Source organism: Bidens hawaiensis, unplaced genomic scaffold, assembly GCF_021521415.1.
Source record: "Bidens hawaiensis isolate Kalapana, Puna unplaced genomic scaffold, B.hawaiensis_p1.1 tig00009092_1, whole genome shotgun sequence".
Taxonomy (NCBI): Eukaryota; Viridiplantae; Streptophyta; class Magnoliopsida; order Asterales; family Asteraceae; genus Bidens; species Bidens hawaiensis.
In genome coordinates, this window is record NW_027491669.1 from 195,746 (window position 1) to 267,834 (window position 72,089).

General features: G+C 37.4%; 6 protein-coding genes and 1 pseudogene across 8 annotated transcripts in view; 3 read left to right on the forward strand and 4 right to left on the reverse strand.

Moving 5' to 3' along the window:
* Window positions 1-2,887, forward strand: part of LOC143531223 (uncharacterized) — a 4,624-nt gene extending 1,737 nt beyond the window's left edge. Inside the window, exons 3-5 of the mRNA XM_077026567.1 lie at window positions 1,253-1,342; window positions 1,578-2,219; window positions 2,584-2,887. Of these exons, the coding sequence (XP_076882682.1) occupies window positions 1,253-1,342; window positions 1,578-2,219; window positions 2,584-2,709 (858 nt within the window). The 3' untranslated portion in view covers window positions 2,710-2,887. The remainder of the gene's footprint in view (window positions 1-1,252; window positions 1,343-1,577; window positions 2,220-2,583) is intronic.
* Window positions 2,888-4,042: 1,155 nt separating this feature from the next.
* Window positions 4,043-8,880, reverse strand: LOC143531225 (tubby-like F-box protein 8). Of its 2 annotated transcripts, none has more exons than XM_077026569.1 (5): window positions 8,743-8,880; window positions 8,015-8,378; window positions 7,705-7,792; window positions 5,994-6,126; window positions 4,043-5,168 (listed from the first exon to the last, which is right to left on the reverse strand). In XM_077026569.1, the coding sequence occupies exons 2-5, from the start codon at window positions 8,357-8,359 to the stop codon at window positions 4,427-4,429; spliced, it is 1,308 nt and encodes a 435-aa protein (XP_076882684.1). In that variant the 5' UTR covers window positions 8,360-8,378; window positions 8,743-8,880; the 3' UTR covers window positions 4,043-4,426. The 2 variants fall into 2 exon arrangements, with proteins under 2 accessions (XP_076882684.1, XP_076882683.1); XM_077026568.1 differs by having other exon boundaries at window positions 4,049-5,168; window positions 5,994-6,129.
* A 13,366-nt stretch (window positions 8,881-22,246) lies between these two features.
* Window positions 22,247-23,883, forward strand: LOC143531218 (cytochrome b-c1 complex subunit 6-1, mitochondrial-like). The gene is made up of 4 exons (XM_077026562.1): window positions 22,247-22,291; window positions 22,400-22,484; window positions 22,890-22,979; window positions 23,680-23,883. Coding segments are annotated over exons 1-4 (210 nt in total). The 5' UTR covers window positions 22,247-22,289; the 3' UTR covers window positions 23,713-23,883.
* A 5,412-nt stretch (window positions 23,884-29,295) lies between these two features.
* On the reverse strand, window positions 29,296-29,724 carry LOC143531219 (uncharacterized). The gene has a single exon (XM_077026563.1). It carries the CDS (start codon window positions 29,722-29,724, stop codon window positions 29,296-29,298), a length of 429 nt encoding a protein of 142 aa, XP_076882678.1.
* Window positions 29,725-31,586: 1,862 nt separating this feature from the next.
* On the reverse strand, window positions 31,587-33,172 carry LOC143531220 (uncharacterized). The gene is made up of 5 exons (XM_077026564.1): window positions 32,929-33,172; window positions 32,728-32,834; window positions 32,149-32,655; window positions 32,008-32,083; window positions 31,587-31,918 (listed from the first exon to the last, which is right to left on the reverse strand). The coding sequence occupies exons 1-5, from the start codon at window positions 33,170-33,172 to the stop codon at window positions 31,587-31,589; spliced, it is 1,266 nt and encodes a 421-aa protein (XP_076882679.1).
* Window positions 33,173-35,976: 2,804 nt separating this feature from the next.
* LOC143531226 (pentatricopeptide repeat-containing protein At5g48910-like) lies at window positions 35,977-37,679 on the forward strand. Its single transcript, XM_077026570.1, has one exon. The coding sequence runs from the start codon at window positions 35,978-35,980 to the stop codon at window positions 37,364-37,366; it is 1,389 nt and encodes a 462-aa protein (XP_076882685.1). The 5' UTR covers window position 35,977; the 3' UTR covers window positions 37,367-37,679.
* A 1,272-nt stretch (window positions 37,680-38,951) lies between these two features.
* LOC143531227 (uncharacterized) lies at window positions 38,952-48,730 on the reverse strand (annotated as a pseudogene). Its single transcript, XR_013134989.1, has 6 exons — window positions 48,503-48,730; window positions 46,262-46,461; window positions 41,834-42,151; window positions 41,115-41,189; window positions 40,942-41,016; window positions 38,952-39,687 (listed from the first exon to the last, which is right to left on the reverse strand). The product of XR_013134989.1 is annotated as an uncharacterized LOC143531227 (transcript).
* Between the last annotated feature and the right edge of the window lie 23,359 nt (window positions 48,731-72,089).

A 72,089-nucleotide genomic window follows, 5' to 3' on the forward strand; every position in this document is an offset into this window, starting at 1 on the left:
GCAATAGAATTGATTATCTAAGGGGTTAGAATCACCAGTTTTTTTTCATTCTTATTAAGGTGTTAAACTGTTAGTTTTGAATAATGTTTTTGCGTCATCAGTAATAGAGTTAATTATCTAAGGATAAGTTACAACAACAACCAAAGTAAATCCCAGAAATAGCAAAGCTAATGGTAGGGTCTAAGGAGGGTGGGATGTAGGCAAGCCTTACCTTCATCCCTAAGGATAGATAGGCTGCTTCCGGAGAGACCCTCGGCTCCAAAAAATACATAACATATAGATATACAAAAACATGAGGGGTCTGTGTGTGTGTGTATAAGCAGCTACCAATAAAACTATATGTGGTGAAGGACTGCAAGCTAAAAAAGACAGATATAACATCAGAAATAACATGTAACATAGATACAAGGAGATAATAACATGCAAAATACACATAACGTTTAGGCAAAAAGTAAGCCCCTACGGCCCACCTAATTTTTTATAGCTTTATTATATGATTCTGATTATTAAAACTGTTTATTCTTTTGACGGGATAATCAGTTTTTAATGTTTGTTTAAAGTGATTCTACTTAATTTATAATTATTTACTGGTCACATAGTTCTGAATATTGTGTACATTGCATATGCAATAGAATTTATTAGCTCAGGGTAAATTAAAGTTACAAATTTAGTCTGTTTTTGTAATAATTTCTTTTTTTAGCGAAAATGTTTTTTTTATCAATTTAGCTATTATTTTCTTAAATAATCAGATCTTGTTAAACAGTTAAAGCATCTGAATGTTAAGAGTTTAGACATCATTTCCTGCAGTTTGTGTTATCTTATTCATAGCCTGATTATATGATTCTGATAATTAACTTATAGTGTCCGTATAAACTGATTCTAGTTTATACTTATTCAGGGGTCAAATAGTTAGCTGCTCATCTCATATGCAATAGAATTGATTATTTATGGCATTAAGTAGTACAAATTGACGATTTGACCACTAAATGCCATAAATAATCAATTTTTTTTTAATTTGCTAACTTTTGTTATCATTTCTACATAGTACAAATAACCAGATCTTTAAACCTCTGATTGTTATAACTTCAGACATTATCTCCTACTGTTTCTTATCATATATATAGCTGATTATAGACTCTGGTTGATTTATATCCACAATCTTTTCCGATGTGCACATTTAATGTTCATATGCATTTGCGATGCACATTTGCGACATAGTATATGCTTTATATTTAATTTTAAATCATTGCAGTTGTCTGTTGGAAGTCAAAGACTTGAAGAGCTTGCTGTGAAGCAATCCAGGCAGTTGATTCCCATGACTCAATCCATGTCTAAAGCCTCGGTAAAACTTACTTCTTGAATATTTTATAAATTTATATATGGTAGATTAATTGGAGCTTTTGTCTCCATTACTTATCCTTTTCAAAGAAAAAAAAAGACATTTTTTTTTGTTTCTATAATATTATAATATTATTTCTTTATATATTTAACATTCGTTTCAGAACCAATAATATGTTTGCTAAGAACCAAATGGATGTTATATAAATAATTTGTTCAATTCTTAAAAACATTTGCAGGCTATGAACTCTGATAAGCCAAAGCTAAAGATGGGGCCGTCGCAGCTTCAAAGTTCCCACATTATGAACCACTCACCCTCCACCCGACCTGTGTTCGTGAACGCTGATGTCACCAAATCGTCGTCTCCATCATCAACTGTTGGAAAACTTCACGTCCTTAAACCATCACGTGAAAGGAACGGTACCACTATCACAAAGGAGAGTGTGAGTCCTACAACGGGTACTAAATTACCCGAAAGCCCTTCTGTTGACCGCAAACCCTTGATAGAAAAGAGACCTTCCCCTCAAGCCAAGAGCCGAAATGACTTTTTTAACCTTATGAGGAAAAAAGCTATGGCAAACAACACCCTATCATCATCTGCTGTTTCTGTTGACCCGCCTGAGTTGACAGATGATAAGACCAGCAAAGGTGGGGTCCACTTGAATGAGGATAAGGTTGATTTGGGAAGTGATGGTGATGTTTGTGTTGTGAATGTTAATAGTAATAATAATAATAATGTGAAGGATGATCTGAGGTCTGATGTTTTGGACCCAGAGGAAGAAGAGGCTCGGTTTTTGAGGTCGATGGGTTGGGAGGAAACTACTGAAGAAGAATGCCTTACGGAAGAAGAGATTAATTCGTTCTACAGGGATTTGAGCAAGGTAAAATGTCTGAAATACCCTTTGAAAATTATTTTAGAAAGACAAGTTGACAGTATGGGTGTTTATAAATTAATTGAAGCGCCCAAACCGAACGGTTCAGTTTTGACGGTTTGTGGGTTTAGCTTGGCTTGTAAACGAGCAGTGCCAAGCTAGTTGGGGCTCTGGCTCAAGATAGAATTGAACTTGAAAACGGCTCGGTTCATTTATTTTAACTAACTAAAAAGTTGTTTTCAAGCTCGGCTCGTACAAAGCTTGAGCTAAAACTTATGGTTTGGAACTTGGAACCGAGTGTTTAATTACTTTTGTATGGTATCATAATCATGAACCGTCTAATCATATTTAATGAGTTATTTAATGCATGCAGTATGTGAATTTAAAAAGGGCTTCGAGTTATTTCAAAGGAACACAACTGAAGTCCTTGATGCCTCTCAACTTACTGATGGGAAAGAATGGTGAATTTTCAGCAGACACTACTAAGGTGGATTCTTGAGATTAAAAAAAAAAAAAAACAAGTGTAGGAATCAATCAGGTTTTTGTTATGGAAGGAAGGTGCAAAGAAATCTGGGTTTTTTGTTTCTTTTTACAATTTACTTTTCAGTTGTCAACAAAATAGCTTTTATGGTTTATTAGTAGTCATTTTTAAGAAAAGAAGAAAGAAATTTACTTAACCATGTTTTTTTTATTGGTTTTTAGTTTGTGTTTTGGTTAATATATCACCCACCCCAACTAAAGTTTAGGTAGTGATGTACATCCGGTTCAAGGTTTTTAAGGATACATTAAATTTTATCTCCCATGCACATTTTAATTAATTTACACTGGTTTATTAACCCCGCAAGAGAATTTCATTGTTTGTGCAATACTATACCAATTACCAACCAACCGAAAGGGAGAAATGGGGAAACGAACATTTAAACGTAACTGCCGCGTGTGTGAAAGCTGGTCGGTTTAAAAATGATGTTACAAAAGTTAATGTCAAAACTTAATAAAGAAAACCGTAATAAACAAAGTTGAGGCGGTTAAACCTTTTTAAAGTATGTAGACTTGTGGAGAGACTGGACATGTATATTAGCCAAGTTAAAGAAAAAACATAGAAATTTGATAACTTTATTAAATATATATGTGCTAATTAAACACGTTATAAGCAAAGTTGAGGAGCAAGGTTTAAAAGAGAGCAAAGAAATTTCAAAGCTATATTAAAATAGAGAGGCAAAACATGTTGTTATTAGCAAATTTAAGAGCTTAAAGTGACAAAAAGAACTTTGTAAAATAAATAATTATTAAACGAACAAAATAAAAATGAAATACAATTAACTGAAAATTAAACGTGGATGGGAGATGAGATGAAATGAAATTTAATAATGTATCTTTTAAAGCCTTTGAACTGGATGTACTAGGTAGCTACTGAAAAGGCATCAATGGAATTTGCATTTTATTTTTCAATAGAAAAATAAATGGAATTTGCATTTGATATATGATATGTTTAGTTTAGTTCACAATATTTGTTGGAATTAGAATTTCAATACCAGTCTTAATGCGTTTGGTTGTCAAATTAATTTCCATCAAATTTCTTCGATTTAAAGAAATTTAACAATCCGTCTAAAAAGAACCATGATCGATACCACGACTCGACCATCCAACCATTGGACGGTATTTTTAAGATTCAATCAAGACGACTAATTCAAGTCAACTTCAACAAATACGAAGATATACACTGCCCTTGGCGAACCTAAAAGAGATAATAATCACTCTTGAAACGTCACATAAAATGACATTTTTATAACCGAACTTTTATAAATGTAAATGAGCTAACCCGAAGCTTTAGCAAATTCAAGCTACGCTCGACTCGTTTACACCCAACTAAACATCCTCACTAGCATTTCTACGTCGGGTAGCCGATTCCTCTAAACACCAACTCATCACACATTGCTAGTCCAAACATTTGAAAGTCGCAAGCCATTGAATCAGACGAAGAAAAAAAAAGGATAACTTAAAACAGATTCCAATATTGTCATGATGAATGTGTTCATGGCTCCAACCAACCAACCAACAAATGCAACCCAAACTTACAACAGGGCAACATAGTTTCAACATTTGAACAACAAACAATAACATCTAAACTTCTGAGTTTTCACATAACCATGTACGCGCAACGGTTATCATCATTCAACATCAACAAGAAAAATGTTACCTTTTTTTTTATCTTCCTTTTATTCACAAGCGAGTTTGGTGTCGAAACTGCTTAAACAGATGGCAAACGCTTGAAACGCAGATAACGGGTACCTGTAATCCATAGTAAACATATCTTTACCAACTTTACCAAACTGCAAGATAACTTTGTCATGCTCCGGTTGAGCTGACTGAGATGCTCCGGCTGCTGGCGGCTGTTGTGCCGCCACAGGCTGCGGCTGGGCGGCAATCAGTTGAAAGTTCTTAACAGAAGCGATCGTCACGCGACCCTTGAAATTCAAACACCAGCACTGCAACTGTTCATGCCACCTAGGCGCCTTGTTTTTCAACACCAGAGGCAGTTTTGACTTTTCATCCTCGGGGACCTCGCTCGAAACAGCGGCAGCCATGATTTCAGAAAATCTAGAGCTGCTGAACTCGGTTGACCGGTCCATTGACTTTGAAAATGAAATGTTTCTAAACGAGTCTTCTAATGTGCGGGACGGGTGAAGGAGCTCGGGTTGACCAGGAACCGAGCCACCCGGGTCTAGTGATGATGCGGGGATTGAGTGCATGATACAATGCATCCTCCGTGGGCCCCGAGTTCCGAGCACGTTAAGCTCGTAGGTAATGTGGGCTATGTTGTAGCTGCCACTTGGCACTTTTGGGGAAACTTTTTTGGAGGTGAATCTTCGGCTTGATCGCCCAGGTGGCAGCATAAGACTGTCAGAATGTGGAGGTTGGGTGTCATATATTATGAACTTAGTCCCAAGAAAATTAGATCTGAAACACATGCGATGATATAATATTATATTTGTGTGTAATGAGTCGTATCATGCAGATAAGCACACCGTAGTACTTTCATAGGGCGTGCATGATTACTGAATTACCAAACCATAACCAAAATAACCAAACCGTAACCAAAATATACGTCACAACCAGATCGAAATAACCAAACCCAACCCAAAACCAATGGTTTGGTTTTATGTTTTTCAAAAACCAAAATCAAACAAACAAACTGAACCCCATAATAACAGAAAAAACCAACTTTTGTGATGAAATTTATAGATTAAAACTTCTATTTCTGAATGTTAAGTAATTTAAAAAACAATAAGAAATGGTAAGGGGAAGGACAGAGAGGATACCATCTAAGAAGGACAGGGAGGAGACCGCCTCTAAGACTAAACCACGTGGGTGGCGGTTGTCCATGGATGTCCCTTGGGCCTATTCTTCTAGCCCAAAAACTGTAGGCCAAAATGTGTAATAACTAATTACTTATTAACTAACAAAAACAACTTTAGTCCAAAAGTTTCAAGTCAAATATCATTATTTTGGGCCTTTCTCAGCCAAAAATCATCGTACCAAATGGAAAAAGCAAAAGAACGCATACCTAACTGAACCCATTGAGAAAAACGAAACTAAACGGTTTTAAAAAATCCAAAATCTGAAATTTCAGTTTTTTACGGTTTGGTTTGAGAACGCCTACATTCATAGATGTTACCTTAGCTTTCAAACACGCGCATGTGTATATATATATATATGTGTGTGTGTGCGTGTGTGTCATGTATGTGCGTGTGCATTATGAACAGTACTTCACATAGATGATACCTTAGCTTTCCGATGTAAGTGCTGCTTGATCTTGAAATGTTATCAGGATCCATAGATATGACATACTCCGTCCAAGTCGTTCTGCGTGTTCTTTTTGCAGAGAGCAAGAACTTTCCATTTTCAACAAGCAAAGCTGCTGCATAACCGAATTTCAACATAAGGCTCGATGATGTGTAAGAAGGTACGACCTATGCACAACCAGATGCATCTCTCTCATCTCTTTTACGAAGAAATGTTTTTATCAAGTACATCACACATTATTTCTTCACCGCTTTGGTTGTTTTTACACATCAGACCCTAACTTGGACCAATTTTGATCTAGATGTTCGTGAGGTGCCGCCTCAAGGCATGTTACTTGAAGTAAACAAGTATTTCGAAATATTTATGTCATTAACCAGATGATAATATGTACATGACTGTTTAACAAATAAACATATAAATAAATGTAAGTGGTAATTTATATTAATTGTTGTTTGTTTCTGATATATGTGGCATATATAAACATGATTTCATAGATATATTAACTTAAATATAAATATGTATGATGCATAACAATATATACTAAGTTCTCGTTATAAAATCACATATATGAAAATAAAAAAAACATGTTTACATGAGTTTGATTTGTAAGTATTGATGAAAACTTTCTAATGATGTAAACTATTAGAAATGATACATTACATTTTAGACATTTCCTATATATATCATAAATTACAGTGATAAAGATCAAAAAATAAAATATAGAAAAGGGTGCGACTGTGCAAGTACTAGGTTGTCTATTAATTAGTTTATAGTCAAAAGGTGCAAAATGAATAGTGAAATTGATGAGTCACATCATTTAAAATTAAAATTAATTATCAATATTTGACAACTCATCAAAAGTGATTTAAAAAATCTACTCTTACATTATTAATTTATTATTATTATAAGTGCATTTGCAATCGAGCCGGGGGTCTCACCGGAAGCAGCCTCTCTATCCCTATGGGATAGAGGTAAGGCTGTCTACATCTTACCCTCCTCAGACCCTACCATAGCATTGCTATTGGTGGGATATACTGAGTACGATGATGATGATGATGATGATGATAAGTGCATTTGCAAATTTATTAGATTAAACTTATGTCTTAACTCATTTAATATGTAATATTGTAATGACTAATTCAAATACTCCAACTCCTATAATGTGATAAAAATATCATCATCATCATCATCATCATCATCATCATCATCATCATCGTACTCAGTATATCCCACCAATAGCAAAGCTATGGTAGGGTCTGAGGAGGGTAAGGTGATAAAAATATGTCATATCTAAAAAAGATGACTCGCGAATGTCACATCAAAGAGTTCAAGTAGCTAAATCAATCAAAAGTCAAGCATAAAATGATGGATTTTAATGTTTAAATTTGCATAATAGAAATAAAATAAAATAAAAAAAGCACACGTCTAAATTATAACCTATTAACCTTTGAGCCTTCAATCTTGACAAAACTTTTTGGAAACGGTTACAAATCGGGCTATGAAACATTCGTGCATCTCTAAAGTTAATTATTATCCTCCATTATTCCCTTTTAAAGCTGATTTTTTTCTATTTTTAACACCTGTTATCCTTTTTAATGCCAACCAACTTATGATCATAAATATAAGATTTCGCGAATAATTCCAAATTCCAAAAATTAAGCGACAACATAAACGTTATATAATTGCTCACCTGGACTAAGACAAAGGAACAGATGGTATGTCAACTTGGATTTATCCCTCTTTATGAAGCACTGAATGGTCCCGTCACGGGATCCCGGCTAGAACATTATAAAATACAAACCATTTATTATTAACGATCAAACAATAAAGACAAATAAGTGCAATTCCAATAATAAAAAGGGCTGTGCTAAACATCCTCCCCCCCCCAAACGCCCACTAAACTAGTCGCATTGTCTCTCTACACTCACTAGGGGGAGCATTTAGCATATAGGTACATTTGTCCATTTCCAGTAAAAATTAGATACGATATGATTATATACCTGTTTTAGAGAAACAGGAAATGTAAGCTTCCCACATGATTCAGGGGTTCTAACAATCTCCTTACACATACTCCTCCAATATTTACAAACCGCAGCACACGCAACAACATGTTTTCTCGCAGGCCACGTGCTTTCACTTTCTTCCAACCGTTTAATCACATCAAAAAGAAGCTCAGGTGGAAGATTAGCCCACCGGCTATTTTGAACCACAAGAACTGCACTATTATTATTGTCAGTCAAATCATTAACCGAACCCTGTGATTTTCCTCTGCTAACATCAAACCCGCGCCTCGATAGACTCCCAAATCCATCCCTCACATCACGAACTATGCGACGAAACGACATAAAGATTTCTTTTTTCTCACTGAATAAAACCAGAAAAGAAATATGAATGAAATTGTGAGAAAGATAGAAAAAATAATTAAATGATTAAAAAAGGCAGACTCACATGGGCCACAAAAGAGGCTAAATTGTATTAAGAACCAACCTTTTTTTAAAGGGACTTTCAGCTTTTAGCCTAAAGCTGGCTCAATTATGGAATCAAAACTCTCAAGATGGTCCCAAATAATAATATTAATAGAATTATTAATTAATAATGCATAAAAGTCTCTTCTAACAATATACTAATTACATGTCTATATGAACATAGTCAATGGAACTTGTGCACAATGAAAAAGTGAAAATCATAAATTGTATAATAATAATATCAGTTAAAAAAACCAACCAACCTGATGATGAAATTTGAAAACCTAAGATTCCATCAAATGAAGAACTGCAAACAAAAAACCCATCAAATTTGCATTATCCGTAACTAATTCATAACCCTAGATCCAAAAGCAAGAAAGTTGACCTAAAAAAAGTCAAAATTAGGGCACGGAAATTAGGGTGCATAGAACAATAAGATGATGTGAGATTGGAGATCTGTGATTGCATACCTTTAATCATGAAGATTATTGGTGAGTTTTGTCAGAGGACTTTTTACAAACACTTGGTGGGCATGAAGAAGAAGAAGAAGAAGAAGAAGAAGAAGAAAGAAAATGGTGAAATTAAATCTGGGTCAGAAGGACTCGAAGCGAGTGTTAAATCTAGCTCTCAACACGGGATGCCGGATTGAAATTAAAAACTCATATTATAATGAATATATATTATTTTTTTGGTTGCATTTTTGTCGTTGAATTGTCAGCCCCAACTAACGAAATGGTTATTGATGGTCCTAACCTTTATGTATTTATATCTAACGGTCTGCGGCTAACAGAATCCTAACGCCATTAGTTTCAGATCGCCGGAAAAACGTTTTTGGTCGGAAAAGTCAATTTTTTTGCTAGAAAACACCACCTGAACACCGTCACCACCACCAATTTACTCACCGCCAACCAACCGCCATCACTTAAGCACCATCAACTAATTCCGACGATGGTTTTAGGGTTCCGGCGACCTCAATAATTGGGGCTTTTACTAGAAAAAGGTTTCTAAATGTACGATACAAAGTTACCATGATGTTTGGGGCAAAATTGTTGAGTTTTCGGGAAAAAAAATGTGTGTTTTCCGACGACCTGAAACTAACGACGTTAGAATTCTGTTAGTCGCGGACCATTAGGAACATATACGTTAAAAGTTGGGACCGTTAGCAACCAATTCGTTAGTTGGGACCGGCAATGACAAAAGACGATAGTTGGGACTAATAAAAACCAAGCGTTTTTCAGACGACCTGAAACTAACGACATTAAATTTCTGTTAGTCGCGGACCGTTATGAACATATACGTTAAAAGTTGGGACCGTTAGCAGCGAATTCGTTACTTGAGACCGGCAGTGACTCGTAAGAGACTTTCTTTTCTTTCCTAGTTGTCAACTTTTCCTACTTGAAATTATCTTCTTTATTCAACATATGGGGGTACACCACGGGTTTAATAACTAACGTTTATAACATAATTAATTAAAAATTTAATACATGATCATGTACTTCAAGGAAATTCATATTTCATTAAACAAAGGCTTTAAAAAATGCCTTCTGAGAAAATGAAGTCTTACATATAATTTAGACGATCTAATCGCCTTACACATGGTTCTAGACGCTCAACCCCTAAAGGTACATATACATAAGGACTACGGCTACCAACACCACTACTAAGGTCAACACGACAAAGGCGACTTTCCTCACAAAAGCTTGAATCACACTCCACGTCATACGTACAAACTTGTAGTACCATTCGAATAAGCTGGCGGATGTATTCCCGATGGAATCGTTCTTGGTTCCGGAGCCAACGAATTTGAGCTTCTTGAGGTGTCTCTCCTTGGTGTCCGGCCTCTCCCCAAGTAGGTTATCCATGGTAGATGGGGTTGTCGCCTTCTTCAGCCAGTTGTGGTTGGAGGACAGATGTCGGTGATGGTGCTTGTTCCAAGTAGCTTTCCTTCAATAAGTGTCCAAACAAGTATTCTTCTTCCACCAAATCCTCATTTTCGCTTCCCACATCATCTCCCATTAACGCCATGCTCTCATACTCATACAATTCTTGCGGAAACACCATCTTTGCTACATACTAGCACGTATAAGTTAGTCTAGGCACATAAATTCCTATCCCTAACATGAGCTCATGGTATAGTAAGGACACTTCTAATGTATCCTACTTCTCTATAACCAAGGCTCTGATACCAACTTCTGTAACACCCCGCCAAGGCGGTATCCTAGGGCGTTCAGTTTTCGGATCCATGAACACATGATTCACACACAAAACACTTAATGCACTCCGAGTTTTCATTTTTTTAAATAACGAATGCCACAAATACCGATTGAATTCGCTCCAACTTGCCACCACAACACCTGATTTTTATCGATCAAGTTCTTTGCACAGCGCATGTGGGATTATTATTGTCATGACCTTTCTAATATGTTAGGTATTTTATTACAACTTATAAGGGTGTCTCTACTGTTTCCGCGTTGACAGGTTATTATTATTTTTTTATGTTTAGTGTTGGCATCTTGACAAAATTTAACTCTATCATCAAACCCACATTAGTGCACCATCATAACGCGACTGGTGCATAGGCATATCCAACCTGGCCTAGCGCAACGCTCCTAGTAAAAAATCTAGTTTTAAAATAAAAATGCTATAGTAACGTAAATATTATTTTAAATCTCGTATGTGAATATTTAAGTTTGTGTATTATTATTTCTTTTGTTTAATATTTTTCTTGTATTCAATATTTTATCACCAACGTTCGAGTTTTGATGGGTCAATCCAAGTGTTCGAGTAATTGAAAAAAAAAATACTTAGATCCGTATGATGCATGTTAGGGTTTACGCTAGACTTGCAATGATAAAGTTACATAACTTAATCAAGTGTGAATTAACATAAAGAAATTATGTTTAGTAACAGTTAGCTTAGCGACTGAGGACATGGTCCAGGATAGAGATTCGTGACAGAGTTGCACCTCTCTAAGGACATGGTCCAGGATAGAGATTTGTGGAGACGTAGGATTAAGGTTAGTGACTTATAGGGGAAGGTACCTAGTTAGCTTAGCTTTGTATTTAGGGTCTAGTTGGCTAGCCTGGCTCCTTGTTGTTTATGTATATTGAAGAAGCGTGAATCGACTTACTTGTATTCGATCTACGTTCCTCGGGTATGAGTGTGCTATATCACCGATGGTTTTCCGAGATACGAGTTCTTCCACCTACAAAACGAACAGCACCGTGAACTTACCCCTCAGAAATGGACAGAGGGGTCCTCTTTGGGGTAACCCTCCGATGTGAGAATAAGATATTGCAGGAGAAGATGATAAGAATGTGAAAATGAATAAGGACTTAGAATGTATTTTCTTGCTTGACCTCAACTGTGGAGGTGGTGTAGTATTTATAGTATTAGGGTTTCCAATGATTGGTCTTAGACCCAATTAGGGCCTTTTTGGCCTCCTCCTATTGCTTCGCGCCACATGTACTTAGGACACCTGGTGCTTTTTTATTGATTAATCTCTGACCAAGGTATTTTACCTGACCCATGTGCCATCACGTGGTGGCACAAGGGTTTTGCTGAGTTGTCCACCCTTCATTGGCAGCTGTCAACATCAGCACATTCTTTATTCCTTAAAAGATACTTTCTGGAAGGTTGTCTGATGAGTACAATCATGGTTGTCCTTATCCTGATTTGGATTAGACTATTGTCTCATTTGTTGTGTTGTCCTTTATGCGCCTATCCCGGGGATGCGCAAGGTCTTCTCTTTATTCTCACGCGCAGATGTTTCATGCGCAGATGTGATATGCATGAGCATGTGGTATGCGTAAGCATATGTAATATGCGTGAGCATATGTGATATGCGCCATGCGCAGATGTGATATGCGTGAGCATATGTGATGCGGGAGCATATGTGATGCGCGAGCATATGTGATGCGCGAGCATATGTGATATGCGTGAGCATGTGTGATGCGTGAGCATATGTGATATGCGTCACGCGCATAGGTTTTGGCTTTGTGTCTTCATGACATCCTGATTTCAAGCCTCTTGTCTATATCTTGTGGGTTGACCCGCCCCACTCGATGTTAAGGCGGGTGCATACCCCTTCAAGCCCCCCCAGTCTAATGTGTGTCTTGTCTCGCGCTAGCGAGGTAAGATAGATATTAGACTTAATAGTTTGCTTTTTTAATAGGGTTTGTCTTTTCTTTTTCATTTCTCATATGTGCGTCGCGCGAAATTCTATCCCTTAGGTTAGAACGAATCGTCAATGCACGTGGTTGGTTGGTGCTGACATGCATCATTGATGGAGACGTTACGTGTCAGACCTTTCGCGTGCTCGAGGTGCATCAGAGATGGAGACGTTATGTGTCAGACCTTTCGTGCGCTCGAGGTGCTACAGTTGCCTTTCACGTCTCCTCATACAGTGTCAGGAACACGTGTCGCGCTTATGTTGGCCTACGCCTGCGCGTGGGGGCGCGTGAGCGTAGATCTGATTATTACTTGCTTCTCTCTCTCCCCTGGGCCTATAAAACCAAACCCTTTGAACGGTTTTTCCTTCATCTCCATTGTCATTTTCAGAGCTTTTGCTTCTTCAATTTACATTCCGATTAAGAGCCTTTATCTTTGCTTCCAGATTTCCGTCCTCACAGTGACCATATTGTTCGATTTGCAATTGTATGTCTGATAACCCAGACACCACAATTTCCCCTAGTAAACGCCGTGTAAAATCTGTGGTTATGTCTACTTTAAAGAAGACCGGCAAGGGTACTAGGGTTGCCGAGGCCTCGTCGAAGGAAGGAGGGAAGAACAAAACGGTGAAGAGATGGGATGAGATTCCCTGCAAGTTGAAACAACCTGATCTTGATAGTCTCATTGCTTCTCAGGGTTTTCTCCCTGAGTATGGTTGTCTGCTCCCGGCATGTAGAAACATGAAATGAATCTGACCTGATCCATGACGATATTCCCCGGTCTTCGAGATGAACGAACCACGACTCGATCTTCTTCTCCGGTAGCTTAAGATCTGCAATGGTTTTTGGGGGTGTGGAGGTGACTGCTAAGAAATCTCAAGGATCTCTTGTTTACAGACACAAAAATGGTTATGGTGGTGGCTCTTATTGAGAACAACCTTTAATAAGGAGGTGGAGACCTCCTTATATAGGGAGCCTCATGGCCACCATCATGGTACCCTAATGGGCCTAGCCCAGTTAGGGTTACCTCCACAAAACCCCCTCAGCCCAATAATATTGTATTAGTCCATATAATAAAATAAGCCAAACATAATAAATTAAGGTTGTAAGCCGGGTTTAGTACCATACCCCTACAAGCCCCCCAAGTCCAGTGTTGCTCCTAGGCGTGCAAGCGTTTAGGTGGAGCGCTGGACTTCATAAGGTGTGTTAGGATATGAGGCGGTTTTTTCCTCTTTCTTCGGCCTTGTCTTTATTGTCTTTGAGTTTTGAGAGGTTTCCTCCATGATGGTGACATGTTGTGATCCTTATGATAATAATGGTGCACTGGCATGAATAAGATATAGCACGCATCATAACAGTAGTGGCGCGGGGCCTGATAAAAGATAGAGTGCGCATCTCGATAATAATGTAATGCAACTTGCGCGCGAGGCAGCTTACGAGCTATAAAAATAATAAAGCTTACGCGCGAGGCGACTTACGAGCTATAAAATAACGAAGCATGCGCGAGTTGCGGCTTATGAGCTATAATATGATGATAATGACTGGCCCACAAGGGCCTCTTCTACGCAGGATGACTATCCCGGCTTGTCTTCAAAATAATAATGGAGGCACAAACGGCCAGATAATAATAATAATGTCATAGGTGCTTGTGCGACTCGTAGCCGAACCTGCAAAAACATATCAACTAAAAGTGGATGTATTACAAGGTTCCCATCCTCAGGCAAATTATGAGGTGTGCCCAACCTACGTTGGCGCGTGGCCGTTTGGGATATTATTAGGCTCCCGACCTTTATGTTTGGCGCGTGGCCATTTGGGATATTATTAGGCTCCCGACCTTTATATTTGGCGCGTGGCCATGTGGGATATTATTAGGCTCCCGACCTTTATGTTTGGCGCGTGGCCATGTGGGATATTATTGGGCTCCCGACCTTTATGTTTGGCGCGTGGCCGTTTGGGATATTATTAGGCTCCCGATCTTTATGTTTGGCGCGTGGCCGTTTGGGATATTATTAGGCTCCCGACCTTTATGTTTGGCGCGTGGCCGTTTGGGATATTATTAGGCTCCCGACCTTTATGTTTGGCGCGTGGCCGTTTGGGATATTATTAGGCTCCCGACCTTTATGTTTGGCGCGTGGCCATGTGGGATATTATTAGGCTCCCGACCTTTATGTTTGGCGCGTGGCCGTTTGGGATATTATTAGGCTCCCGTCATCGGGCAAATTATGAGGTGTGCCCAACCTAATATTTGGACGTCTTCCATCCAAAGATGTAGTGGTGATATACCATGATAGTCCCCCAGTTCATTGCTGCTAAGTAATGTTAGTAGCATTGAAGTAATAGAGTTGTTAATAATGTTTCAATCCTGTGCGCGGACGAGTGTAAACAACATTTTATATCATGTATAAAAATGATAGTTGTTGTTTTAAGATGCGATATGAGATTAAATAATCGTTCATAGTCATATTTACTAATAATCGTCCCAAAGATTTGGTAATATACACGTTTATTAGTAAAGTCTATGACATCGTCCATTTCATTTCATAAACAAATATGACTTTTTTTTTTAGTTTATTAATAAAAATGAAAATCGTGTCAAGACATGACATGAATATCCGGATGCTTTATGATAGTATGCCTATACATCCGGATATATATATAAAAAGAAAATTATTACCTTATTAAGGTTCTGACTTTGGATACCATAGCTTTGGCGTGTGGATAACGCAACACTAATTTATGGACACCACGGTTGCACGTGTTCACAAAGCCAAAAATAAATAAGCACACCAAGTTGAAGGGACTGTTGTGAAACTTCGTTATCAAATTCTTCTCTAAAAATTTCATCCTTTCACGTGATGTTATAAAATCACTTGCTTCCCATCTTTTTTTTTGTTGTTGTTGAAATGTGAGTTTTTCACAAAAGTGAGAGTGAATATTAAAGGACAGAGCTGTGGAGGAAAGCACATTAAAGAGCATCTATGTAACAGGGGTGGCTTGCTAAGAGCGTTGTTGGCTCGCGGTTGTTCGAGTTCATTCCTCTCGAACATGTAAGTGATCCGCGGTTTGCCTGCAAGGGCTTTCGATTGACCCGCAAATGTTCCGGTTAAGTTTTATACTTGACCCGCGTGGCGGAAGTGACCCGCCGGAATTTGCACGAAACATTTTAGCTAATCCGCGGAAGCTAGAAGATATGACCGCGGAAGCCATAAATTACCCGCCATTGTTTTGATTGGAGCTTTTCACGGGTCTGCGGAAGCTATGGCACGGAAGCTGAAAAAGACCTGCCATTGTCTTCCTCGGAGTTTTTTAGGTGATCCGCGGAAGCTAGAAGATATGACCGCGGAAGCCATTATGGGTTTTCATTACGGGGACGTCACCCAAGTTCACGACTTTAACTCGCAGATGATCCGCACGGGTTTTCTTTAGATGAGGTGATAATTTTGATAAAACATTCCTTTGAGTGATTGTTCTTGAAATAAATAAGGATGGAAGTTTGAGGGGTTTAATGAAAATTCTTTCTATTTTCAAAACCATATCTCTGCCATCCCACATGCAACTACTGTGCATTTTGTTATCCCAAGAAAGCTTTGTCGTGGTGAGAGTAGCAAGCACAAAATGTTTCATTGGTGAATATTTTTCATAAACTGGAGCGTTATGCGAGACATTCTTTGGCTAACATACGTTATGCGAGAGCTTTCGGTGCATGTATGGTGTTAAAGGTTGGTGTTGACCGGATGCTGTGTTTAGCCAACGTCTACCGGATTGACACGGGGAAGAGAATTTTCATGCGAGACCTTCGCTTGCAAGCGGCAGAAGTTTGAAATGACCTGCAGGAGCTATACTCGTGGTCGCGGAAGCCTAAATTGACCTTCCAATGTCATGCTCGGAACTTTTTAGGTGCTCCGCGGAAGCCGGGATTGGTCCGTCTGAAGCACACTTGTGACCCGCGGTCGAATTTGATCCGCCTGGAGCAATTTCGATCCGCCGGTGAGTACTTTTGGTCCGCGAGAGTGCGTAAGTGATCCGCGGCATTCATAGGTGACCTTCACTGGAAGGAATTGGCCCGCGGGTGAGACCCGCTGTTATTTTGAGTTGGTCCGCGGAACACGCATGTGACCCGCGAAAGCTTGCTTGAGGCTTTAAGTGATCCGCGGAAGTCGTATGTGATCCGCCAAAGCTTGCTTGAAGCTTTTTAAGTGATACGGGAAGCCGTATGTGATCCGCCAAAGCTTTTTTGCTACCCGCAGAAGCCAAAAATTGGTCCAAGTGTATGCTTGCGTTCACAAACGAAAATGACTTGTGAGAGCTTTGCTGGGTGCGGAAGATGTTAAAAGATTACATGGAAGCCAAAAATCGACCCGCATGAGATTATAGTTGATCCGCGGGAGCGATTTCGATCCGCGGTTGATTGAAGTTGACCTGCGGGTGCGTGCATGCATGGAGGCGGAGTGGTGATCCAAGGTCGCGTATGCATGGCGGCGGAGTATTGATCCGCGGGCGCGCATGCATGGCGGCTGAAAGTTGAGCGCGCATGCATGGCGGCGAGTTGCGCACAAGCATGGTAGAGTTGAGCGCGCATGCATGGCGAAGGGTTGAGCGCGCATGCATGGCGGGGAGTTGAGCGCGCATGCATGGCAGGAGTTGAGCGCGCGTGCATGGCGGAGAGTTGAGCGAAGAGTTGAGCGCGCGTGCATGGCGGAGAGTTGAGCGAAGAGTTGAGCGCGCGTGCATGGCGGAGAGTTGAGCGAAGAGTTGAGCGCGCATGCATGGCGGCGAGTTGAGCGAAGAGTTGAGCGCGCAAGCATGGTAGAGTTGAGCGCGCAAGCATGGTAGAGTTGAGCGCGCATGCATGGCGGGGAGTTGAGCGCGCATGCATGGCGGGAGTTGAGCGCGCGTGCATGGCGGAGAGTTGAGCGCGCATGCATGGCGGGGGGTTGAGCGCGCATGCATGGCGGGGGGTTGAGCGCGCGTGCATGGCGGGGAGTTGAGCGCCCGTGCATGGCGGGAGTTGAGCGCGCGTGCATGGCGGGAAGTTGAGCGCGCGTGCATGGCGGGGAGTTGAGCGCGCGTGCATGGCGGGAGTTGAGCGCGCGTGCATGGCGGGAGTTGAGCGCGCGTGCATGGCGGGAAGTTGAGCGCGCGTGCATGGCGGGAAGTTGAGCGCGCGTGCATGGCGGGAGTTGAGCGCGCGTGCATGGCGGGAGTTTGAGCGCGCGTGCATGGCGGGAAGTTGAGCGCGCGTGCATGGCGGGAGTTGAGCGCGCGTGCATGGCGTGGAGTTGAGCGCGCGTGCATGGCGTGGAGTTGAGCGCGCGTGCATGGCGGGAGTTGAGCGCGCGTGCATGGCGGGAGTTGAGCGCGCGTGCATGGCGGGGAGTTGAGCGCGCGTGCATGGCGGGGAGTTGAGCGCGCGTGCATGGCGGGAGTTGAGCGCGCGTGCATGGCGGGAGTTGAGCGCGCGTGCATGGCGGAGAGTTGAGCGCGCGTGCATGGCGGAGAGTTGAGCGCGCGTGCATGGCGGAGAGTTGAGCGCGCGTGCATGGCGGAGAGTTGAGCGCGCGTGCATGGCGGAGAGTTGAGCGCGCGTGCATGGCGGGGGTTGAGCGCGCGTGCATGGCGGGGGTTGAGCGCGCGTGCATGGCAGGGGTTGAGCGCGCGTGCATGGCGGGGAGTTGAGCGCGCTTGCATGGCGGGGAGTTGAGCGCGCATGCATGGCGGGGAGTTGAGCGCGCTTGCATGGCGGGGAGTTGAGCGCGCTTGCATGGCGGGGAGTTGAGCGCGCATGCATGGCGGGGAGTTGAGCGCGCGTGGAACAGATCTGAATATCCACATCAGGTAGGTTTTATGTAAAAACCAACAGATCTGAAAGGATTTATAGATCTGTGAATATGAAAGGTGACTATTGCTCAAACGAACCCAGATCTGAAAAAATCATAACTAGATCTGGTATATTTCACTTATAAAACACACAGATCTAAGGGTTTTCCCCAAAGTTTGGTGGTATTTCTTCTTGTATATTTCCAGATCTAGAAATATTTTCAGATCTACGGATTTTTGGACTTCCATAGAACAGATCTGAAAGAAGAAATCGTAGAACCTAGAGTATTTGATGAACAGATCGGAGGACCGAGACGAAAAACAAGACGTGGTTCGTTGCCGGTCCCACGGATGGCGCCAATGTAGAAACATGAAATGAATCTGACCTGATCCATGACGATGTTCCCCGGTCTTTGAGATGAACGAACCACGACTCGATCTTCTTCTCCGGTAGCTTAAGATCTGCAATGGTTTTTGGGGGTGTGGAGGTGACTGCTAAGAAATCTCAAGGATCTCTTGTTTACAGACACAAAAATGGTTATGGTGGTGGATCTTATTGAGAACAACCTTTAATAATGAGGTGGAGACCTCCTTATATAGGGAGCCTCATGGCCACCATCATGGTACCCTAATGGGCCTAGCCCAGTTAGGGTTACCTCCACAAAACCCCCTCAGCCCAATAATATTGTATTAGTCCATATAATAAAATAAGCCAAACATAATAAATTAAGGTTGTAAGCCGGGTTTAGTACCATACCCCTACATATATATTTTGATTGATGCTGTTTTTTTATTCTTATGCCATATTCTTAGTAGGTTACAGATTCCTTGCTATTTTGGTAGTTTGCTATCTATATATTGCTAAGTGTCTTTGCTTGTAGGATGTATGTTTACTCTGTCTACATGTATGTAGTTTTATGAGTCGGGGATCTCTCTGGAAGCAGCCTCTCTATTCTCACGGATAGAGGAAAGACTTGCCCACATCACACCCTCCCCTGACCCTACCGATAGCATGCTATGCGGTAGAATATAAAGGGCTTGATTGATTGATTGAAATTATGTTTAGTAACAGTACAGAAAACAACTTGATTTATGTAGTGTCACAATTTCATTTAGCTAGTTCGAAAACCTAATATAAGAACTTTTAGTGCGTATTTTGACGAAAGTCTCAATTATTACTTTTATAGTAGTAATTTATCTTTATCATCGTTGTAATCGGTATATTTGGTTTGGAACTCGCTTTTGTGTAAATGGTATGGGAGATTGGAGTGTTCATGGGCTAGGTTTCTAGTGATTTGGCCCGTAGGCCCACTAGAAACCACATGGAGTCTCTCTAGTATAACTAAAATGATGAGTTTCTAGAAACAAATAATTATAGGGTTTTGTGGTTTCTAACTTTATAAAAACCACTCATGTAATCTTGTTCTGTTGTGAATCTAAAGGAAGTTTAGTTGATATTGTTTGTCAAAGTATGTTATACTATTTCCTATTGTTTGTTACTATTTGATTTTGACTCATTAATTGTTTGGGTTGATTTCCGCTCACCTGAGCTTCTAGGACCCGAAAACAATATTTAGATCCAAATTTGTGCGGACCTACACAAACCAATATGAATTAGAGAGTGCTAGTTTTAATCAAGGCAATGGCAATAATATAGAAGCTGCTAAATGTTACTTATGGTTATCGATAAATTTAAAAGCTATCTAACTCAGAGTGAACAATGCTAGAACTATATTATGCGGTGATGAAGCTCAATTATTATTTAATAAGATGGGTCGATACTCGTCAATAATGGTGCTCCAGTAAGAACTTAGAGCGGCAATATTTACTATAACCAATACAGGCATCTTTTTTCCCGTTATAATCGTAAAGGGTTAAGAGGGTGTGGGAGATTATGTGTCATTGGGGGCCAAAATGGCATATTTAATTTAGTGTTATATATATATATATATATATATATATATATATATATTAAGAACCGGTAATTGATCTGTGTGCTTGTAGCACATCGAAAATGTTAATATTAATGTACATACATAACTTTTTTTTGCATGAACTAAAATACAAAGTTCAAAATCCAATATATATTCAATGAGTATTTTATTTAATAAAGGGATATTGGTTTTTAATACTCCTAACTTTCCCTCAATGGTAGATAACACTTGCAACTTTCGATTTATCGCCTACCACTCCCAACTTTCACCATATTTTCTTATAACACTCCCCGTCTAAAGAAACACTAACCTCGTTAATATTTTGGACTAAAATGTCATTCAAATTATTTGAGGGGGTAAAACAGAAATTTTATTTTTAATATTCAAATTATTCCGGCAGCAATCCTCACCGGATTAATGTTTATCTTTATGATTAATTCCTATTTCATTTCCCCATAATATTATTATTAATATCACGGACTCCAAATTCCTCATAAACGCCAATTAAACAACCCTTTCACGTCCGCTACCACCTTTCTCGCCGGAGAACCTCTAACCACCGTTGTCTCATCCGTTTCCAGCAACGGAGGCGATGGCGGCGACTCCTCCGCACATTCTTCAGCTAATGCGACGTCGTACGGTGGAGAAACCGAAACCTCTGGCGGCGGAGTTAAGGCCTTTCCGTCGAGCTTCCGATGACTCATCTTCTTAGGTTTCCGGCCGCTGCGGCAGTTAACCTGTTCATGTTCACTACTGATAAGGTTTTCTTCAAACGCTTCGATAAGTTGATGAATTAGCTCACGGTTAGCTAACGTGTCCCACTGGAACTAGCAGTTAGTGTAACAGTCGAAGCAATCGCAGTCGAATACCGGAGATTTGTGTACGGCCAGTGACTTATTATTATTATTATTGGATGACCTAGGGTTTGTGGATTTGATAGAACGAGTAATCATGTAGGCTAAGACCTCACGGTCTTCGAGTGAGAGAGTAACGGCTAAGGTGAGGATTGCTGCCAGAATAATTTGAATATTAAAAATAAAATTTATGTTTTACCCCCTCAAATAATTTGAATGACATTTATAGTCCAAAACATTAATGAGGTTAGTGTTTCTTTAGACGGGGAGTGGTATAAGAAAATACGGTGAAAGTTGGGAGTGGTAGGTGATAAATCGAAAGCTGTGAGTGTTATCTACCAATGAGGGAAAGTTGGAAGTATTAAAAACCAATATCCCTTTAATAAACTAATAGGTATATCTGAAACTCTCGAAAATGGCTGATATCCGACCGATATTTATATAATTATACGTTGGAAACCTGATGAATTTTGGGCTAAGTTTGTGACAATATTTTATAATTGAGTATGAGGTTGGGATTACATGTCCCAAACACAACCTAGTGCCCTCTCTAGTAAATAACATACATTCAAATAGAGGTGCGTAATAACCGAATTGTTAACCAAACCTAACCATTCATATCTTTGTAGCTTTTATACATCGAAACCGATCAAAACTCATCAAAATAGACATGGCTAATTTTAATTATTAACCGAAATTAACCAGAGCAGACCAAAAACAAAATAAGTGAAGCAAATAAACCGAACCGAGTAAACCGAAAACGGATTGGTGAAGGAATAAAAGGAAGGCTGGGTTCCTCCATTTTATTTTGTCGCCCCGATCTTTCGTTTCGTTGACGGCTGCAGTCTACTCCTTCAACCTCGGTAACATTTCGTCTTCATCTTTTCAATAATATTCAGCGAATCGAATTAGATCTGTAGTTGATCTGTTAGTCGGTTAGGGTTTTCATACATATTGATTGATTGATTACAGGTGACGAGCTTGCTTGCTTGCTTTCTTTCAGGCGTTCGTTCGTGTGTTATACTTGTGTATCATTATGTAAGTAGTCCGTGTATACAGTTGTTTTTTTTGTTTAAATTATTATTAGTTAATTGATGATGTGTAATTTGGATTATGTATTTGATGGTTAAGAGATTTCATTTGTAGGTCGGACGAGGAACCCGTTGACCAGAAGAAGTACTTTGAAGATTTATGCAAGCCCAAGTGTGTTAGAGCTTGGCTTGACTATCAGGTTCCTTCTTTTCATATACCTTCAATTACAAATTTTCTATTTCACTTACCCAAATCTGCAACATATGTTTATAATTACAACTATTTCTATTTATTTATAATGATAGATGGTGGGTGGGTTGGTTAGCGGGTCAAACGCGTATCCTTAGGTAGTTGTTGATGCGGGCTGGCTTTGATTTGTGACAAAGTACGTTATATTGCTTCATTAACTATCTATTTTTTGTATCACACTTTTTAGGATTAAAATGCTGTTCTTATTGATTTTACTCATCTATCTGACTCTAAATATAAACATATCCTGAATGGCTGAATCGGCTCATCTGTAATTGCATTTTGTCTTGTTGCTGTGGAGCTAAAATGACCTAACTTCCTATATTATTCTAATATAGTTCGTTATAATTTTCAGGGATGTGTAAAAAGGGTTCAGGCTGATGAAACGGGCCACAAACATTGCACCGGACAGTACTTTGATTATTGGCACTGTGTCGACAAATGTGTAAGTTTATTCTCGAATCAATCTTGGGGGTGGTGGGTGGGGGACGCTGGGTTGGTTGGATACTTGGATTACAGTTCAAAAACCAGTATATGCAAATAATTTTTTTTGCACATGCTAATTTTTCAACATACAGTTTGTTTAACTGAACAAACTTTTGTGGTTGAAAACATTCTGGTTAACACTTGTATGACTTTGAACCCAATTGACGGGCTCAAACTTGGTTGATCCATTTCATGTTTAGCAAAGTTTTTATAACCAGACCGTTGATTGAACTAACTGCTTTATTGATCCACCGATTGCGCCGGTTTTTAAAAACCTATATATATGACCTGCTGATATTATCTATACACACATATGTATGTAAATAACAAAATAAAAAAATGGAACATGTTATCTTTTGTTGTGGATTTACAATGTTAATAAAACTGAGTCTTTTAACAAACAAAATATGGAGTGCCAATGTGGTAAATTAATCAATCAGTAAATGAGATTTTTGAAGAGAAAAGAAAAACAAAAAAAGTTTGAAATTCGGTTTGATTACCCGGTCCAGGTTGTATCTCAGCCAGTCTGACCCATAACTGCCAGCTCAGTTATGTAGCCGGTTCTCGGTCCGACTGGCTGGTTTGGCTATAACAAGAGTAATAATTAGCTATTCTTATAAAGTTATCTCGCTAAGTAATACGGGTCATCTAATATGCAGGTTGCACCTAGGCTATTTGCAAAACTCAAGTAAGGAGGATGATATGTAGATGACTTTGATTTTGTTTGTAATTTTTGGTGAACTTGTTATACCTTGAGTTGGATATGAATAAGGAAAAAGTGTATTTTCCCTTGAACTTGATCAGTTATGGTTGCCATTTTCCCTTGCATTCTATTAAAAAGAATATATTTTTCTTTTCTTTTTTATGATTGTTGTTTACATAATTTAACTTTTAGTATTTAGAAAAACAGTTGTTTGTGTGTAGTGGTATGAAGTTTGGGTTTCTCAATGGAGACCTTGGTTCAATCCCTACGAACAATACTTTGGAGTTTGGAGGGTTATGAATGGTTCAATGAAGGAAGGCTGAGATCTTTTTAATCACCAGTTCGATTTCAAGGGCGTCTGGGATTTACCACAAGTGGGCCTTCGGGCGGGTGGGTTTATCCCCGAACCGGAGATAACTTGGAGGCGCTTAAGGCTACGTACAGATGAGTTGGGCCATTTGCGTTGTCTTTTTGCCATTGGGCTATCTCATAGGAAGTATAGGCAATTCTCTATTTTATGACCGTTCAACTAAAATTAGATTAGCTGTTACAAAATAAATAGTTGATAAGTATAGACATGCTCATACCTTTTTAGTATTTTGAAAAAAGAAAGTTACAACATGTCAACATACCATAAGTGGAGGTGTACGCAAAAAACCGTGGGGAAAATTTCAGTCATTGAAGTTTCATAACTCTTGGCACCTTTGGGCTCGAAACTCATTAACCTGTTTACCCGTCATGATTTACAATCCTTGCAAAAATGAATATATGAAAATATTTACATAGTGTGTTGTGTGACTTGTGTCAGAAGTTATATGGTATGTATGATGTGACAGTTTCGCTATAGGCAACTTGTATGACGTCACATGTTTGCAATCTATAAAAATCACGTATATGAAGGTGATGTAACTATACATTCACACATTCACTGTTTAGGGGGATCAATGTAGGTTATGTATGGCCAAAGATAGGATGAAAAATCATTTGGTATGAAAAGAGACACCTTGTATATGTCAGCACCGAAATCTCTTATATATTACTAGTTTTTTTCCCGGCGCGTTGCACCGGGGCAGGTCAAACCAGAACAGTGGTAAAAGTCAAGTGTTGTTAGTCTTAAACGTTGAATCTGTACATCGACACGAATTTGGTCGATTTCGGTTACTTGAGTTATAAAACAAAAAAATTATAAAACTTGAGATGGACTAATGGGGTGGTGTCGGTCGGTAAAACTTGAGTGCTGGTAAAACTGATCATTGTTGAGTTCGGGCGTTGAGTCGGTGAGTCTACACAAATTCTATTGGTTTCTGTCACGTTCGTGAGGATACCTTTAACTTAACTAAAATTGGCATCCAGTCAGTTTTCGTTACGATATCGAAACAAAATTAAAACGCAGCGAATCTATTTGTTTTCGGTCAATTTCGATTACATCTGAGACGGTATGGAAACTAAAACGAAAACTCGGTAAAACCTGGTCGTTGGTAATACCCGAACGTTATCGGCTCCGAACATTCCAACGGCGAGTCAACATGAATAACCGTTTAGTTATCAAATTAAAGAAAAAACAAAAAATATATAGTTTCGCCAACCAAATGATGCCACATGAACCAATCATGGCCATGCGGCGCCAAACTTTCCATTTATTATATATAATAATTAGGCCATTTTTACCATTTATCACACACTTGTATGGGTAAGGCTTAAAGACTGTGTATTGTCGTTGAATTCATCATTTGAATTCATCCAATAATATTGTGTCATGCAGTGCTGACTGACCACTTGTTGAAACTAGCTAACCCTTTTGTGGTTGTGGTTAAGACGAACGGTGGCTTCAATGAATTTTCTATTCTTTTTATTTTTTAATATAACACAATAATATAACTGAAAAACTAATTTATATAATAAAAAAACATTAAAAAACATTAATCTCCTAAACACATAAAAAATACAAATTAAAAAATAAATAAATTTAAACAACCTAAAAACATAAAAAAAATTACAAATTAAATAAAAATATATATATATATATATTTATTCCCTATCTCTGCCGCCTCTTACTCTTCGCTTTCGTTCTTGATCTGCTTTGATTTCCTCTAGAACAAGTACATGTTCTTGTTAGAATACCTCTCGGTGCATGGGATCGAGGTTGCTAAAGTCCTTGGTAAGAAAGTTTAACTTACTAAACCTTTCTTTTGAAACTTTCACCTCAGCCGCCACCTCGATACTACTTGATATTTTGTGGACGTCTTCGGATCAACTCAGTACTTGTGGTTGATCTTTTTCCCCGGTCCCATCCCATTGGATGACGTAGGACTTGTGGTTGATCCCTACATGAATATCGAAGCTACTAGATGAGTCATATGCAACGAACAAAGTAGTTTTCGTACGCTTTGGCATTGAGCCACCATCATCGTCCGGTGCAACTAACTCGACCCATTTCGAGGCCGACTTTAGTATTTTCCACAAATAGTCCTCGTCCCACGGTTTTACCGTTCCGTACTTGTTGAACACTTCGTCTTTCCATTCGTCACATGTGAATTTGTAGACTTGAAGATCATCACTTCCGCTTGCTCGCATTCGACGACTGTTTCTGTTATGTAGATTTGTAAAAGTCCAACAAATTTGCGAGTTTCAGACCATCTTCACAGTATCATATAACAAACGGTGTTTGTTATTTTAGTTTTTATGTTTAATAATGCTTGTAGTTTCTCATTTTATAATAAAATGTTTGTCATTTAGCTATAACGGCTAATGGAATGAAGTGGTATATATATATATATATATATATAAAGCTTCTTTCAATGACTTGCAAAAGTTCTATTCGATGTGCCTTTTTTAAGTTGAGTTCGAATCATGCTTTAAGAAAGTGCCACAAAATTTGCAACGATTCTTAAGGTCTCCATAGATCAACTCAACAAAATCTCAATTTCGCCATACGTCTTCGTTGCGGTTATGCGGATGACCCGTACAACTTCGTGGTCATCTTCAACACGAACTAGGTTAATAAAAACTGATGTAGAAGCCGCCTTCTTGTTGCCCTTGTTTTTGCTTGCCATTATAACAAGTGGTGGTGGTGGGAGTGAAAAAAAATGGAGGCGTAGGTAAGTCAGGAGTGTAAAACGAGTGCAAATCGAGAACTTTTTTTGTTGGTGTTTTTAACTTGGGTGGTAAAACAATTGATCCAAAACCATGTTATATAGTTTTAGGACCTCAAAAACCGATTCCAACGGTCCTAAAACGGCTATATTATCGTTGGAACTGGTTCCAATGGCTAATTTTTTTAACTGAATCTCATTTATTGCTAAAACCCGGTGAAACTGGTTATTCCTGGTACGAACTGGTACCGGGTAGGAACCAATTTATGAAAGAAATGGGAGAATCAGGTAGGCTTTTCCGGGTATAAAATAACTCAAACCAGATATTGGGTACACCAGGTATGAACCAGAACCGGTTACGGGTTGATTCCACCGGGTCGGATACGAAACCGGTTTTTTTGTGCGCGTCTACCTCACGCTAGCCAGCCAAGACGGCTTGTTGTGGTGTACGCAGCCTATATGGATTGCGCCAGCCGCTCACATGCAACAACGGATAGTGTAACATGGCCATTATCTATATAGAATAAAAGAGACTTTTGGTACCACAACATGGGTTTTAGAAGTTATATATATATATATTAGATATTTGTGAAACTATTACAATAAGTGGTTCCGGTTGGTTGGCTTTGGATATATTGTTAAAGGGTATCTACATTACTTTGTCCCAGGTTTGATTACCATCAAAAGCATACAAAATTTTTTCTTCAGTTTTTTTTGCTTGTGTCATTTATCAAACAGTTCTAAATCATGTTTTTTTTTTAATTTGTGTCAGTGTCAAGCAGTTTTGAAACATGTTTCCGACCAACCGAATTAACGGACCGAACGACAATTTTATTATTTTGTTTTAGTTTCGGTATCGTAACTAATGTGACGAAACCGACCGAATTTGCGTACACTCACCGCCTTAAGGCTCGGGTTTGACCAACGTCTGGGTTTACCGACCGACGGCACCGCATTGGTTTATCTCAATTTATATATTTTTTAATTTTTTTGTTTTATTTCTGGTACTGTAATGAACGTAACCGAACAAATATCTTTGTTTTAGTTCTGTTACCGTAATGAACATTATGGAAATTCACCAAATTCACGTTGACTGGCCCGCCTCAAAGCCCGGGACCGACAATGATCGGGATTTACCAACACCCGATTTTACCGACTGGCACCGCCTTATTGTCCCACCTCATTATTTATATTGTTTGTGTTTGTTTTTGTTCCGGCACCGTAACGAATGTAACCAAAAGCGTAATGAACATGACGGAAGCCAACCAAATTTACATAGACTAATCGCCTCAAGGCACGGGACCGACAATGTATAGGTTTACCAAAGCGGGCAAAATGTTTTCGCCTCAACTGACTGAATTCCCGCCAAGTTATCGAGTTACCGCCTCAATGCCCAGAAGCTACGCAACGCGCGGGTAAATTACTAGTATATAGTAAAAGAGAAACTTGATGCCACAATATGAAATGGGATCCAAGACTTTTATATATATTAGATATTTGTGCAACTAAATCAATAAGGTTGCTTTTATTTGGCTTTGTTGTTGTTGTTAGTTTATGATTACTTGGTTGGTCCTAGGTTCAATTCTTGATATAATCAAATATTTTTTCTTCCCTTTTATTTAAATGACTTTTTTTTCTTTTAATATTCTTTCTGATTTTCTTTTTTATTTTCTAGGTTTGTTTGAATTATCATTTGTTTTAAAGTGTCATCTAATTTCTTTAAAACGAAAAAATTCAATTTGTCCCCACTGGAACTTTCAGATTTTTACCATCGACCCGGTTTTACCGACTCACCACCACAACGCCCGAATACGAGTCAACTCGCAGCTGCAACGATCGGGTTTACCGACCAAATAAACATTGTCTTAAATATGTTAACAAAAAATTTATAATATGTTATACGGGTGTCATAGAGTTCATGTCTCAGCGTTTGGGACCGATCGACGTCATCCAATTGGCCCACCTCAATTTTTATTTTTATTTTTTGTTTTCCTTTTGTTTTAGTTCAAGTACCGTAACGAATGTAGCTAATACTGATTGAATTCACGTTGACTTGACGCTGTCGTCCGGGACCAACCGACGCCACCCCATTGGCCCAATTCGATTTTGATATTGATTTTTTTTTGTTTTCATTACGTTTTAGTTCCAGTACCGTAACGACGTAGCTACTACCGACTAAATTCGCATTGACTCGCTGCTGCGACACCGGAGTTTTACCGACCGATTTTACCGCACAACGCGCGGGTAAATCACTAGTTTATTAGTAATAGTAGTTATTATTATTATTTTTTTTGAACTGTGAATTTTATAAAACAAACAACCAAACCCACAACACAGACGCCCTCCACAACCTGGAGAGACGCCTCAAGAACACACCACTATATGAAACTCAAATTACGCCATTTAGACCACTCTAACGATTTTCTTTTTAATCTATATTTATACCAAAGAAAACCTAACGACTTGATTTTGCCTATAATCTATTTCGGCTTCTCATCTTTACCTTCGAAAATTTTTTCGTTCCTCGCCTTCCAAATACCCCAACACGAAATGATGATAATGCCGTGCATCATATCCTTCTTTTGATCTTCTAGTCCAGAAGCTTTTGCAATGTTTAGAAGATCTCTCACCAAAGACGCCGAAAAAGGAGACACCTTAAACCATCGAGCAATTTCGTCCCAAATGGCCATAGCCACCAAACAGTTTGTAAAAATGTGGTTAGCAGTTTCCACATTCGTCCCACAGAAAGAACACATCGAATTTGCCATAGGAATGTTTCTTTTTCCTAGAGCCTCCTTTGTAGAAATTCGATCCATTTCCGCTCTCCAAGCATGAATATTACATTTAAACGGGACCCACTTACACCAATTCAAAGCATAAATGTTTGCGATTTCATTCTCTTTCGCCATCAGCCTTTTAACCGATCTTACCGAAAAGCTACCATTCTAAGCACCCAACCAAACCCATGCATCCGAGCCCCCTTTCCAACTAGCCGCATTAATCACCCGTATGCAACTCTCCCATTCAGCCCTTTCAACATCAGAAACTGGATTTTTACCCCAAGCCCAACCGAAAAAAGATCCTTGCCTCCAAAACCGATCTCCAATTTTGCACTGCTTATATTTCTCTAGTTTGTACAAACTTGGGAATCTCAATCTTAAATATACACCACCAACCCAATTATCCGACCAGAAACTAATCATTCTCCCATCACCCCACGTACCTTTAATTAAAGAGAAATCTATATTTTGTCTCCCTGGTTTATATCGTCGCGCGATGGGTTAGCCCCTGAAAAAGATTTTGCGAACTTTGGGCCCCTATGTTTCCGGCGGGTTCTTCTGACTCCTACCGTCAGTTGACCCGTCGTTGACTCGTTAAAAAAAAGGGAAATTACTATGTTACCCCTGATTCCTTTTATAACAAAACAATCTACCCTCTTTTCCTTTATAAATCCATCTCCGCCGATTCCCTGTACCCCGTACTATTCCATTTTCCGGCGACCGATTGACGGATGTCTCAATCCAAGTCAAGTCAATTCTCCTCGGGTTCACCTTCCAAGCCTTCCCGTGCAGATGAGCTTTGTGTGAGATGCTCATGTAGTGCCGCGACATGTTACCGGATATCCAGGACCGATGCAAACCCGGGTCGTCGATTCTTGTGATGTGTAAGTTTTAATTACTCACGAATTAGGGTTCTAGTCTGTTAATCGATGATGATTTGGTCTGTCGTGTGGCTTAGATTAATTTTAGGGGTAATTGTTCTAATCTGTGAATCGAATTAGGGTTGTTGTTTGTTGATATATTTAGTCCGTTACAGAAGAGGAGTTGTGGATGGTTAAAATGGGCTGATGATCCCACATGCCCTAGTTGTGAAAAGGTAATTCAAGCAATGGTGAAGATGATAAACAAGAAAGATGATTTTGCAAGAATGAAAACCAAAGAAGTAACAAGCTTGAATATGTTGCTAGGAATTAGTTGGTTTTTGTTCATCGTTTACGTGTGTGTTTATTGATTAGCTGTTAACATTGTCTTTGTAGTATGGGATAATGTAATATTTGTTGTTGTTATTTTAGTTTATGTTAAATTTTAGAGCTTCTTGTTTCATCTATTTACTTTAAATTTGTGTTCCACATTATTAGTCATGTTGCAACCATGACGAAACTGAGAATGTTGAGTTAGGGAAGGATGAAATTGAGAATGTGCAGTTTGACCAAGACAAAAGTCAAATGGAAGACAAGGAATATCAATTGGGTGAAGATGAGTTGATGGCTTATTTAGTGCAAGAAGATGACTTATTTAGAACAAGTGAAGAACATGAAATGGATCCTGGTGATGATTATGACCCTGAGGTTGTGAAAGCAGCTTTCAAGTACACCAGTGAGCCGGAAGAAGATTACTATCATGATCCATATGAAGACGTTCCAGTGTGGGACTATGACTGGTCAAATGATGATTGTCATTGGAAGTAGCATTGTAGTTGGTTTCTAGTATTGTTTGCATTTGAGTTGTACTTTAATTTGACATGATTAAATCTATTGTAATGTTTGCATGATTTGCCTATATGCTACTAGTTTTAAAAGCATTAAACAAATACTGTCAAAATAGCATACAAACCATCATGTCCCAAATCAAACACACATGCTACAAGTCTTAAATTGTTTCAAACACAAACCATGATAACACAAACATGGTACCAGCAAGTTCAAACAAAAGTCGTAAATTGTCTCAAACACACACCATCAATCTTACTTAAACACACCTTGTTGACATCATTATGGTTGACTTGGTTCCCTGCAAGTTCTGATGTTGTGTCCGTAACCTCCACATCTTCCACAACTTTTTTCATGCCCCAACCTGGTAAGTCTTCCTCCTGCAGAAAACACTTCCTGAACCTCTTCAATATTCATCTTCCTCTTCTTGCTAGCTGCCAATTTCTTCTTCTCACCTAGTGCCTTCTTCCTGCTCTTCTTCGGTCTGCCAATCTGAGTATGATGTTTAGGTGGAGTTATTATTGTTGGGCATTTTGAGGGTGCCCACATATCAGTGCCTGGTATGGGCCTGATTTGGTGATTATACACCTTCTTCCAAGTGTCTAACCAGTAAGCTTCAACAACCCACTTCTCCAATGGATCGACATGCATGTTGTTTCTATCATGTTATATAGGGCTGCCACAGCATGTTTGCATGGCATACCTGTCAAGTCCCATCTCCTGCATGTGCAAGTTCTATCCTCCACATTCACCACACATTGGCTTCTCAGACTTTTAACCTTGAACATATTTGCATATTAACAAAAGATTGGTTGTAATATCATAGTTAGGCAAATATTCATACCTGGTAAGTCACTTCATCAACCATCATAACCGTCAATTTGCTTTCTTCTGTTTGGATTTCATCCCATGCTTTTGTTGCTTGCGGTGTTAATGGGCCCCTTGCAGTGGCTTGCATCTTCTTCACAATCACAATCCTCATGGTCAAATACTCTCTAATATACTCCAAGCATGTAATGATCGGCTTGTCTCTTGCTCCAACAAGTTGCTTGTTGAAAGATTCACAAAGGTTGTTCAACAACATATCACTTTTTGCCCTTCCTGAAAAATGTGATCTTGACCATCTTGCTGCCGGGATCTCACTAAGCCAGAGAAACATATCAAGATTTGTTTTCTTAATCTCCTCCATTGCCATGTTGAAGTAGGGGACAGAAGTGGCCGATGCTGCCCTATAAAACAAGCCTTTATACAAATCTCCCCTCCAGGTTTGCCTCAAGTTCTCATGGATGTGTCTACAACAAAACCGATGCTCTGCCCTAGGGAAAACACTCTCAACTGCTTGAATAAGTCCCTATAACAGTCAAATCACCATAATTAGTGTACATGAGTTAGCCTATTACAAATATATCCTAAGTGTACATACCTTTTGTCGGTCACTTATGAAAGTAAAATTGGCATCATGAGGCAAGTCAAGATCATCTCCAAGGATATCTAAGAACCATTTCCATGAGTCTGTGCATTCGGCTTCCACTATTGCAAAGGCAACAGGATACAAGCAATTGTTACCATCCGTCCCGACATCAGTCAAAATTTGTCCGGGGTATTTCCCCTTTCATAAAACAACCATCCAACCCAAGAAGTTCTCTACCAAGCAATTTAAATCCTTTAACCAAAGCAGCATAACACACATATATCCTTCTAAATTGCCTTGTTTTAAGGTTAGGGTTAGCACATGGTTCAATATCTAATTTAATGGTACTACATGAGTTTGCTTTAAGAAGCTCATCAATATAGGATCTGAGGTGGGTGTATTGTTTGGTGTGGTCACCATCCTTCCTTTGCAAGGCTATTGTCTTAGCTCTTCGCATCTTGGATTCAGAAAGTTGTACTTGATGCATCTGCTAGAATTTGGCCTTCAATTCCTTGGCAGATAAGTTGGGGGTGGTTTGTAGCTCAACCTCAATCTCTTTAGCAATAGTAGACATTGTGTACAAACCAATTGTTCTACTTCTGAGACAGTCGTGTTTTTTAGGAATGGCCTTCACACACCAATTATCCTCAACAGATTGTCTTGAGATGTGCATCGTCCAAGGGCAAGTGGGTTTCATATCCCTTTTTCTTACCTTCAACTTTTCCTGACTTGACACATTTGGCCCCTCACCAGCAACCAAATTAGGATTGGTCCCCAAACAAATCACCCTAAACCTTAAAGGATCATTCTTCTTGATATACAAATCTCTTCTGGCATGAATAGCATAACTCTTAACCATCTCATTCAATGTTTCCTTTAATGATATTAACTGACCAACAAAAATGGACACTCATCATCATTATTCCTTTCCTTCCCCTTGAACTTTCTTAGCATACTATTCAAGACACTCAAGCGCTCATCATCAGATCTCTCATAGGTATCCATGCAAGGATTTAAACCATCATCATCACTAATATGATCACCTACTGCTTCTACCACATCAAAATCTACAATAGCTTTATACAACCTCATGTCAACTTCTACATCCTCCAAGGGTGTTTGAAAGGCAGCCGTATACTCAGGATCACTTTCATCTGATCGATCACTATCATAACTATCATCATCTTCCTCACTAGAACTATTTTCAGCACTCTCTTCATCAACACTTTCACCACCCACTTCATGGACACTTTTATCATCCACTTCATGAACACTTTCAGCACACACTTCATGTACACTTTCACCACCCACTTCATGTACACTTTCAGAACACACTTCATGGACACTTTCAAAACCAGGTACAAATCCAGAATTATATACCACAATTTCAGCACCACTAGTCCTGCCATGTTCTACAAAAATCTCAACAATGTGACTACCTATACCATCACTACCTCTAATCATATCACAAACATCTTGAAAATGATAATCTTCAATCAATGACTTTAAACCCAAATCCAAACTGACACGCGGATGTTTGTAATGAAAACAACAAGCTGTACCACAACCATATTGTAACTTACAGAGTATTCCAACCAACAAACTTTTACAAAATTCAGAAACTTGAACTTCATCAACGTAAGTGATCTTCCCCCCCTTCGTATCTTCGCTGCCCATTGGTAGCGAAATACCCTCCATGGAAAAGTTTTATGGTGAACACATGTGAATAATTTTCACTTATAACAACCGTTCATTCAACCCGTTAACAACACACAAGTAAATAAACAAAAGTTTAAACACACAGTAACACCTTACCATATAGGTCGTACGGGTCACAATACTCACTGCCCGGCCTAATAGAATACGAGGTCGACATTGCGATGTGTGCAGGTGAAGTGCGATTTTAACGGTAATCGGAAAAAGTAGGGGTTCAACGTTCGAACAATTGGCCGATATTTGGGTTTATGGAGAAAATAGCCCTAAATCGGGGGTTTTATTGAATCAGGGGGGATAAACAGTTCAATGACGGATTTACCCTTCTACATTAACAGTCAACTGATGGTAGGAGTCAGAAGAACCCGCCAGAGAAACATAGGGGCCCAAAGTTCGCAAAATCTTTTTCAGGGGTTAACCCATCGCGCGACGATATAAACCAGGGAGACAAAATGCAGATTTCTCTTAATTAAACCATCCAACTTACTACCTTATAACTTCAACTTATTCACCAATTTAGCAATGTTATTCCAAACCCCAACGTATTTTTATTAACCGGGACCAACTCCCAACCAGTTCTTTGTCTGTGGATAGACTCCACAACTTTGGACCATAGACCATCCTTTTCCGTCTTGTACCTCCATCCCCATTTTGCAAGCAAGGAGTTGTTAACATCTCTCAATCTAGAGATACCGAGACCACCCATGTGTTTAGGAAGAGTAACCCTCTCCCATGCCACCCAATGCATCTTGTTAACATTATTAGCCCCTCCCCATAGGAATCTCTTTATGATCTTCTCTAAGGTTTCCACCACCTTGCAAGGAACTTTAAATATGGAGAAATAATATACCGGCAGACTTTCTAGCACCACTTTTAACAAGATAACTCTCCCGCCAATTGATAACGAGTGAGCCTTCCACAGAGCTAATCTTTTTTCAAACAAATCGACAATCCTATCCCAATTATGAATATTGTTCATATTTGCTCCCACTATGATTCCAAGGTGTATAAAAGGCATTTCCCCTTTTCTACATCCTAGACATTATACTTTATATTAATTTTCATACTTTGAAAATTATTATTATATTATATTATTATTGTTATTATACAATGTTTAATAAATTTTGTTGTTATTATCCAATTTTCCGAGTACAGTAGACACTTGTACTCACTCAAGTCCACTTCCATCCTGAATCCATTATCCAGCATGAGCACCATTAACCACTCAGCATCACACCCATCCATCTTCTTCCCTGAACTCAAAGAGTGCAAAACCAAAGCACACCTCCTCCAACTCCACTCAGCCGAACTCATCCGCCTTACAGCAATTAGCCACCAACAGAAAGACCTCCACTACGCCCACCAAGTGTTCGACCAAATGCCCCAACCAAACACCTTAATCCGAGCCTTCTCCAGTTCTCTTGTTCACCAAACACCTCCACACCATTCAACCCAACAGCTTCACCTTCCCCTCCCTGCGCCCAGGCCGAAGGCAGACAGACCCATTCTCTCTTACTCAAACACGCCTTGCACCACGACCACGCTTAGAATGTATATTATTTGTGGGGCCATGGACGATGCGCTTAAACTCTTTCAATTAAATAATAAGATGATGAATCTGGTTCTGTGGAATGTGATGCTAGATGGGTATGTTAGGGCTGGGGATGTTGGGACTGCGCGCAAGCTGTTTGATGAAATGCCAGAGAGAAGCGTCGTGTCCTGGAATTCGATGCTTTCGGGGTACGCGCAGAACGGGTTTTTTGTCGAGGCGTTGGAGCTGTTTAGGGAGATGCAGATGGAGCGTGACGCTGTGGTGCCGAATTATGTGACTTTGGTTAGTGTGCTTCCGGCGGTTTCGAGGCTTGGCGCGCTTGTGATCGGGAGGTGGCTGCAGTTTTACGCGTGTAAGAACGGGATTAAAGTTGATCCGGTGCTTGGGTCTGCGTTGATTGATATGTATTCCAAGTGTGGAAGTATCGATGAGGCGGTTCAGCTTTTTGATACGTTGTCGCAAAAGAATGTGATCACGTGGAATTCGATAATTAACGGGCTTGCGGTCCATGGTCGAGCCGATGAGGCTCTTAGTTTGTTCTCAAAGATGAAAGAAAGTGGGATCGAGCCTAATGATGTGACGTATATTAGTGTGTTGACCGCGTGCAGCCATGCCGGTTTGGTTGACCAAGGGATGATTATATTCAACCAAATGGTTCAAACCATGGAGCCAAGGGTCGAGCATTATGGGTGTATGGTTGACCTACTTGGACGGGCGGGTCGACTACAAGAAGCCGAAGAGTTAATATTAAAAATGCCTGGTGAACCGGATGACGTGGTTTTAAAGGCGCTACTTGGTGCTTGTAACAAGTATGGAAGCATTGAGATTGGTGAGCGTGTGGGGCAGCGGCTTCTGGAAAAGGATCCAGAAGACGGGGCTCCATATGTTGCCCTGTCCAACATGTACGCCAAAGAGGCGGACTGGGACAGGGTTATGGAGACGAGGTTAATGATGAAGGAAAACGAGGCTAAGAAAGACCCCGGGTGTAGTTGGATTGAAATTGATGGTGCGATTCATGAGTTTGTTGTTGCAGATGAATCGCACACAAAAGTGAATGAGATTTATCTGATGTTGGAAGAAATAAAGGAGAAGCTGAGGATGTCTGGGTACAAGCCAGACACGAGTCAGGTTCTCCTTAGGATGGATGATCGGGATAAAGAATCGGTGTTGCAATATCACAGTGAGAAGATCGCGGTTGCTTTTGGTTTGATTAGTACTAGGCGTGGAACAACAATTAAGGTAGTTAAGAATCTTAGGATATGCGATGATTGTCACTCGACGTTTAAACTTGTTTCTAAGATATACGGGCGTAGAATTGTTGTGAGAGATCGCAAACGGTTTCATCATTTTGAAAGTGGGTCATGTTCTTGTATGGATTATTGGTAAATTTATGATCAAGTGTATAGCTTTCATCATTGTAATGACTAACAGCCTCGTCGTATCGACATGACAAGCGGACTGTTGAACTGATCAACGGATGTTGGAGAACACGCTACAAGTCACTATTAATGGTGGGCTTCGGAAGACAGCGAAAAGATGTCAAGGATCGTGACGTGAAATGGTCCTGATAGGGTACCGCTACCCATTATGTCATTGTAGATACGACCGGAATGCATATTGTAGACCTGTAAAAAAGGGATTCATTCCTATATACTTGAGAATATGTAAACTGTGTGTATACTCTTCAACTTACTCTCGCAATTCTCTATTATATCAAATCTAAATTCTCTGGTGAGGTGACGCATTTTTGTATATGTTTAGCTTTTCTTTTTGATGTTTTTAAACTTAATATACAAATATAAACTTCATATCTGTTTATTTGTATTGCAACTTGGTTTTTAGGTTTATATATGCATATTCGGTTTTAAAACTTCAAAAATAAAAGCTGGAGATATGCAATCAAGTTTTACGACTTTCATTGAGGTTACATTAGGAGGCGATTTGATAATTAATATGTACTAAAGTACAACTTTTAACATCAACTAACATTTTGAATACAAAATCAATCATTTTAAAGCACAAGTCGAGTTGCACTTCCATTGTAACACAATCACATAACAAGTCTTTCTACCAGAGCATTGTTGCAAAATGGGTTAAATGCATTACATGTTCGAAAGCTATTGTGCATTGTGGCGGTAAAATGGTAGGAAGTCGGCCGGTATTGGTTCGATTCATTATGATAAAATTTGTCACGAAAGTTTCATCACCAAAGTTATGAGACAAAAGTATGACAACTAAAATTGAAGGGCAATACACAAAACTTTTGTGACACATGTTTATTGAATAAAAGTTTGTAAATAGAGTTTTGGGCAAAAAAGAAATTTTTGTACCTCAATTATATATTCAACTTCTATCATGAAAACACAATTCCGGTACGGTCCCTATTTACGTAAACACAATTCCAGTTTCTTAGGGGTGAGCATAAATCGGATAAGATTCGCAAGACCCGACCAAGATCAAACCCATTTATTTATAACAGGGCGGTTCCTGGATCCTAAGAACACCATTAAATAGGCCTGGATCGGGTCTCACGAGTCGGACCATTTTCTTTACATAAACCGAGTAAGACCCCAAATTTATTAGACCCAATTATTGTTTACATATCCCAAATAACTTTTGAAAATATTTTGAACAGGGATGATTCCAAATTTGATTAAAAGAAGCCATATTGAACCAAAATGTATGTTTGTCTTTTTTCGGTGAATAGAATTTATAATTGTAGAACAGTGACTTTTGCAAATATGTAATTTCTTCAAGATTATTAGCTTGTGTAAGTGACAGAGGTTATTTTGGCTATGCTCATGTGTATGTAACAGATGCAAATGATTGAAACTAATTATCATAGTATGAGGAAAGATGCACAATTCAGTTTCATTAGAATATAATATGAATGCTAACAAGTGTATGTCTATTGTTAGAAAGCGCCGACAATAACTACATTAAGAAAGATAAGTTTGAAGACCTTATCACGTAATGCTAAAAGTAAACTCAAAGCAACCATCCAAACATATGAGTCTGCTGCTTTTGATTTTGTTGCATCCAAACCGACCACCCATTCGTTACATTCAAATCGACCACCCCGGCCCCGCAACGCGGGGGTTCAAATCCTAGTTTATAAATAAATGCAAAAAAACCACCTACAGGTACAACAATAATATTCTAAATCAAAAATCAAATCTACACATACTTCCCCCTATATTTTTTCTTACAACCCTTAAAACCTTTTGTATCATTATCATTACTTAAATTAAAATCAGAACTAAACAGAGCAGCATGAAGATTCCCTTCCTCCAACCACTTAACATGATTCTCCTTAAAATCCAAATGCTTCAACTTTGCAGCCTCTTCAATCTCACCCGTATACGCCGACACCTTCACCATTGTCAATAACACCCTGCTATACCGATAACTTAGAATCTGTTCACAGCTGGCAATTAACTTGAAACAGGGGTGTTCTGGGAATTCCATGTCTAACGTGTTACTGTCTCGTAACACGGGATAGAAATAAACGAGGCGACCACCCATTACCAGCATTTTGGCTGCCATGTCAAGTAGGTCGTGTACACACTCGGCTAAGGTGTACCTGTTCTTTTGTCTTCGGGGACCGTGTACGGGCCCACCACGCCTTTTAGTAGTTTCCGACCGCCGGATTTACGACCTCCCGCGCGAACGCTGTATGGAGGGTCGCAGATTATTGCATCGAATATCTTGGAGAAATAGTAAATCGTTGCAAACAAATATAACTAAATTATTAAGCATTCAAATAATACTAAGAGGAAACACTAAAAGTAAAAATATTAAAGTTTAAACTTTAATACTAAAATAATCTAGATATTAACTTTTTAAAAAAGCCTTAGACGGGTTAGCAGATGAGTCCACTTATTAAACGAGTTAGACTAAAATTTTTATTAACCACTTATGACGATTAGGGCCTGAAAAACTAGCACGATATAATTAGGGGTGTCAATCGTGTCGGGTTGGTGGTTTAATGGGTTGATGGGTTTCGGGTTGGCGGGTTAGCTTGTTGAGATTCTTCAACCTAACTCAACCCATATTATTTATTCGTGTCGGGTCGGGTCGACCCATTTAAATTCGTGTCGTGTTCGGGTTGTGTTTTGGGTCAACCCATTTTACATTCACATATGAATATGAGTAATATCTATTGACTTCGTAATAAATTAAACAATTTATTACTCTTATTCATATAAAAATTGTTAATAATTTGTGATAAATCTAATTGTTTTGTGTATTTATTTCTCATTCTCAGTTACCAAACTTATGTTCACATATTTAACTCAAAATAAGAACAAACGAATGAAAAATATACAATTAGAACTACTAAATGAAATTATTAGAAGTAAAAAAGTAGATAAAAGTAGTGTAAAAAGAAATTAGTTTTACCATTAAAAGTGAACTGATATATGAATGAAAATTAAAAAACTAAGTATTTAACTTTAAAATTTATAACATCTTATCTATAAAATAAAAATATTAGCGTCACTAAAATTATTAAACGGGTTAACATGTCAGCCCACTCTTTAACGGGGCGGGTTCGGGTTGACCTATTTTTTAAACGTGTCGGGTTCGTGTTGGGTTTCGAGTCGTGTCAGGAATTGATGCCCCTAGATATAGACTAAAACTTTTATTAACTACTTATTAATGAATTTGAACTTGAAAAGTTGGCCCAGAATAATGAACTTAAGCATAAAGCTTTTAGACTATTTTTTTTAACCACTTGTTAATGAATTTGAGCCATAAATCCACTAAAACAAACAAGTTTCCAGGTTCAATTCAGTTCGGTTTTGGAATAAGATATAACCGAACCCAAACTGTATTTTAGATTTTCAAAGAAACAACAAAACCATCGAAAATTACTAGTTTGGGTCGGTTATTTCAGTGCGCTTATGTTGGTTAATTCAGTTAATTGTTTTTTTCCTCTAAGCCAAGTGTTTTAAAGTTACCTCTTTTAACCCAGGCCGCCAAGGAGGAAGGTTGTTATCAGCCCTTAACAGTGAAACTGGCATTTGCAATCCATACTGTTAAAACAACAAACAATCAGTAAGTTTGATATTATTATACTTTAGTTTTTATAACTGAAACCAGATTTTTCAAAACAGAAAAAATATAAACTTACCTGTTTAAAGTTACTCCAGACGTTGCAATCTGGTCCACAACCATCACGCACCACCCGAATATCAATATCTGCTCCCTGAACGTTTTAAATTAGAGGAAACAAAAAAATAAACTAACCTAAGATGAAATGTGCAACATGTCGGTTGAATGTTAACCGAAATGATAACCGACCCAATTTTAACACAATTGTTGATCGCATGAAATCCCGCGAAAAGGGTTCTAAACAGGTCACGTTCGCTGGTCAACCTAACACAAGCCTGAAACAAATATGAACCCGAACACGAAATCGTCTCAGACATATGAAATCATGCAAGACAAATGAACCCGAACACGAAACACATAATCAAAGGTTGACACGAACATGACCTGTTTAGCCCGAGCTTTTATTATTTATTTTTTGTCGTTATATATTGAAAATACAATTTATGGCAAAAAGTATATAAAAGAGTTACCTTTTAACTATAAAATCTTATGTCAATTTCTCTTTTAAAGTTCTAGATAATGGTATAAGATACCAAACCAATTTAACTCATGATGACATAAAACACATTTTAAAAATAGAATAGAAAACAAATGTGATAGATGGGCCAACCCGCAAAGCGAACAGGCCCCATTTAGGGATTCACAAGTTCGACCCATTTACACTAAAACCAGGAATTTCATGTCGTATCAAATATTCAAAACTCTTAACTGATGCTAAAACAAAAGTTTAATACAAACCATTGTGAAAGCTCCAAAATGAGCTGCAGCAATTAAAATGCTCCCAGTGCCAACAAACGGGTCATAGACAAGTTTCCCGGGCCCGGCTTGTGCTTGGTTGGCCATCAAAAATGCCACCTCAGCATCCATGGCAGTCGGTCCAAGATACCCTCGACTTTTCAATTCATATGTAGGCAACAGTTTCCTATCAGCAGCCCCGACCTCACGCCCAAAAAATATTGTTTTCTCATTAACGGGTGGAAGCCCGTTTGCAGATCCGTAGTCATCGGTTTCAATAAGCCAAAATTTATGCTCTGGGTTACGCAAGTCAACCCGACCCTGAAAATATAATCATTGTCTATTACTTATTTCAGTCCGGTTCGTTTATCAATGAATGGGTTGATTTGGTTTATGTGGCATCTCTAACAGGTCAAAGAAGTATTCCTAAAACGGCAATTTTTAATGCATACAACTGATCAAAGAAGTAGCTCAAAGAATATTTTTAGTGCATACAACTTCCTAAATCAACTTATTATAAGAATATTAAGAGTGTAAACGAGCCACTCAAGATCAGCTTGCTAAAATCTCGACTTGAGCTGAGGCTTAAATGAGCTTGTGTCCAAACCCGAGTTTCCCTTATCAAGATCAAGCTAACTCACGAGCCTAAACAACCATATTCTTTATATATTTTATCTAATATGTGTATATAAATTTATGTAATAGCTAATATCATACACAATATATGATTAAAAAATTAAATAAAACTACATTACATTAATAGTTCGAGAAAAAATATATATTATATTAAATATAAGGTAATATGTATACACACACAACATAATAATAGAGTAACTAGGAAGCTTGCACATTCTCGTTTTACCGCCTAAACCCGTCTACCCATATCTAATATGTTTTTATATAATAACAATTACTATAAACAAAACTATGATAAAAATAACTGAATGATATTATACTATTTATACAAACTTTATATACACACGTATCTAATATGTTTTTATATAAATAAAAATTGTATATGCCTTTTTAGGTTCCCATTTTACTCATGATATGGATCCATTTCCAATTTATCCGATTGACTTTAACCCTAACCAATTCTCTCCCCACAATCAATCAATAGAATTCTACGCAAACCTAGTCATGATCAACAATTGAAGATGTTTGGTTTTCAGGTTATTTATATTCATAAATCTCCAAATACTTTTTTGTATACAACATTTGATGTTATATTGGTAAATTTATAATCCTTGTCTAAACTTAATAGTTTTAGTCCATCTCTACTTTTGACTCTGGATAATGCTACATATAATTGATTATATTTAAAAACTAAATGTCTCAATACAAACCAACCATGGATAATGATTGTCCTTAACACTTATTTACTGTCATCACAAACCATTCAACAAGTGGAAATTGTATACTGTGAAAGTAGTCCTTTTGTCCGAAGGTGTTAAATCAATTCTAGGGATAAAAGTGTGACACCTGATAATATTTCCTGATATGATCTATGCTTCTATAAAACGATTACCAAATACCAATGATATCACCTGTAGTCTACTTCCATTACATAAACCAATTTTTTTATCGGTGTTTCTTACAAGCAGCACATCACATGTCAAACGTCTCGGTTCCTACACTTGACCTCATGCATTTTCGTTAATGCAAGTACTTTACATTTTCTCTACGCTGTGTTCCCGAGTTAACTTGAAAGAGGAGAAAGGAAAGAATAACTTTCTTTTGTTTTCCATTCCTTTCATTTTCCTTCCATACATCCTATCTCTTTTCGTTTCCTTCCCATTCAATTCTTTCCACACCGGAAAGAAAGTTTTCACCCTTTAAAACCTCACATTCCCCCCCCCCCCCCTTCCCCTTTTTCCTTTCTTTTCTCCCCTAAAATGAAACTTGGGAACTCAAAGATTTTAACTTTCCATTTCTTTCTTTCCAAAAAAAAAATGGGAACACACCAATCTTTCCATCCATTTCTTTTCCTTTTTTTCCTTAAGTGGAACTCGGGAATACAACGTAAATGTAAGAGGAACCTAAAAAGGCATTATTAACCAGCCTACTTCTATTGGAAATAACACGTGGAATTTGTCTAGAATCTCCTCTTAAAACAATTAGATTCTCTCCAAGTAAAAAGTTAAAACTATTACAAGTCAATATGTCTTCCAAAGTTTTAAATGCATATGTTTAGGAGCAATTGGTGAAAAACATTATCTGGAGCCATCAAACTCCTAATGAGCATTATCTTTGTCATAGAAAGTTAGCGACTTTGCCCATTTCTTAAAAAAACATCATTTATATGAGACCACGCATCAATGGTAATATGTACGTGTTTGAAGCTTTGGATAAGAACTTTAAAAGACGTACTGATTTCTATATAATATTAATAAGAAAAGTGGTTCACGTAATGGAACCTAAACTACAAGTGGTTTCACTAGGTAATTCTGTTATAGAAGCAAATATCATATCTCGAAGTAATATTGGGAGGCACACTTTGACCCCGGTTTGACACCTTTAAACAAAAGGATTCCTTTCAAAATACAAAGAAAACAATTTTCACTTGCTTTATGTTTTGCTATGACTCTAAATAAGAGTTACAGACAGTCACTATCCAAGATTGATTTGTATTTGAGGCATCCAGTTTTTACATATGTTAGTTGTATGTTGCATTATCCAAAGTTAAAAATAGAGATGGACTACACAAATAATTTTAGATAAAGATGGTAAACTTAGCAATAAAACATCAATTGGTATTTAGAGATTTATGAGTTAAAATAGTACCTTTTTATTGTTGTACGATAAAAAGGTACTATTTTAACTCATAAATCTCTAAATGCCATTTGATGTTTTATTGCTAAGTTTACCATCTTTATCTAAAATTATTTGTGTAGTCCATCTCTATTTTAGTCATAAGAAGTATTTTGAGATACATAAATTATATCGTTTTTAACTATTTAACCTGTTTACTAGTTTCTAACCTAATGCGCGCGCGCGTGTGCATAGGAGAGAGAGAGGGAGGGGGTTTAAAAAAATCCTATAAAGGATATGAAGAGATCTTGAAAATAGAAAGTTGTAGGCGGAAAAAATTTAAAGGGAGAGATAAAATAGGAAGAGGCAACCAATTTTAACATGCACATGCACGATCCCCCATCTTTTACAAAGATCAACAACTTTGTCATACGTTAATATTCTTTTTTAAAAAAAATACACAATAAAAACTAAATTTTTATCTTTAATATTGAATATGGTAATGCTATACATTAATTATAAAAAAACAGGATTTTTGTAACTAGGTTTTGTAGATGTGTTTTAAGGTTTTGTAAATAGTGTCTTAAGATTTGTACATTTCGTTTTAAGTTTTTTGCATAGTGTTTTAAGATTTTGTACATGACGTCTAGATTTTTCAAATGGTTTTTTAAAGTTGTACATGTTTTAAGTTCTATATATGGTTCTTTAATCTGTACATGTGTTTTAATTTTTCTACATGGCGTTTTTAGTCTTGTACATTTTTAAGTCTCGTGCAAGTTTCTGTACTGATTTTTTAGGTTTTGTATATGGTGTTTTATCTTTTTGTATATGTGTTTTAAATTTGGTGAAGATGTTTAATACTTTTGACGCCAAATTAGAACATGGTGTTTAGTTTGTCGTGTTTTACAACTGAGACGTTTGATTTTATCATGGAGCTAAAACTCTATGTCGAATCGAATGCCCATGTGTTAAACACCATGACCAGTCTAGAACAGCATGTTCGAATTTGGCGTCCGTCTGCTAAAACGCCATGAACAAAAAGCTAAAAAACGTGTACAATGTTAAAACACCATGTTAAAAAAACATTTTTTTTTTTGCAAAAAAAAAGGCATAGCAATGTAATACTCATAATCTCATATTAAAGATAAAAAGATACCCAATTTTATAGTGCATTTTTAAAAAATAATAAATAATAATAATTTAACAATGAATGGAAGAATTAGCATGTGAGTTACATGTGCAGATTATTTCTTTTCTTTTGGACCCCTTTAACCTTTTCTCTCAACGAGTCAACCCTTCCTAAGATTTTGACATATCTTATTTTAACTCAAAACACAAGTTGAGTTTGAACTTAAGAAATAAAACTCAAAATGGCTTGGCTCGACTCGTTTACACCCGTAAATTATTATTTTTAGAATATAGTCATACATTCGAATTTAAAACATCCGTTATTTATAAATTATAACATTAACAAAAAGAGTGTTTCGAGTTCGGCCTAACAGGCCCATTTCAACCCACAATATAAAGAAATATCTGGTGACCCGTTACCCAAACCACACGACTTCAACTACTGCACATGTGTGTGGCTTTAATTAGTGCATAATTTTAAGTTAACCAACCAACTAGAGATATGAGAATACAAATACATTAAACTGTAACAAAGCCATTACTATAGTGTACCTGAAAAGGGATGTAAGACATCTCTTTAATGTGTGCGGTCTGGTCCTTGAAGCTCATGGCCTTTCCAAAGCTATCTATTATAATCCTAAAAGTGCTATCTGGTGTTAGGTACGGTAACTTTCGATCATCTGGATAACTATTTATTGCTTCTTTCAGTTCCTCATATGAACTTCCTTCTCCCCAAATTTCATAAAGTATACCTGCAAAATTGCATATGTAAAGATTAAAGAGATTGCGGGTTGAAATTAAAATTCTGGTATTTATTACTGCAACAAAATTCAAAAAGTGCATTTTAATAGTTGTTGACTTACTGTACAAATTTGACCGACCATTTTATTCCTCATGAAACAAGGGTGTGCCATAGGTCTGTTTGGGTCGATATTAGGTTCAAACCAAAACAAAAACCGAAAATTCAGTTTTTGAAAATATTTTAGTTTCGGATTAAAACTTTTATCATGTGGACTTGAACTTTTTGGCTTAAGAAAATGGCCAAAAACAATGAATATGGGCCTAGACCTTTTTGATAATTGATTATTATACATTTGACTTAGGTTATTGGGTTTGGATCAAATACAAACTAAATTAACGTGCTAAACGTGCGAATCAAATAATGTAAATACAAGTAGTGTAATTACACTACAATCCATAGTTGTTAAAAGCGACCGCTTTTGGAGCTTAAGCGCATTTACTGAGTGAGGCGAATTTATTGCGATTTTAATGCATCAGATATTTAAAGCGCAGAATTGGTTCCCATGCGTATTAAATATTAAATGTCATTTATCACACAAGTTCCCATTCTCAAGTAAAACCTAAAACTTCACTATTTAAGGGCTTCCATAATCCTATCTTATAGCACCAAAATCGTCAAGATCTCAGAATTTACATGTTAGTTTTGTAACAAAACTGTTGCTATTTTCGGATTTCTTTCTTTTCCTTATTATTCTGCATTTTATGTTCCTCATATCATATTCTTATCTAACTTTAACATGTACTTGGTACTTCATGTTTTGGTTTTTGGTTTTTCTATGTTTTCTTATTAAGATGTATTGGTACTTCATGTTTTGGATTTTGGTTGTTCTATGAACTGTTTCAAGAATGAATGTTTGTTTTCTTATTAAGAGGTTCTACTTTAGTTAAAATTTTGTTTTTCTAACGTGCGATTTTTTAAAAAAATCGGGTGTTTTTTTTTGCACTTATCGCCCAGGCGCTAGGCCCCACCTCAACGCTTTCGAGCGCTTATCGCATTTGATAACTATGCTACAATCTACATACAAAACAACTACTTTACATAATTACTTGTATATATAATTACACTATTTGATTCGCATGTTTAGTACAGTTTTTTAGTTTGCACGTTAACTTTCCCCTAGATTATTTGAGTTACACTATTTTTTTAAATTCATATAAACTATTTAATGCTCAAAATAAAAAATAAAATCCTTAAATTCAATTTGGTTTATTTTTTCGGTTTAAATTGTATACAAGACCAAAACCAAACCAAAAATTCATTTTTTACAAAGGTAGTTACCCTGTTGTTTTGGAAAACGCCTTATTTTACGTAAGGCGAGAAAAAACATGAGACGGCCTGAAGTGGCGCATCAGCGGGTGAGGCGTTTGAGGCAGCGCTTCATGTGATGCAGTCTAAATTAGAATGAAAATGTAACTGCTTGGGTCCATCTGCTTAAAATATTAACGTTGGGGCCTATCCGTAAAACATTACCCAACCGCATTATATATATTTATCACTCTATCTTCAATTCAAACCACTCTTTAAATTTCATATTTAAAGTTTATCTTCTCCAAATGTCAACCTCCTAGACAGTTCAAGTTTTATCTTCTCATCAGTTATTACTCCCATCTTTTTAATTGGTTCAAACTCTCCTAATTATTACACATCTGTTTATGACTCAAGAGATATTTTTCCTCATTATTACTTTTTACTATACATTTATACTTTCTTTTATTATTAAATGCTTATGTAATACAGTTTTTTATCTTTAATCGGCTCGTATTCTAAGAATGTAGGTGTTTTGCAACTTTTAAGTATGTTTTTATAATGTTTAAGAGCGCCTTACATACGTGAAGCTCTTGCTTCGGCTTTTTGGACCAAAACGCCTCGCTTAACGCTTTTTAAACCAAGACAAGACCTAGGACTGGCAAATGGACAGCTGTTTAAGACACGATTAAACCTAGTATACAAAAAAGTACACTATGATTGTGATGGGAAGAGGGCATACTTACTTCGATTGGCAATATTGCTTGCGATATCTTCAGAAGGAAGATTAACGAAGTGGAATGGAGAATCAGGGTGGTGGTGGTGTTGAGGAAGCTTCCATTCAAGTGAATTATTATTATTATTATTATTATTATTATTATTATTATTATTATTATTAATAGGTTGGCTAGTGATTCGAATGCTGGTTTCCGGTACTCCAGTAATCGGTGGTAGAAGACGCATAGATACCACATTCTTTAAAAAGATTCAACCAATAACCCTACGGAGGATAACGGCTGAAGGAAAAATATATGGGAGGGTTTTTTGTATGTATGTGTGCTTTTAACCAAACCAGATGGGTGGCCCCGCGCGATACATTGTTTTGACTTTTTTTTTCTTTTTTTTACTTTTGGTTTGTTGGTCGGTTTCAAAACTTTCAAAACGTAGTGAACGATTGGTTCGCGGTTTATACTGACAACCAGCCATATGAAACCAGACCAGACTGTAAATATTGAATGCATTTTAATATTTTAATTTTTTTATTATTAATTATTAGATATGTCTTGTAATATATATTAGATATAGTTAAAAATTAATTGAACATAATATTTTTATTATAAATCACTTGGCTATACAACTTCAAATTAACCTAATTGCAGTATGATTCATTTTGTTATATTTGTTGTTATTATTTCACGTCCTATATCATCCATTAATATTTACCATTTATGTGGCTAAAATTATCATTTTTTATTTATGATCCTATCAAGTATCATATTATGTTGGTGTTTAGTTAAAATTGATGGTACATTTAAATTAACAATTATTTTAAACTAAATTTATTATTAAAGTTTAAACTGTGAAACCAAACTGAAACCAGACCGTTAGTAACGATTCGATTTCAACTTTCAATGGTTGAGTTTCGTTTTGGACGACAAAAAATCAGTATTAACGGTTGGAATCACAAGTTTAACTTAAAAACCATCAAAACGGACAATGAACACCCCTAAGTAACATATTAATTTATTTAAAATGAAAAAAATTATAACAATATCATATCCAAATTAAAGATAATACAATGCTCGTTTTTATGGTGTAATTTTTTTATAAAAATATTAACGTTTGAAAAGGCTATAGTCGTTTAAAAATCATGGGTGAGAAGTTAGTTTACAACTTAAATTAAAAACATAATATGGTTAAAGATGAGAGACCAAACTTGTAAGTTGAATGGATTGTGTTTAAAAGACAAGTGTACCCTTACTAACACATGTACCCCATGCTTTAGGTGTTGTAAATTACTTAAAAATGGGTGTCTTAATTTGCCTTTGTTTGGTGTATTATATATTTAACCAAATTATCTACATTTGCTACTAATAAAAGAAAATAATTCTAAATAAATAAAATTAATTCTGGACCCATGGCATTTTAATGTTAATTCTCACCATCAAATTCTCGTCAAAATCACTTAAAAATCTTGATTCTAAATATAGTACTGATTATAAATTAACATACCGTATTAGTTAGTCAATCTTCGTTGATTGAATTATTAATGCCATAAGTTATATTCTAAACATACTTAATATAAAAAATATTAATATAATAATTACGTGTCATAAATATATTTTATTTAAAATTGAAATGTACATATAAAAGAGTTTATGTTTAAAGAGTACATTAATATTTAGGTTTTGAGAGATCTTCATATTGAAGAAAACTATAATATTTTTTTTTAATTTGAATATTTTGGCCGATGGCGGTAAAAAATTCGAATTAGAGTTGTTCGAGAATGCTGTAAAAGACATGATAGTCTAATAATTATCCACTACTTTTTTCACATATATATATATACTAATAAAAGAAAATAATTCTGTCAAAATCATCTTTTCTATTGATGAAAAAGAAAAAAAAAAATCTTGGTTCTAAATATGGTATTAATTATAGCCATTTTAGGATTCCATTTCCTAGTACCATGGCCAAAATGAACGTCTGCTTCCATCATCTCTTCTAAATTGATGTTCCAATATCTTCTTGTCATTTCTCCCCACATTGCCTCCTCATTTTAAAAAAAAAGCGAAGAGGTACACTGAAATAAAAAACTGACCAGATTCCAATTCAAATGGAATCTTTCAACTAAAGCAATGAGATGCTTAAATGTAATTCTTTTAGTTCTAATAAATCATGAGGAATTTAATGACTGGCCTATAAAGCAATTACATGAGTTTAATTAGTCGATTTATTAGTGAACAGGGAAAAAAATTATCTAGACGAGTAAATAGATTGACCTTGAAACAACAACGATTAATTACTAGTAATAACGAACTTGCAAAACGGATCTGTTTATCATAAAGAGATTCGTCGTTCCTGACCCTTCTTCACCTTAATTGTTATTTGAACAAGTAAAAGTTCTGTCTTGGTCCGAGTGGGGATAGCATTTCTCTTATGTTCCACTTTTGGAAGACCTTGCGTTATATCACCAGATCTTGATTTTTCATATATAAATGTAACTAATGTATCTCCTTCGTAAAGGATTTCCCCATAATGTCCATGAACAGTTGCTCCTGGAGTAGCCAAATAAGGCTTAGCTGATCGTATTACCACGGAGTCAACTTGAATAATTAGAACTTGACCTGATTTTAAATGCGGTCCTTTTTTGGCTATACATACATTTTCACAAAGAAACTGCCCAAGATTAACGATTGTATATGTCTCTTCACAATAATTGTAATACTGTATTAATTGGTCAACCTCCATTGATTGAATTACTAATGTCATAAATTATATTCTAAACATACTTAATATAAAAAAAATATTAATTTAATAATTACGTGTCATAAATATATTTTCTTTAAAATTGAAATGTATATATAAAAGAGTAAATGTTTAAACAGTTCATTAACATTCAGGTTTTGAGACATATTCATATTGAAGAAAACTATAATAATTTTTTTTGTAATTTTTTTACAAATATTCAGTCTTAAAAATCATAGACAAATTTTCTATTTTTTATATTTATTTATTATAAGACTATTGTGATAGTTGAACAACATTGTGTTTATAAGGACAACATGAAAGCTATTCAAAAAGGGGAATCTGGTGTCTTTTTTGTCTATGATCGGGTATGGAATGTAAACATTTTTGTGAAAGACTTTAGCTACATCTTTCACATCGAAATGTCTCTTTGTTTTAAATGTTGTTTCAAATGACATTGCTTCATTATTGTATATCAATGGTAGAACAACTCATTCTAGATTTAAAATTCAAATATATTTAATGATATAAAACGACTATGTTTGTAATACATTTTTTTACAAAATATATAGAGACTTTATTATTATTATTAGTATTATTATTATTTATTTGTATTAAATTATTCATTGTAATTTATATATTAATTTATACCATGTAATACACGGGTTTCTAAAGCGAGTTATTATAATAAGATTGGATTGGGAGGTCCAAATTATTATAAGTAAAAATAAAACATCTAATGAGGACAACAAACCCTATTAACCATGTCCTTTAACAGTGTATCATGTTTTTCATCCTAGAGGAATTTGTTTACATTACAAACTCAACATCCCTGCCTAATATTGTGTGTAGGTGTTTGAGAGTGTAACAATGTGTTCCTGAGTCTCATTTAACGAGGGGAGAGGAAGGAAAAGAGAGGAAAATAAAAAAAAAAAAAAATCATGTTCCAGAGTTTTTTAAGAAAGGGAGGGGAGTGGAAAGGAGACGAAATGCTAGAAAATTTGAGCATATTATCATCCTTCCATATTGGAGAGATTATGAGAGAAAACATTTGTGTCCAATTATAACTTCTATCAATTCCTAAATTACCCTTATATCTAACTCCACGTAATAGTTTACTTAAAGGATATAATAGGAAAATGTATTTTTCTTGTCTTTTCCTTTTAACTCGGGAACACCTAAAATGTTTAATTTCCCTTATTTTCCTTTCTTTTCATTAAACTTAGGAACACGAAATAAAATCACACATTTTATCTCCCATAGCTTTCTTTTCTGTTAGATTCGCAGCCAATAATGCGGTACCAAGGGTTCCAAATTAGAACCCGACAACAACCCATCTGTAAACAGAGTTGCTTAATGCTAAAATTGGGGAAAAAAGCATAAACCAACTAGAATTGAAGAAACCACTACCTTCGCTGGCCACTTGAGCAGTTACCCAAAGTTAATCTACCCGACGGCAGTAGAGCATGCATGAAGATGAAGCAAAAAGAGATGGGGGGGGGGGGAGACTGATGGTGTAAGAGACGGTAAACCCGCCACCACCACATATGCCCGAAAGGACTGTCGGCAACAACGTAATAACATCATCTTTTCTCTCTACTAGATAATGGATATACCGACAGTCCACGATGGTGTATTACTGAAAACTGACAACCAATGACGGTGTATTACCGGAGGTGGTGTCTATAGAGATAAAGAAAGTGTCAAAACAGAGAGAGAGAGAGAGTCATGGTGAGAGAATAAAGTGAAAGAATGAATATTATTAAGTTATTAATGGTTGGAAAGAGATTAGTCACCAAACAACGTGTCAAACTATGAATGAATTATTTGATGAATAGTGTTGTGTGAGAGATGACAACATGTTAGTTTTTAATATATGGGAAAATAATATTTTGAGAACCTGATGAGTTGTAAGAACTTTAAGAACTCAATATGGATCACACATTTAATTAAGTAATTATAGAATGTGTGACTAGATTAAATTAATTAAAAATGAATCAGGAGAGAAAATAAAGATTTTTTATGATTACACAAGTTTAAAGTTAGTTACACATGTGTAAAAGGTCGATCCCGTGTGTAAAAAAATATTGTAACTTTTTTTCGTTACTTACACTTACAGATTACATATGTGTATTAAATAAATAAAAAAAAGTTTAGTTCTTTCGAGCTCTTTAAACTCAAAGTGATTCTCAAAAGAAATCAATCCTATATATATATATATATAATTGGAATTTCAAATAATTAGATTTGGAATTGAATTTTCTAAGAGAATTAAATTAATAGAAATTAGAATATGTGAAAGGATTTTTGAATTTGGGAGTGTGTTTGTTTTATGGAAAATCTCAAAAGAATTGGAATTTATCAAAAAACTAAAGTTGAGAGTGTGTTAGAGGTGTTAATCGGCAATGTACATGTTACCTGACTTCGGGCGTGTCAACCAGCTTCAGATGTGTTGACTAGTGCCGAGCGCTTAACTGATTTTGGACCCTAGAAGTGTTAAAACACATCAGCCAGCGCCTTCTCAACTCATTTCACGAACAAAGAGTGCATGGTCTTGAAGCCGGGATTCAAAATACCTAATGAATGGATCTTAATGCGAGCACCTCGTGAGAATGACTTATATGTTCTCAATATGAGTGTTGCTTCAATTTCAAATCGAACCATTCCATGTTTCATTTCCAAGGCGTCAGAGAAGGAATCTATTTTGTGGCATAGGAGAATGGGACACATCATGTGAGAAAGATGAATTATTTGGTTCATAATCAGCTAGTTGATGGAGTGAATGTCAAGGGTCTTTATCTAGGAGAGGAATGTTTGAGTTGCAAGAAGGGAAAACAAAAGAAGAAGTCTCATCCGTCAAAGGCACTCAATTCGATCAACTTACCATTCGAGAGAGTCCACATGGACTTATTTGGTCCTGTCAATGTCAAAATTATCACAGGCGAACTCTATTGCTTGGTGGTTACTGATGACTATTCGAGGTTCTCGTGGGTAATGCTCTTGGATTCCAAAGATGATATGTTTGAGAATTTGATGATACTGTTCAGAAAGTTTGAAAATTTGTACAATTTACCGATCAGAATAATTTGAAGTGATAATGGAACCGAGTTCACGAACAACAAGATGCTTCAATAGTGCAATGAACATGGTATTCTTCATGAATTAAGTGCACCCTACACTCCACAACAAAATGGGGTCACTAAACGAAAGAATAGAACTCTTATGGAAACTGTATGAGCCATGCTTTCTAACTCAAAGCTACCAACTAGCTTTTGGTATGAAGTGGCCTTTGCATGTTATACTCTTAACTGTGTTCTAACTGTGAAGATATTTGGGAAGAATCATTTCGAGGTTTTAAACCGAAGAAATCCTAATTTGAAGTGGCTTGAACCTTTTGGGTCACAATGTACTGTTCTAGATCTAGATGGAAAGTTTGGTGCTAAATATGTTGAGGGATTCTTCATTGGGTATGCTCCGTTAAGACATGTATTTCTTCTTAGCATAAACCCGGATCGTGCAAGTACAAAATGTTAACTGTCAAAGATACAGCATCCCAACTCAGAAACCCGTAGATGCTTGGATGTTTGGTTATGATAACATGTGGAAATGCTTCAACATTCTAGATGAAGAATTTTAAGATAAAGCGTTGCATTTATTATTTCAACAATATCTGGATGATGATTATGTTGTAGAATCTACTCTTAAAGTTCCACTTTTCAATGTTATATCTAATCAAGAATCTATCTGTGAAGAAATTCCCTTTGCTATTCCTGCTACACCTGCATTTGATGATGATGGAGAAGATCATGAAGATGTGATTGAATCCTTGGTTCAATCATCTGCTCCTAGTTCTAGTGAGGTGAATGATGAAGAGAATGTCACTAATCAACCTCAAGATGTGATTGTTTCAACCGATGTTGTTCCTCGAACTGTGTTATACCATCCAGAGGAAAACATTATTGGAGATTTGTAGGTTCCTAGCCGGATCTACACAGGAGTATCTCGTAGTACGTAGGTGCGGAATCCCTACGTAACACGATACGAGCGTAAGATGTATAATACGTTAAACCGAAACACAAACACACGTTACAATACTAAAACGACACGTTGTATTGCAACACTTCAACACGTGATGTCAAATCACAAATACACGTTCTGGAAAAACTTAAACAACACAAGCCGTAAGCGAAGGTTATATAACCCTCGACAACTTCGCCTAACATGTTAGGCGAAGTTGTCCTAACTTCGCGTGTCCACAAGTTCGCTTACATCAGGCGAACTTGTGAGACAACTTATCTAAAACCAAAACAAAACAAACTAACACGATTACAGACACAAACAAAACACTAGATACTGAACTACTGACATCATGCACCAACAGACTCCCCCTTGGCAGTAGCTTCATATCTCTATCTTCATTCACGTGTCTTGTAATCCCAAAAATCTCGTGTCACACGTCTTCAAGCATGAACGCCTTCTCTGACACAAATAGAAACAACTCTCTGATATTTCTTGGCTTCATCTTTCCATGCAGGAATATAGAATATCTTTTTCTCGTTTAGCACCTGTAGGTCAGCTTGAGACAAATTCACCAAGTGCATCGGATCATACACTCTCAGGACTTCTTGTTCATCTTCATCTTCCATAACCGCTTCAGCTGTTTGGCTATCAACATACCACTACTTTAGATTCTTTAAAACATCCTTGGGCATTTGTTTCATCGGCACTTCTTTCAAACACTTGATCGGCTTATATTTCATTACCATCCAAGGTTTGCCATCAGCTCGCATTCCTCTTTCCTTATCTTCAACAAGCTTCCCTTTCTGCGGCTTTAACAACTCGAACTTTTTCTCTTTTATACTTTCTTTCCACACAATCTTCCCAATAATTCTGGCCATATTATCATCACTTCTATTAATCAACCCCAACTTAGCCAAATCCTTCACCTCACACTCAGGCAAGGTGTTCAAAGATCTCAACAACCTTTTAAAGTACTGAATCCCATCAAAACGTTTGATCACAAATAGCCTCAACTGCTCATCATATAACCATCATATAATACCCTTTTTCGATTCAGCATACCCTTTGATATTGTAACTCTTTTTAAACATGGTAGGAACCGCTGGCTTCTTTGTCTTTACAAACCACTGAGTGTAGCCTTCTTTCCATCTCGGCTGCTCTTCCCATTCAGACTCATCAATTTCCATATCTTGACCCACATTTTCCTTATCAACTTCTGGGATATCATGTTCTACATTGTCCTCCACAATCTCTCCCTCTTCAATCTCACTATCAATCACAATCTCAGCTCCTATCTTCTCAATCTCATCAACCGGTAACACATCTTTATCACCCATAATATCATCCAACATCTCCTCCTCATCTACAACCACAACATCGTCACCACCTGAACCACCTGTTGTACCAGTTGACACCCCCTGAGATGTAGAAGTCCCAAGAGTTTGGTCAGTTCTTGGCAACTCACCACCTGCACCTTTCGATGCATTGGGATCATCGTCTCTGTCATGACTTTTCTTTGTCCTCAACTCATCGCCCTTGCAGCTCGTCTCCCCCTGAGATGCTAAGAACTGTTTTAAAGCATCAAAAAGTTTACCGTGCTCAACCAGGAGAGACGATTGGATCTGATTTTCGGCAACAAGGCGTTGAATAGCTTGATTCTTTATACTGTGGCGCGCATGACCGGAGGCTCAACTCTACAGTCATATTCTACCGTCCTCCAGAAATCTTCAATGTTTGGTAGAGATATGGGTAAAGTTGTAGTAATAGCGTGGAAAATACACTAGCGAGCAAGGAAGGAGATGATCTCGTGATAATCATCTACACCACTAGCATCCGGATCCAGCGTGATGTACATATTGTGACCCGGAAAGAATTGACGGTTGTTATCACCACCTTCGTCACCACCAGCACCACCAGCTCCCGCTACAGCAGCCATATCTGCACAACAAACGGTCTAAGTTAGAACATCGTAAAAGCAGATCATAACTTAGTCTATTACCATGAGCGAAGTTAAGATAACTTCTAGTGTGCAGGGGAAGTTAGACATAGGGCGAAGTTGAGTACAACTTCGCCTTTACCATAACTTCGCCTGATAACACATCAGAACTTTAAATTATATAAAGCAGCAGGCGAAGTTAAGTATAAAGCAAAGTTAAGGATAACTTTGCCTAACTATAACTTCGCCCTTGAACAACTTCGCCCCTGAGTAGTTAAAAAAAATTAAAGAAGCAGGGGAAGTTATGCCTAAGGCGAAGTTGAGAACAACTTCGCCTAAAGATAACTTCGCCTGAATATGAAACGGCATATACAGAAGTTGGATCTTGATTTGATTAGTGAATTTGGTGATAGATGACAAAAACGGATATTACATTAGAGATCTTAGACGATCAAATGAGTTACGAACATATTAGAAGGAGATTGGTTAGCGGATGTTTAAAGGTTTGCATGAACGAGGTCACAAATCGGACCAAAATGACATCTGATTAACACCATTGACATGAATTATAAGTCATACCGACCCTACACACCTTTAACACGGATCGAAATCAAATAATAACAAGGTATGATTCGAGTAGCAAGTTCGCCGAGGGTTATAATATAAGGTATAAGTTCGCCGGAAGTTTGAGCAAATATGCAAACTGTTTGACCAAGTTGTCCTTTATATATGTTTGAAAAAGCTCAGGCGAAGTTAAGGTTAACTTCGCTTATCCTTAACTTCGCCTTGTAACAACTTCGCCCCAGTAACTTCGCTTTAAATTTACAAAACAGGCCCTTAAACATTTGAACAAAATGCAACTGTCTTTTAAAATCCTCAGTTAAAGATTTAAACTTTATAATCAAAGAACCAAGTAACCAAGCTTTGAACCATAAAACGAAAGATGCAATGAAAAATTTTAGAAATTTAGTAAACGGGATCAAATTTCAGTCTTGACGGGGACCAGCATGTTTTAGAAAAGATCCGAACAGGAATCATACTGATTAAGTGGCTGTCACATAGATCCATGTTCAGCGGTATTATGACATAAAGAAACATGTTGTAAGCAGGTATACAACTTAGTATGGTGTTCATCGCTTCTGTGATACGGATTAGGTTCAATTAAGCTCAAAATTTAGATGGACACCACATCAGAGATTGTGATGCCTCCTATCTATTCTCAAAGCGTATTTGGCTTTCCCCAAGTCACCCCGAGTTGACCTCGACCCGTAGTGTCTGATTAAACAGTAGGTACATATCGATCATTAGAGTCTTCATCCCGTTCTCTTTCTTTCCTCATGATTGATAAGTGTAACATCATAAGCTTCAGAAGGCTTAACAACACACACATTTTTTTTAATAAGATTAACACAGCTTCAAACAGTAGACGACTGCAAGTCCCGAATCTGGATCACTGCAGGTGCTTGACGCACTATCTTCTCGGGAATCAGAACACTCACGGGCTCGTGTATGACTGGGTAATGACTTTTCTGCCTATCATTCGGAAAGATGTATATGGAGACATGCACAACTCTGAATGATTCTCCACTTTAAATCGAGAAGATTTAGTTAGTATCACTTTTACTTTTACGCACCATACAAAGCTACCATAACATACAATGGCTGTTCTAGAGTCTTTTGGGCTTAATAACTTCACCAGATAGGCACACAGAAATAGTATTTCTATCACTTTCCAAGGCTGGATCAATTTTCTTTTAAACATTGTATTGAAACTTCTTACGAAGTTATAGACTTGAAAAATTATATCATCTCCCTTAGAAAATTTTAAATTCTATCGCCCCGATCAAATCAAAGTCTTCAGGTAAACGGCTATCCTGAAGATCCAATGGATCAGCTGGACCGACCACATACGAGTATGTGTCCTTCTAACTAAGTATGAACGACTATTTTTCAGCGAAAGAATAAAAACCCATCATAAACCGCCCCGGTCACTTTCAGTTATCTGGTTAATGGCTATCCTCATAATCTACTAGTAGAAGTAAGGACCAAACACATCCGAAGATGTGTCCTTCAAACTGAAGCAACCGACATAATTTTAAGCGATACTGATGTTTTTTTTTTTAATAAAAACGAAAAACACGGTTACTCGGGATTGATCATCCCATTAAGTTCAACAAGATTTTGAAAACGAGTTCAGTCAAACGCTTTAGTAAAAAGATCGGCGAAATTATCCAACGAATCATCCTTTTCTAGCAAAATTAATTTCTTCTCAGCACAATCCCGTATAAAATGATGACGAATGTCAATGTGTTTAGTTTTGCTGTGTTTGACAGGATTGTTAGTTACTGAGATAGCAGCAGTGTTATCAATGCAAATAGGAGTTTGAGTGAAATTCAGACCGTAATCGCGCAATTGCTGTTGTATCCAAAGAACCTGGGAGCAGCAGTTCGATGCTGCCATGTACTCTGATTCACAGGTGGAAATGGCTACAGGGGTCTGCTTCTTGCACTGCCACGACACCAATCTACCCCCCAGAAACTGACATCCACCGGTTGTTGACTTCCTGTTCTGATTGCAACCTCCATAGTCAGAATCTGTGTAAGCGATCAAATCTAGTTCTCCCCCTTTCGTGTACCACAATCCCAACTTAGGCTTGCCTTTGAGATACCGCAATATTCTCTTCACTCCCTTCATGTGAGATTCCTTCGGGCTAGCATGAAAACGAGCACAAAGACAAACTGCAAACATAATATCAGGTCTAGATGCAGTTAAATACATTAAAGAACCTATGATTGCTCGATATTGGGTGGGGTCCACGTCTTCATCACTGTCATAATCTGCACCCAGTTTGTGATTGACGCAAACTGGAGTATCAAAAGAAGTGCTATCTTCCATCTTGAAGCGGTTGAGTACATCATGGACATATTTTGTTTGATGAATGAACATCCCAATCTTTCTTCTAATCAACCTGCAATACCAAAAAGAAAGTTAATTCACCCATGGCGCTCATTTCAAACCTCTTTTTCATCACTGCTTCAAAATCCTGACACATGGCGACTTTGGATGCAGCAAAAATGATGTCGTCCACATAGACTTGCACTAGTAGAAAATCTCCTCCTTTTCTCTTGACGAACAACGTGCTATCGATCTTTCCTCTTTCGAACCCATTCTCAAGCAAATAATCAGACAGGGTTGAGTACCAGGCACGAGGGGCCTGATGTAGCCCATATAACTCTTTGCTCAGTTTGTATACATGATCAGGAAAATCAGGGTCAGGGAAACCCGGAGGTTGTTCAACGTACACCACCTCATCGACTTTACCATTCAGAAAGGCACTTTTCACATCTAACTGGAACACCTTCATCTCATTGTGAGCAGCAAATGCCAAAAATAGTCGAATTGCTTCCAATCTTGCCACTGGAGCAAACACTTCATTGTAGTCGATTCCTTCTTGCTGATTAAACCCTTTTACTACCAGCCTCGCTTTGTTCCTTATGATTATTCCTTTCTCATCTCTCTTACATTTAAAAACCCACTTTGTTCCAATAGCATGTACATCTTTTGGTTTTGCAACTAATTTCCATACTTCCATCTTCTCGAACTGTGCTAACTCTTCTTGCATGGCTTCGACCCACGAACTATCCTTTAGAGCCATTTGATAATTCTTTGGTTCAATCTGGCTGATGAAGCAGGTGTACAAACATTCATTTAAGATACCCGTTTCTTTAATGCTTGCGTAAACACAAGTGTGCTCATTCAGACTTCTTCTTGTTTGAACACCGTCAGACAGATCACCTATCACGTTCTCCAAAGGGTGATTTTTGTGAATTTCAGTAGTCGGAACCGGACCGACTTCCAGATTGTTTTCTAAGTTCGAAGAGAGTTCATCTATGGGTGATTGATGTTGAGAGTGAAAAGGATTGTAGAATTCTTCCTCAGTAGAGGCAACAGGAATATCAGCAGCACTTGACAAGGAAGGTTGACTCTTATCGTATCGCGGACGTTGCACAAAATTTTCCTCCTCATCATACAGAATCTGTGAAGCAATTTTCTCATCAACTTCTGCAAAATCCAAGTAAGGCAAATTAAAGGATTTGAAAAGTTTATCATAGTCGAAAGCTTCAGCGGGTCCTGTGCTAGACTTTGGTGATTTGTAACTTGTAATGTCCGTGTTACATACCACCTCAACCTTGCTGTTCGATAAATTAAAGACTCTTCTGTTGGGTGTACCAACAACATATCCGACTAAAATACCTTCGTCGGCTTTCTCACCAAATTTTGAGTTTGTCTTTAATATCGTACATGGGGACCCGAAAGGTTCGAGACCGTTCAAGTTGGGCTTTCTACCATGCATAAGTTCATAACAAGTTTTATTCAATCTTTTAACAGTTAAAACACGATTAAGGATATAACAGGCTGTGGCAACAGCTTCAGCCCAGAACACCACGGGAAGATTAGCATCAGCCAGCATGGTTCTGGCTCCTTCAATTAGCGTTCTATTCTTCCTCTCAGCCACCCCATTTTGTTGCGGAGTGTACGGGGCGCTGCACTGATGGTCTATCCCTTTTTGTAAGCAGAACATCTCCATCTGGTAGTTCTTGAACTCTGTCCCATTATCACTCTTGATGTACTTAACCTTTCTCCCAACAATGTTTTCAACCTTGGTAATCAAGTTAATCACCAACTGAACCGTCTCATCTTTTGCCTTCAGAAAGTATACCCAAGAGTATCGAGAGTAATCATCGGTTACTACCAAGCAGTATGACGTTCCACCTAGACTTTTTACATTCACGGGACCAAAGAGATCCATGTGAAGTAGATCTAGGGTACTGACAATTGAGTTAACCTTCTTGGAGTGATGAGGTTTATTGTGTTGCTTTCCCTTCTTGCACGATAAGCATTGATCTTCAAAGTTAAAGTTCTTCAAGGGAACTCCATGCACTAGCCCATTTTTGACAATGTAATTCATTTTACGAAGATGTATATGTCCCATTCTTCGGTGCCATAACTCGGACTCGGACTCAGTCGCCTTCGACAGAAGACATGACTCTTCTGATGTCATCTCAGTTGACCTCATATCCATTACATACGTGTTCTTTTCTCTTTGAGCTTTCATCACCACCCATGCCTCTGGAATCTTGAACCCCGGATAAAGAACAATTGCCTCATTTTTCGTAAAATGCACTGTGTAATCTTTGTCACAAATCTGAGATACACTCAACAGGTTATGCTTTAATTCTTCAACAAAATTCACCCTCTCTAACTTCATTTTTCCATTTGTCACAGTTCCAATACCAGTGATTCTACCTCCACTCTCTCCAGCGAAACTAACTCTTCCTCCTTGAACAGGTTTCCATTCATGTAACAAATTCTTGTTACCAGTCATGTGCCGGGAACAGCCGCTGTCTACAACCCACAGATTGTTTACTGCCCTATTTAACTGTTCCTGCACATTTAAAGAAAAAGATTAAAATCTGGGGACCCAAGACCTACTGGTCTTGGGTCGATTAAATCTGTTAAACGGCATCCCGTACTTTGATTGTCCAAAGTCAGTTTGAGAATGATTTCTATAAGTCCTGAAAGGAAACCTTCTTGAGGATTGACTATGAGGCCATCCAACCCTTCGAGAATAAACTGAATTATAATTGTAAGTTTGGTTGTTAACTGGGAAAAACTAAGATCGATTTCTTTGAAATCTTGGATTTGTCCAATGTCTGAAGTTTGGTGAGTTTGCATTCTTACCAGTATAATAATTACCATTCGTTTTATTCTCAGTTTTCGGAGGCCTCATTCCTCTAAATTTTCTCTGGTTTAGAGGGCAATCAGCAATAAGGTGTCCTACTTGATTGCATCTAAAATAACTCCTGTGTTCAACTTTCGTCTCATTCATTGTTTCGGATGTTGAGGTTACATTACTACCCGTTTGTCTCACATACGGTGGGACGAACGGGTTTAGGGAAGGACTCTTTTCATCAGGCTTATATTCCTCCCCCCGTTTTAGTAATGTTACCTCTTCCTTTATCTCACCCGATTCGGATGACTTGTCCGAATTTGATGAGGCAGAACTAGGAACAGAAATCTTAACATTTGGAATTGGCTTACTCGTTTCCCTTTTTCTACTTCAGGTTCTTTAGTCAAAATTTTGACTCGAACTGTCTGATCAATCTCATCATCAGCAGATTTCTGATTACTAGGATTATAAGTATAGTTATGGTTATATGGTGGTGGAACTTCAGAAAATCCAATTCCCCCTTTGTTAACTGGGGAACGTTGAACATTTACAATGTGATCAAGCATTGCTGAGGAATTTATAAATTGTTCATTTTTTCTGTTTAGTTCCACCACTTTTACCTGGTAATCAGCAATCTGTTTATCTCTTTCAGCAATTAGTTTGGTTTTCTCTTCTAACACTTCATAACTAATATCAATTACTTGTATTTTTTCAGCTAGACTGGCTTTAAGACTTCTGATATCTTTTTCACTAGCTTTTATTTTTACCGAGTAACTGTTTTATGTAGTTTTAGTATAGTGATGATCTTCTTTTAACGTTTTAAATTGAGCGTCCAAACTAACAAACTGATCAGTTATTGTTTTCAATTGTTCAGACAGATTTTCACATTGTATGCAATGAAGTTCAGAACTTACCTCAGAGAGCTGATCGTTGACTTTTGCCATATAGGCTTGATTTTCTCCCGTCTCCCTCTCATTTCCTTCAGTCTCTATGTTTACCAAATTGGCCTGTTCGAACACTTCCTCAACTTGCAGGTTCCAGTTGTATCCATCATTATGTCTAGATACCATAGCCCTGTTCTCACTACCTCCCCCATTCTGTTGTGCAGCTCTGTTCTGACTATGTTCGACTCTCTCATTGGTACATTCCTTGGCAAAGTGACCATTTTGTTGACAGTTGTAACATCTAACTTTTGATTTGTCAAACCCTGGTCTTTCTCCAACGAACTTTCTACCTGTTTTCTTCATGAATCTCTTAACCCTTCTTACAATCATAGCCATCTGCCACTGCAGATCCATCTCTTCTAAATCATCAGCATCGATCTGATCATAGTCTTCATCCAAAGTTGCAGGGTCGACTATTTTACCTTTGATGTAGTTTTCATACGATGCAATGAAGGATGCGTAGAGAGCAAACTGCTGTTCAGCTGATTTAACACTCATGGACATCTGTGAGTAGTTGTAGGTCGGAACATTTGAGGGTACATTACCAGTTGTTGATTGGGGTTTTGAAGAACTACTACCTCCAGCTACGAAACACACGTCGCCATCCATATTGAGAATCACATGACCATCTCGAGTTGAGTTGGAGTTTGATTCTCCCTTTGAGTAGTAGGCAGACGATTCTGATTTTGAACTTGAACTTGGAGAGACTTTCGCACCATACATTCCCGGATCCTGAACCTGATCAGTTGGTGTCTCCTTTCGAACCATGTTGAGCTCAAAATTTCGTAACTTATTGACTGCTGTCTCAAGGTCAATATTGGCAAATTCTTTATTCTCTCTCATTAAAACCGTATACATTTCCCATTTTGGTGGAAGAGCATCAAGAAGTTTCTCTACTATCTCATCTTCTTTGTATACAATGGAGTAATTGCTGAGCTCGGTCATCAAGTGTTAATATCTGGTGATGATATCGTCAAGGGATTCATTTTTCAGATACTTGAATACAGAGAATTGGGTTTTTAGTAGCTTTGTTTTAGAAGCACGTATCCCCACATTACCTTCATATCGATTTTCAAGTGCTTCCCATAGCTCTCTAGCAGTTTTGTACTTCTTGAATGTATGAAGAATCTCTTGTGGAAGAGCCATCGTTATTGCAGCATGAGCTTTACTTTCTGCTTCATACATCTTCTTTTCCTCCTCTTCCATCTTATTGTACTTCTTAATCTGTTCACGACCCTCAAACAAGGCCATTGGTGGAATGTATCCATCCTGTATGCACACCCACATCTTAGCATCTTGGTATTTCACATACTGTTCAAACTGATCTTTCCAAGCAACGAAATCGGTACCCTTAAGCATTTTTGGAGCCTTAGTTGCTGAACTGGCTTCAACCTCCATTTTCACCAGTTCCGTAATGTTTATTGAAGTCATCGTTGAAAGAAACACGACTCAAAAACACAACAAAGTATTTATTTATTTATTTATTTTTATTCTGAACAGTGATCAGATGGCGAAGTTATGTTTAACTTCGCTTGTTTCCTCAACTTCGCTTAAATCTATAACTTCGCTTAAATCTATAACTTCGCTTAACTTCAACTTCGCTTAACAAACAACTTCGCTTAATTGATAACTTCGCTTAACCATATAACTTCGCTTAAACCCTACGAACAGTGACGGCAACTTCGCCTGATGAACACAAGGTTTTTGCAGGTTTTAAGTTGACGTATTGCGAGGTATGCGAAGGTGTAATGAGTTATATTTGATGGTGGGAGATGGGTAAAACACATAAACTATGTATTTCAACGTAAGCTCGTTCCGCGAATAGTCGAACGGAACGATCTTAACACTCGTGTGATAATCCCGAACCACATAATCACGAGCAAAAGCTCTGATACCAATTGTAGGTTCCCAGCCGGATCTACACAGGAGTATCTCGTAGTACGTAGGTGCGGAATCCCTACGTAACACGATACGAGCGTAAGATGTATAATACGTTAAACCGAAACACAAACACACGTTACAATACTAAAACGACACGTTGTATTGCAACACTTCAACACGTGATGTCAAATCACAAATACACGTTCTGGAAAAACTTAAACAAAACAAGCTGTAAGCGAAGGTTATATAACCCTCGACAACTTCGCCTAACATGTTAGGCGAAGTTGTCCTAACTTCGCTTGTCCACAAGTTCGCTTACATCAGGCGAACTTGTGAGACAACTTATCTAAAACCAAAACAAAACAAACTAACACGATTACAGACACAAACAAAACACTAGATACTGAACTACTGACATCATGCACCAACAAGATTTGAACACGTGGGTTTGTACGAGAAGTCAAATCGATCAAAGCCTTCGATGTTTCTACACAAAAGTCTCTCCATTGCATAATCGATTCTCATTCAAATGTTTCATTTCACAAATTGAACCGGATACTTACAAAGAGGAGTTAACCTAAGAAAGTTAATTTAATGCGATGCAAGAGGAATTACAACAACTTGAGAAATTGGGTGTTTAGAAGCTTGTTGACTTGCCCAATGACAAAAAGTGCATTAATACTAAATGGGTATTCAAGTGCAAGCATGATGAAAATGGGGTAATTGTCAGAAACAAAACTTGGTTAGCCATTCTTGGTTTCAATCAATGAGAAGCAATCGACTACAATGAAGTCTACGCTCTTGTAGCTAGACTTGAAGCAATCCGAATTTTTCTAGCATTTGCTTCAGAGAAGGGATTTAAAGTTTATCAACTTGATGTGAAGTTTGCTTTCATTAACGGAAAACTTGGCAAAGAAGTCTATGTGGGACAACCACCGGGGTTTGTCGATCTGATCCCCAAATACAAGATGTACGTACTTGATAAAGCATTGTATGGTCTACCTCAAGGCCCAAGAGCTTGGTATGAGATATTATCTCAACACCTGTTAGATAATCACTTTATTCGAGGAACGGTTGATTGCAAACTATTTACCAAGGAGGTGGATACATCAGTTGATCTATCAAGTTTATGTGGATGATATCATTTTTGGGTCAACCAAGGATGTTATGTGCAAATATTTTGAAGTTGTCATGAAGTGAAAGTTAGAGATGAGCGCAGTGGGGGAAATTAAATTTTTCCTAGGACTTCAGGTGGAGCAGTTACTAGATGGTATCTTTATTCACTAGACGAAGTATGTCAACGACATCCTAGAAAAGTTCAACACGGCTGATTCAACGGAAATTAGCACTCCTTTACCATTGAATCATGGATAGGTCATGATTCCACTGTGAGAAGGTTGATCAAACGCTCTACCGTTCCATGATTGTTTCTCTCATGTACTTAATCGCCTGAAGGCTAGACATCATGTATCCTACATGCTTATGTGCCCGATATCAATCCAATCCCCAAGTCTCGCACTTGATGATTGTTAAACGGATACTTAGGCATCTAAAGGGTTGTCCTGGAATTAGTCTATGGTATCCAAAGATGATGAGTTCATGCTAAGATCTTAATCTGATTTGGATTATGGAAGCTGCAAGCTGAATGCCAAATCTACAACTGCCGGATGTCAATTCTTTGGCAATAGGTTAGTCACATGGAAATGTAAGAAGCAAACTACCGTTTCCCTGTCGACCTGTGAAGCTGAATATGTAGTTGCCTCTAGTTGCTATTCACAAGTTCTTTGTATTCAATAACAGATGCACGATTACGGTTTGTATTTCTGACCACTCCTATTTTTGTAGATAATTCTGCAGCTATCTCTATCAATAAAAATCCGATAAATTACTTTAAAACTAAACACATAGAAATACGGTATCACTTCATTCGTTATTGCTACGAAAAGAAGTTGATAAACGTAGATAAAATTCACACCGACGAGCAAAAGGCTGATCTTTTTACTAAATTGATAAAAACAGATTTTTGTATTTGTTAAAGCTTAATGGTATTAATAAATTGGGCTATGGTAATGAGGGTGATCCCGAGGTGTTGGATTCCGATCTCGAGTGATAAATTTATCAGAGTCAAATTTGTTTTTGTAAACATGTTTTTCAAATTGGTTTTTGGTTTTAGGAGGGAGATATTTCATGAAAATCCAAAAACATTCAAATATTTGAAAAAACCAAAAACATATAAAAAGTCAAAATGTCAAATACATTTAAAAGATTGCTCCTCAAAATGAGCTTTAGAGCTAAAATGGAAGATGATAGTACATTGATCATCTAGTTCCAAATCCAGTAAGAAATAAGATTAAAAGTATGTGTGCTTAAATGTATTAGTGCATTGGTAGACTTTAAAACAAACAAGTAAGAAATAGTAAATGATACAAACATAACTAGCCAAGTTGAAATGGGTGTTAGTTCTCTAACAAAAATCTTGGTAATGAAGGCAGAAATATAATAGCCTGTCATACTCAAGCCTTATGTTTCAACATGATCACCTACATCTTGAGATGTTTTAAGCATCTAGTTAATGATTGGATCATCAACGGTGTATAGTCAGTCTTATGGCCTTAAATCATGTATTGATGGGATGCTTCAAATTTATGGACACCATTAAGTCTTTAGGTGGTTTATCATTTGGGTATTCATAAATGTGAATATTAAATTGTTTTATAAGTGAACCCATTATAAGTCATTAAACTTGATCACTGTGAATGTTTTAAAAACCGGTATTTTACTTGTACCGGGTTGGGCTAATAAATGGTACAACCGGTTGAACCGGGTTATACCGGGAGGTTCAACCGGTTGAATACTTACCTTATAATTTCCTATAAATTCAACTTTAACTCCAAAAATAACCTAAAAGTAAATGATTCCATAACAAAAAATAATCTAAAAGTTAATTTATATTAAAAAAATAATACAAAAGCACTAAAGTTTAAAAAAATAGTCCTAAAGTTTACACGTTTGAATGTTAATGTAATTTTGAAAAAATATGGGCCGCAAATATAAAAAATTTCTCGTGCTTTAAACCGGTTTGCCGGTAAAAACCGATTTTTTAGGAAAAAACCGCCGGTACGATGTTCTAGAAAACCGGCCAAAAATACCGGGCTCAAAATACCGGCCTGATGTGCGAAATCCGGTTTAACCGGTTCAACCGGCCTGTATGAACCGGTTTTTAAAACATTGATCACTGTTATACTTTGTACAAATCCATTACTAACTTGATCAACCACGCTATTAGTCATACATTATTCCTCCCTTGTGTGCTTCTTAATACAAGAAAGAAATGGACCCCAGGGGATACAATGTCTGCAATCCATACATAAGAAATCGTGCATACACATTCATGGTAAAGGTAATTTGGGCATTGCTTGATAACATGGATATATCTTGTTGTGAAGGTTGTTGCTAGTAAAAGCTATTAAAAATTTAAAATGTTTTGATCTGTTGGTTCTAAGGTTTAAGTCAAGTTGGGGTGACATGGTAAAAATTAGAGACTGATTATATCCTAATATCACTGAAATTTTTGAATCATTTGTTTAAAAGTATAAGTGGACAACAATACCAATGACTGGTGAAATATAAAACTGTGATGGAAGGACAATTTGGTCAATACGATTCCCTACTCAAACTTACAAAAACATGTACTTGCTTATGTGTTTGTAAATAGTTTTGAACTTGTTGCTTTACTTTTCATTTACCATATTTCTTAAACCAAAAATATGTTACATTTTCTGAGCTATTTTCGACTCTTGATGAATGGCTTACTATCTATTGGATGACATATCGGGAATGATAACTGAGCTTATTTTTCATAATTCATTTCAAAAAGGGCTAAAACGTTCATTGTTTGAATAAGGTCATTAAATTGGACTTGTTTTTACACACTTTTTTCAAAATTGTGCTTATTTAAGTTATAAACGCTTTATCAAGGTCATTAATTTGGACTTGATCAAATTCGAGAGTGTGAATTATACAAAAAAATGTTTGAATGTATACAAACGTATATGTTTATTACATATATGGGCGTATATACTTAACTCATATACGGCGTATATGTTTAACACATATACAAGCGTATATGTTTCTAGCATATACGGTGTATATGTAATGTCTATGTATACTTCTTATCCGGCCGTATATGTTATTATTCATCTGTATATCCGTTCATACTTTCTCTCTATAGAATTCACTCAATAATCTCCGTATATCATATCCGTTGGATTGGCTTGGTGATTTACACACTTTGTTAGTATGTTAAGGTATATCATGACTAATCTTTTTGTGTATCTTAACAGGATATTGACTCTAGGTTTTGGAAGATCAAAAGTATATCAAACCAACAGGGTTTTTTGATTAAGACGATACACGAGTGTTATTGGATGATTTTCATTTGATATTACTTGAATGTACTTCACTCATTTGGTCTTAAAAGTTAAATTTGAGATTTTGGATCTGTGACAACTCATTAAAATGGATAAATATAATATAAAATCAAATCTAATGAACTAAAATTGTGATTAAACATCTAGTGTAACTTTCTAAATTATTTAATTGATAGATTGAGGGGAATTTGAAAAGATTAAATGTTTTAAATCTGGTTTGTCGTGAGGCATATAACATATACGCCAGATAACTTTTAACTAGTCCGGGGTATATGTGATTAAAGTCTTATACACCGGATAAGTCTGTTTGGACTTATACGGTGTATAACATTGTTTTATACACTAAGTATCATATACGCTATCACATTATACCCGTTTTTCATTCATATACGCTTAAATGTCATATACGTTTAGAAAGGTTATACGGATCTAGTCATATATTCTATAAGGTCTTATATGCTTGAATGCTTATCCGTTTAACAAGACTTATATGTATCAGAAACTTATCCTATGATATATTTTGTTGAATTTTTTTGATATTAATTGATTAATCTTGTTTTGATGTTTCAGATGACCAGAGTAGTGAAGGATACGAATCCTTTGCATAACATATGTGCATTCCTTAATGATTCAGATGATAAAGTCAAACACTTCAAGCCGATTATTCCTTTTCTTCTACGTTCAAGGATTTATAAGGTGATAACGGTGAAATGTAATCTGTACAGGAGCGTGGTTGCTGAGTTTTGGAAGAATGCAAAAGACTGTGATATTGAGATCAAGTCAACTGTTCAAGGCAAGGAGATTGTTGTATCAGAGAAGATTATTCGTACTATTCTGGAGTTTGGGGATGATGAAGCTGATCTGATAACACTTGACGAAACTTGGGTGAAAGGATGTTTGGTAAGGATGGGTTACAAAAATGATTTTAACCAAGGACCATTTTTAAAGACCAGGTTATCGAGGCCGTACAAGTTTCTGGTTTACATGGTCGTTCAATGTTTAGGCCATTGTAAAGAAGGATATGAGGAGATTTTGGATTATCAAATGTGCATCCTTGCAACCTTGTGTTTGAATTTGAAGTTCAATGTCTCGAAGATGATCGTTTAATGTATCCATGTTTTATTTAGTTGATTGTTGAAGATCAATTTCCCGAGGTCAAGAAAGAGGGTGAAAAGTTGACATTATATTAAATGGGGGTTAATAATTGTCTGAAGTTGGCATCATACAAAAAGAAGAAAGAAAGAGAAATTTCTAAGTTTCATGGTTTGTTTGGGCATCTCAAGAATGAAGAGTATGTTGCTAATGTGTGGAGACAAGATAATAGTGATTCACATTGGGAGAACGAGAACAAATGGACGAAAGAATTTAAACCGATGGGTGAAAGTAGGCGGTTCATTAAGACAGAAGAGGCGATTGAAGAAGATTTAAAAAAACCAAAGCGTAAAAGGTGTAGGGTTGTCAAGGAAGAGGTTGCTACACCAATCGTTGAACTTGTTGAACAACCGACATATTCTGCCACATCTGATCATGGCGATGAGAAAACTGCGTCTGATTAAGAGAGTAAAAAAAGTTTGTTAGCTGATCCTCGTGCCATGTTGGAATTAAGGAATTAAAGTAAGTGAAAGAAGACTGATGATATAGTTGATAAGTCGTTTGAGCCTGAACCTGTAAAACCAAAAAAAGACTAAAGGTTCAAGTGGCAAAAAACACATGGTAAAACGTGCTAGTACTTCATTTCAATTGGTTGATGAACCTGAAGTAGAGGGGGAGAATATTACAGAACCCAAAGTGGTTGCTAGTAAATTGTTTGCTGATTTGTTGAAGAACATGAACATGTGGTTGATTTGGGGCGTGAAAATAAAATATTGAAGACTCCTAAGGTGAAAGTTAGTCAAACATCACAAAGAAAGAAGACTCCTAAGG

Coding starts and splice junctions, on each gene's coding strand:
- LOC143531218 (XM_077026562.1), top strand. Junction 22,485..22,889: donor GAGCTTGGCTTGACTATCAG/GTTCCTTCTTTT, acceptor TATAATTTTCAG/GGATGTGTAAAAAGGGTTCA. Junction 22,980..23,679: donor GGCACTGTGTCGACAAATGT/GTAAGTTTATTC, acceptor TCTAATATGCAG/GTTGCACCTAGGCTATTTGC.
- LOC143531220 (XM_077026564.1), bottom strand. CDS start 33,172: ATGCGAAGAGCTAAGACAATAGCCTTGCAAAGGAAGGATGGTGACCAC. Junction 32,656..32,727: donor TCATAAGTGACCGACAAAAG/GTATGTACACTT, acceptor TGACTGTTATAG/GGACTTATTCAAGCAGTTGA. Junction 32,084..32,148: donor TTGATGAAGTGACTTACCAG/GTATGAATATTT, acceptor AATATGTTCAAG/GTTAAAAGTCTGAGAAGCCA.
- LOC143531219 (XM_077026563.1), bottom strand. CDS start 29,724: ATGGCGAAAGAGAATGAAATCGCAAACATTTATGCTTTGAATTGGTGT.
- LOC143531225 (XM_077026568.1), bottom strand. CDS start 8,359: ATGTCGTTTCGTCGCATAGTTCGTGATGTGAGGGATGGATTTGGGAGT. Junction 7,793..8,014: donor TTCCTGTTTCTCTAAAACAG/GTATATAATCAT, acceptor ATAATGTTCTAG/CCGGGATCCCGTGACGGGAC. Junction 6,130..7,704: donor GTTCCTTTGTCTTAGTCCAG/GTGAGCAATTAT, acceptor TCGGTTATGCAG/CAGCTTTGCTTGTTGAAAAT.
- LOC143531226 (XM_077026570.1), top strand. CDS start 35,978: ATGTATATTATTTGTGGGGCCATGGACGATGCGCTTAAACTCTTTCAA.